This window comes from Rhinatrema bivittatum, unplaced genomic scaffold, assembly GCF_901001135.1.
Source record: "Rhinatrema bivittatum unplaced genomic scaffold, aRhiBiv1.1, whole genome shotgun sequence".
NCBI lineage: Eukaryota > Metazoa > Chordata > Amphibia > Gymnophiona > Rhinatrematidae > Rhinatrema > Rhinatrema bivittatum.
In genome coordinates, this window is record NW_021820801.1 from 1 (window position 1) to 71,920 (window position 71,920).

Consider the following 71,920-nt stretch of genomic DNA (forward strand, 5'->3'; position numbering starts at 1 on the left):
CTTGATTCAGCCTTCTCGTTTTTGGTTACACTTGTTCATCCCCTAAGTTCCATGTAAACCGGCCTGATGTGAATTCTATTCGTGAAGTCCGGTATAGAAATATATTAAATAAATAAAATAAAATGAGGAGTAAGGTAGAGAGCCTTCACATGCTTCTTCCATGAGGAGTAAGATAGAGAGCCTTCCACATGCTTCCTTCCATGGGGAGTAAGGTAGAGATCCTTCCACATGCTTCCTTCCATGGGGAGTAAGAGAGAGAGCCTTCCACATGCTTCTTTCGATGGGGAGTAAGGTAGAGAGCCTTCCACATGCTTCTTTCCATGAGGGGTAAGGTAGAGAGTCTTCCACATGCTTCCTTCCATGGGGAGTAAGGTAGAGAGCCTTCCACATGCTTCCTTCCATGGAGAGTCTTCTGCCGGTTTTTTTTTAATGCATGTGTTTCTTTGCAGGAAGTGACATGGTGGAAGCCGAACGGACAGGAATTCAAATTGTGACTTCACCATACAAAATCCTCTTTACAAGAACACCCAAGTTTATGAAGCCTGGCATGCCCTTTGACCTTATGGTAACCTTTGGTCTCACTTTATATACTTTGTTTTCCTACTGAAGCTCCTTCTAGAATCATTGCCCATTTCTGTCTGAATGTGGTGACACACACTGTGACCCTGAGATAAAATTGTGAGTTTGTGACTCACAGTGGTACTGCGAAGGTGTGAGGTTTGTGCGACACACTGTGATTTTGTGGGTAATACAGAACATGATTCTTGTGTGCTCCCTAGTGAGCATCACGCACAGAGAGAATTTGATTTGCTGCCGTTCTCAGAGGCCCTTTTTCTCTCTCAGGAGCCATGCCAGTCTCTGCAGGTGACCTATGCTTCACGGTATTCCACCTTCATTTTAGGTCTACGTAACAATCCTGATGGCTCTCCTGCTCACAGAATCCCAGTACAAACCGATGATGGACAGGTTTCTGGAACAACTCAGGAAGATGTGAACCACAAACTGACAATCAACACACAGGCTAATGTGAACCAGCTACAGATTACCGTAAGCACCCCCTCACGCTCCTGTGAGTGTGCGGGCTGCACAGTTGACGCATACGTTGAGTACCTTGGAGAAGGGTGAAGAGCACCAGCTGTGCTCCTTCTGTTGTTGGGATGTTGCACGAGATCTGTGTGCACATTTGCTTAAGGAACGGAAACAAAGCGTGGGCGTGATGGAACAGGGTGCGGCGCATGTCATGGGCAGTCCTTGGGTACAGGGTGGGTAGGATTTTGCTACAAAAGTGCACGTGAAGATTAGAAAACGCCATCTAGGTGCGTACCTTAACTCCCCCCCCCCCCCCCCCCCCGAATGTACTCCCAGGGAAGATCCTGCGTGGAGGGAGGAGACCTTTCTGGCAGCCAGTTAATGAGAGGTAAATCACTCTGCAAACGCTCATCCACTAAAAAAACAATAACAACTTTCAAAAGAAGTAATAGTAGTGATTATTTAGAGTATGCCACCCTACCACCAATAATTCTGGCAAAGCAGGAGGTCTGATATATCACAGCTATCGCCCCCAAGAATCTATTAAAATGTGGGGAAAAATTTCTAAGCCCCTCTCCAGCGGACTGATGAGAGACGTAAAGGTTGACGTGCATTGAGGGATGTGCAACACCCAAACTGAGATAGAGGCCTCCCCGGCTCCTTCTGTTAAATGCAGTTTTGTTTTAGAGATTACTCGTTGGAGGGGGGGAGGCCCCTGTTGGGTTGGGTATGCTATCTACCCGGACGTGGAGGCGGGGGCCGTCCCTGTGCATGTCTTTCCTCTGCCATCGCTTCCTCTTCTGTGTTTCAGGTTAGAACCAACTCTCCAAAGTTGCCACCAAATCGCCAGGCCGTAGCGTCCATGTTGGCCGAAGCTTATAGAACGCAAGCCGCCTCCAAGAACTACCTCCATATCGGGGTCTCCGCCATAGAGCTGAGACCCGGCAATAACCTTCCGGTGAACTTCCACATGAAGAATGATGACCTGAGTGCTCAGAACTCAGTCAAATACTTCACCTACTTGGTAAGGACGTGTGAGAGTCGCACAGGAGTTCAGCAGGTGAAAGCTGCAGTAGCAAAGAAGAGTTAATTTATCCACTACCTTACTAAATGAAATTCCCTAAGCCTTTTATGCCCTGTATGTTTGTCTTGATTGGGTTGTAAGCTCTACCGAGTAGGGACCTTCCCTTACGTGTGTTTGCGCAGCTCTGCGTATGTTGAGCAGTGCTATAGAGATGTTAAGCAGTGGTAATAATATCAGAGCCCAACACCTGCAATCCCTACATTTTTTCTGGAAAACCACAAGAATACGTCAGCAGACCCATCCCACCCACCTTCCTCATGGTGTAAGGTAGCGGAGATGGGAGCCCCACCGGGTGATTCCTGAGGGGATAGCTCACGAGTGAGCCAGGACTGGGAGAGGACTCAGTAGAAGGAGGGATGACGTTTGGTGATTTAAAGTCAACGCTTGGAACTCCTGCCCCGGCCTCAAGATGTTTTTCCATTTCATCAGATAATGAATAAAGGGAAGATCCTTAAATCAGGAAGGCAGGCCAGGCTGCCTGGACAAAACCCTGTCACGATGACCCTGAGTATAACTCCGCAGTTCATCCCGTCTTTCCGTGTCGTGGCTTATTACTACCTGGAGAGAGGAGGCGTGAAGGAGATTGTGGCAGACTCGGTCTGGGTGGATGTCAAGGACACCTGCATGGGAACGGTAAGGATGCTTAGGTTACAGCAGGGGAGAGGGGGACTGTATCAACGTTGCGGCCGCGCTCCCAGGGCTATTACTTCTGGGTGGGTTGAATCGTGGGAGTAGATAATCTGCTGCTTTTCTACTGCCGCGGGAGGCCTGCGGAAATTGGACACGCATTGCAGCTGCTGTTTCCCTGCTCAGAAGTGCCACGTTTATAGGTATATACTGTGTTATTCTTGTAAAGTGCTCCCATGTTGTTACCCCTGGCATGTAGAAACGAAATAAGTCACATTTAAAAATTTGTGCCGCCAGTCCTTCTGTTCTGTGCCTGAAAATCCAGATTCAAGACAGCAAAGGCTGCCTAAGAGGAACAGTCCATGAAATCAAATTCCCCATATTTTCCTCTTCGGATCGAAACGATTTCTTGTAAACAGAAAGGAGAAATGCTTTGCCCGCAAATGACAAGCTAATAGGTCTGACTGTCTTTCAAACAGCTTGTGGTCACTGGCGCAACAGACGCAGATAACAGGATCCATGAACCGGGCAAGTCCCTGAAGCTGAAGGTGAAAGGCGATCACAAAGCCAGGGTCGGTTTTGTGGCTGTGGATAAAGGAGTCTTCGTTCTGAACAAGGAGCACAAAATATCTCAAAAGAAGGTGCGTTAATGCAGATTGTCCTGTTACACTGCATGAATAACACACGTGCTAAACATCTCACGGCATGGTGCTGTAATACAGACTATCCTTGTATTGCACTACACGAATAACACACGTGCTAAACATCTCACAGCATGGTGCGATAATACAGACTGTCCTTCTATTGCACTGCACGAATAACACACGTGCTAAACATCTCACAGCATGGTGCGATAATACAGACTGTCCTTCTATTGCACTGCACGAATAACACACGTGCTAAACATCTCACAGCATGGTGCGATAATACAGACTGTCCTTCTATTGCACTGCACGAATAACACTCGTGCTAAACATCTCACAGCATGGTACGATAATACAGACTGTCCTTCTATTGCACTGCACGAATAACACACGTGCTAAGCATCTCACAGCATTGTGCGATAATACAGACTATCCTTGTATTGCACTGCACGAATAACACACGTGCTAAACATCTCACAGCATTGTGCGATAATACAGACTATCCTTGTATTGCACTGCACGAATAACACACGTGCTAAGCATCTCACAGCATTGTGTGATAATACAGACTATCCTTCTATTGCACTGCACGAATAACACACGTGCTAAACATCTCACAGCATTGTGCGATAATACAGGCTATCCTTCTATTGCACTGCACGAATAACACACGTGCTAAACATCTCACAGCATGGTGCGATAATACAGACTATGCTTCTATTGCACTGCACGAATAACACACGTGCTAAACATCTCACAGCATGGTGCGATAATACAGACTATGCTTCTATTGCACTGCACGAATAACACACGTGCTAAACATCCCACAGCATGGTGCGATAATACAGACTATGCTTCTATTGCACTGCACGAATAACACACGTGCTAAACATCTCACAGCATGGTGCGATAATACAGACTGTCCTTCTATTGCACTGCACGAATAACACACGTGCTAAACATCTCACAGCATGGTGCGATAATACAGACTGTCCTTCTATTGCACTGCACGAATAACACACGTGCTAAACATCTCACAGCATGGTGCAATAATACAGACTGTCCTGTTACACTGCACGAATAACACACGTGCTAAACATCTCACAGCATGGTGCGATAATACATACTGTCCTTCTATTGCACTGCACGAATAACACACGTGGTAAACATCTCACAGCATGGTAATATAATACAGACTGTCCTGTTACACTGCACGAATAACACACGTGCTAAACATCTCACAGCATGGTGCGATAGTATTGCACTGCACGAATAACACACGTGCTAAACATCTCTCAGCATGGTACAATAATACAGACTATCCTTCTATTGCACTGCACGAATAACACACGTGCTAAACATCTCACAGCATGGTACAATAATAGAGACTATCCTTCTATTGCACTCTCTGAATAACACACGTGCTAAACATCTCACAGCATGGTACAATAATAGAGACTATCCTTCTATTGCACTGCAAGAATAACACACGTGCTAAACATCTCACAGCATGGTACAATAATAGAGACTATCCTTCTATTGCACTGCATGAATAACACATGTGCTAAACATCTCACAGCATGGTGCAGTAATACAGACTGTCCTGTTACACTGCATGAATAACACACGTGCTAAACATCTCACAGCATGGTGCGATAATACAGTCTATCCTTCTCCTGCACTCTAGGAATAACACACGTGCTAAACATCTCACAGCATGGTGCTGTAATACAGACTATCCTTGTATTGCACTGCACGAATAACACACGTGCTAAACATCTCACAGCATGGTGCAGTAATACAGACTATCCTTCTATTGCACTGCATGAATAACACACGTGCTAAACATCTCACAGCATGGTGCAGTAATACAGACTGTTCTTCTCCTGCACTGAACGAATAACACACGTGCTAAACATCTCACAGCATGGTACAATAATACAGACTGTCCTTCTATTACACTGCATGAATAACACACGTGCTAAACATCTCACAGCATGGTACAATAATACAGACTATCCTTCTATTACACTGCATGAATAACACACGTGCTAAACATCTCACAGCATGGTACAATAATACAGACTATCCTTCTATTACACTGCATGAATAACACACGTGCTAAATATCTCACAGCATGGTGCGATAATACAGACTGTCCTTCTCCTGCACTCTAGGAATAACACATGTGCTAAACATCTCACAGCATGGTGCGATAATACAGACTGTCCTGTTACACTGCATGAATAACACACGTGCTAAACATCTCACAGCATGGTGCAGTAATTCAGACTGTCCTTCTATTGCACTGCACGAATAACACACGTGCTAAACATCTCACAGCATGGTACAATAATACAGACTGTCCTTCTATTGCACTGCACGAATAACTCACGTGCTAAATATCTCACAGCATGGTGCAATAATACAGACTATCCTTCTATTGCACTGCACGAATAACACACGTGCTAAACATCTCACAGTATGGTGCGATAATACAGACTGTCCTTCTCCTGCACTCTAGGAATAACACATGTGCTAAACATCTCACAGCATGGTGCGATAATACAGACTGTCCTGTTACACTGCATGAATAACACACGTGCTAAACATCTCACAGCATGGTGCGATAATACAGACTATCCTTCTCCTGCACTCTAGGAATAACACACGTGCTAAACATCTCACAGCATGGTGCAGTAATACAGACTGTCCTTCTATTGCACTGCACGAATAACACACGTGCTAAACATCTCACAGCATGGTACAATAATACAGACTGTCCTTCTATTGCACTGCACGAATAACACACGTGCTAAACATCTCACAGCATGGTGCTGTAATACAGACTATCCTTCTATTGCACTGCATGAATAACACACGTGCTAAACATCTCACAGCATGGTACAATAACTCACTGTCCTTCTATTGCACTGCACGAATAACACACGTGCTAAACATCTCACAGCATGGTACAATAATACAGACTGTCCTTCTATTGCACTGCACGAATAACACACGTGCTAAACATCTCACAGCATGGTACAATAATAGAGACTATCCTTCTATTGCACTGCAAGAATAACACACGTGCTAAACATCTCACAGCATGGTACAATAATACAGACTGTCCTTCTATTACACTGCACGAATAACACACGTGCTAAACATCTCACAGCATGGTACAATAATAGAGACTATCCTTCTATTGCACTGCAAGAATAACACACGTGCTAAACATCTCACGGCATGGTGCAATAATACAGACTGTCCTTCTATTACACTGCACGAATAACACACGTGCTAAACATCTCACAGCATGGTGCGATAATACAGACTATCCTTGTATTGCACTGCACGAATAACACACGTGCTAAACATCTCACAGCATGGTGCGATAATACAGACTGTCCTGTTACACTGCATGAATAACACACGTGCTAAACATCTCACAGCATGGTGCAATAATACAGACTATCCTTCTATTGCACTGCATGAATAACACACGTGCTAAACATCTCACAGCATGGTGCGATAATACAGACTGTCCTTCTATTGCACTGCACGAATAACACACGTGCTAAACATCTCACAGCATGGTACAATAATACAGACTGTCTTTCTGTTGCACTGCACGAATAACACACGTGCTAAACATCTCACAGCATGGTGCAATAACTCACTGTCTTTCTGTTGCACTGCATGAATAACACCACATGCTTAGTTGTACGGTAGGTCTCAAATGCGCTGATCCTGTCTCAGGCTAAGGGAATGCTAACCACACATGCGTTAAGCCTTTCTCTCTGCGTGCTAAGCAGTGGCATAAATGATATGGGGGTAACATTCATAGCTTTTTACAAGGGAGAATTGAGCTTATCCGTGTTAAAAGCTGCCTTGAAAATTCTTCCCTCTCCCGATATTTATGTTAAAATCTGTGCACTGCCTGTTTAGCTGCATGCATCAGTCTCCATGCAGAGAAAAAGCACAGTGATAGGTCGGAGGCGTGAAAGAGCACATGAAGATTTGCCTTTCAAATCTGTGTGAAACCTCACGTGCGTTATTTGCACCTCCCTCCATGCCAGCTGCAAAGCATGTGAGAAAAAAACATGGCCGCATTGTGTGCCAGGCACAATTTTAAAGGGAGACTCCTGTTTAAAATGAGTTTCCGGTCCCATGGGTACAGAATGTAAGCTTCCCTCCTAGGCACATTATTGACCTCTAAAGGATAAGAATTTATGGTAATTTGGGAATGCACTGAAAATGAATGCAAATACAGAATATCCAAATGGGGTGTCAATGTGCTGATTAGATGTTATCACCCTATTCTTTAGCGAGCACAAACTTAACTGAAACTGTGGGCCCTGCTAAATTCAGCTCTGGCTCAGAAATTAGTGTAGAATGTTACTCTCCAGTTTTTAATACTCTTAAAACTCCTCAGCATCAAAGTGGACCCCTGACCCCTCGGTCCAGCATCCATGCCTCTGTGTTACCATCACAGGCTGCAGTAAGACTTCAGTGTCATTATTATGCGGTGTTACAACTGCAGAGTAATTATATCACACTAGAGTGGGACACGACAGACGTGTGAGGCTGAATTTGAACTCCAAGCTTTTTTTTGCAGGTATTGGATGCTGTGGAGAAGAATGACATTGGCTGCACGCCAGGAAGTGGAATGAACCATGTTGGGGTGTTTAATGATGCTGGACTAGCTCTGGAAACAAATTTTCAGATTTCAACCCCTCAGAGATCAGGTATCATAGTAAGAACATATGAACATACCATAATGGGTCAGACCAAGGGTCCTTCAAGTCCAGTGTCCTGTTTCCAACAGTGGCCAATCCAGGCCATAAGAACCTGGCAAGTACTAACTACCAAAGGAAGGAAGTTTGTGCAGAAGCACAAAGAGATACTCTATATAACTCATGACACAGAACTTCCTATCAAAGAGAAAGTGCATGCACAAGGATACACAGATATATGTAACTCGTGACTCAGAACCTCCTATCTAAGAGTGCATGCACGAGGATACACAGATATATGTGACTCGTGACTCAGAACCTCCTATCTAAGAGTGCATGCACGAGGGTACACAGATACATGTGACTCGTGACTCAGAACCTCCTATCTAAGAGTGCATGCACGAGGGTACACAGATACATGTGACTCGTGACTCAGAACCTCCTATCTAAGAGTGCATGCACGAGGGTACACAGATACATGTGACTCGTGACTCAGAACCTCCTATCTAAGAGTGCATGCACGAGGGTACACAGATATATGTAACTCGTGACTCAGAACCTCCTATCTAAGAGTGCATGCACGAGGATACACAGATATATGTGACTCGTGACTCAGAACCTCCTATCTAAGAGTGCATGCACGAGGGTACACAGATACATGTGACTCGTGACTCAGAACCTCCTATCTAAGAGTGCATGCACGAGGGTACACAGATACATGTGACTCGTGACTCAGAACCTCCTATCTAAGAGTGCATGCACGAGGGTACACAGATACATGTGACTCGTGACTCAGAACCTCCTATCTAAGAGTGCATGCACGAGGATACACAGATACATGTGACTCGTGACTCAGAACCTCCTATCTAAGAGTGCATGCACGAGGATACACAGATACATGTGACTCGTGACTCAGAACCTCCTATCTAAGAGTGCATACACGAGGATACACAGATACATGTGACTCGTGACTCAGAACCTCCTATCTAAGAGTGCATACACGAGGATACACAGATACATGTGACTCGTGACTCAGAACCTCCTATCTAAGAGTGCATGCATGAGGATACACAGATACATGTGACTCGTGACTCAGAACCTCCTATCTAAGAGTGCATACACGAGGATACACAGATACATGTGACTCGTGACTCAGAACCTCCTATCTAAGAGTGCATACACGAGGATACACAGATACATGTGACTCGTGACTCAGAACCTCCTATCTAAGAGTGCATGCATGAGGATACACAGATACATGTGACTCGTGACTCAGAACCTCCTATCTAAGAGTGCATGCACGAGGGTACACAGATACATGTGACTCGTGACTCAGAACCTCCTATCTAAGAGTGCATGCATGAGGATACACAGATACATGTGACTCGTGACTCAGAACCTCCTATGTAAGAAAGTCTGTGTCTATCACTCAGAGCCAGATATGCCAGTCCCATGCCTCCCTCTGAAATGATGTATCATTGTTATTTCTTTGCAGATCCATCATGTCCACAGCCTGGAAAACGTAGGCGACGCTCAGTCCAGCTTATTGAGGCTAAGGCTAGTAAAGGTGAGTGTTAGAAAGAAATAGAAAGAATCAGTTCATGGCTGTGCACAGGCCATGTGTGTGAGTGTGCGGCTTGCACTGCTGCTGCCCATGCTGCACCTGTCCTGAACAGAACATAGAGGCTGAGATTCAAAATACGCTGAGCTCCTACATTTCAGCTCCGAGGTTAGGCACTTCTTTTCAGGTGAGAATAAATTTAGCAACCTAAACTTAGACTTCCATTTGCTGAAAACCAACGCTACACATCTAACTTCCACCCTCTCTTCCCTAATACTTTGCAGGATCCTCCTGTGAAACTAGAAGCCTAGATGTTAGCAGTCATCCCTTGTAAACTTTCAAAAGGGTCAAATCCCAAACAGCTCGATCCAGTAAAGTCCGCGGGAGAGCGGACGAACGCCCGCTCTCCCGGCGCGCGCACCGGCCCCTCGCCGGTGCGCGCTATCCAGTATTTAAATGAGGCGACGCGGTGCAAACGGGGAAAAGGAGGCGCTAGGGACACTAGCGCGTCCCTAGCGCCTCCTTTTTGTCAGGAGCGGCGGCTGTCAGCGGGTTTGACAGCCGACGCTCAATTTTGCCGGCGTCGGTTCTCGAGCCCGCTGACAGCCACGGGCTCGGAAACCGGACGCCGGCAAAATTGAGCGTCCGGTTTTCGGCCCGACAGCCGCGGGCCGAATTCAAAATTTTTTTTTATTTTTTTTTTTACTTTTTTTTACTTTTGGGGACCTCCGACTTAATATCGCTATGATATTAAGTCGGAGGGTGCACAGAAAAGCAGTTTTTACTGCTTTTCTGTGCACTTCCCTGGCTCCGGAAGAAATTAGCGCCGACCTTTGGGCGGCACTAATTTCTTAGAGTAAAATGTGCGGCTTGGCTGCACATTTTACTTACTGGATCGCTAGGGAATACCTAATAGGGCCATCAACATGCATTTGCATGTTGAGGGCGCTATTAGGTGCCGCGGGCGGGCCGCGTGTTTTCCTCCCCTTACTGAATAAGGGGTAAGGGAAAACACGCGTCCAGAGCAGGGTGACAGTGCGCTCCGACGGAGCACACTTTACTGGATCGAGCTGAAAGTTAGGAGGGTTAAACCCTTTGTAAAGTTACCTCTTAGAGCCCTTTGTTTAGATGATTCTCTCTCCCATCTGATTATTATAGGAGTCTAAATAAAACGCCAACATTTTCCTTTGCCACTGTTTACCTAAGTTTAGGTGCCCACCTCTGGAAATCAGCACAGAGCACCTTAACCTCACTCCGTCCTCTGGGGATTAGTACATAACATCCTTCCTCGCTTTGCCTGCAGCTGGAGGAGGGTGGAGTCAGACTATCAACGTCTGGGGGTCCTGACATGCAGACATAGGGGGGAAAGCACAGGATGCCTTCCATAGTCAAGTCCCAAAGCGAACAACGTCAAGCAGCTGTGTCTGAATTATCAAGAAAGCTCCTCACCCAGAAAGATGTTGCGGGCGCTAAATTGCTATGGGTTTGACAGTTGCATGGCTTTGATTGCAAATGGATTGCAAATGGAATTTGTTGCCAGAGGATGTGGTTAGTGCAGTTAGTGTAGCTGGGTTTAAAAAAGGATTGGATAAGTTCTTGGAGGAGAAGTCCATTACCTGCTATTAGGTTCACTTAGAGAATAGCCACTGCCATTAGCAATGGTAACATGGAATAGACTTAGTGTTTGGGTACTTGCCAGGTTCTTATGGCCTGGATTGGCCACTGTTGGAAACAGGATGCTGGGCTTGATGGACCCTTGGTCTGACCCAGTATGGCATTTTCTTATGTTCTTATGTTACTGCTCTTATCATAAGTGCATGGAGCAGCAGTTACTATCCTGGAGAGAAACACGGAGAGATCCTGCACAGAGTGGCAGATACTACCATAAGAAGCTTGCTGGGGATACTGGATATGCTCCTTCTGGACCTTTTCTGCATTCATCATTACTATGTTACAATGTCACTAAGTTTTCCAGATCTAGGTGCCTAATTGTTAAAAATGACATGCTTAGATCTTTTGAGTTAGCCCAATGGTGTTCTAAAGTTTTCAATCTGGCTCAATATCCACTATAAATGTTTTAATGAACTTCCTCCAGGTTGGATAGATAGCAGTGAGTGCTCATATTAGATTTCTCATGGTCACTTTCTTGTTAGGACCCTATAAAATCTAACTTAGCCAGACTAATTGCTCTCTCATTTACTGACCATTTTAAAGCCCACACCATCTCTTAAGACCATCTCCAATCCTATGCAAGGAATGCTCCTCCCTTGCCCAATTCATTTGAATAATAACAAGATACTAGCAGGGATAGTTCCCTCTAAGCTGAGCACGTGAGCGATCATTCATAATATATTTCGCAGCATCGCTCATGCGCTTTACACGTTTGCTCACATAAATTTTCCTCTGTGCTATTTACAGAAAAGTTACGCTAATACTGGTGGTCAAAAATTGTTGGTTTAAAAAAAAAATTGTTGCTGACATGGATAAAAAAAAAATGTGCAGACAGCTAGTCAGGTCCTGGAAGGAAGGGTTGCTAGCAGGCACTATATTATCTGATGATTGTTGATTCCAGCATCCTCGTACAAGGACAGACAGAAGAAGTGCTGCGAAGACGGCATGCAAGAGAACATCATGGGCTACAGCTGCGAGAAACGCGCCAAGTACATCCAGGAGGGTGCCGAGTGTGTCGCCGCCTTCCTGGACTGCTGCACCCACATCCAGAAAGTGCGGGAGGAGAAGAAACGCGGCGAAACAATCCTGGGACGAAGTAGGTAGAACTGGGGGGCCATCTTTGGTAGGAAAACCTTTGGAGAACGTAAAGGCAGGTTTGGCCTGATGCGTCTCTGAAACTCGTGCGCCCTTAGGTGACGTTGACGAGGGATACATGGCGGAAGGAGACATCATGTCCCGTTCGGAGTTCCCCGAGAGCTGGTTCTGGAGAGTGGAGCACCTGATTGATCCGCCGGATAAGGACGGGTGAGGATGCGCAGTTCACGCTTCTGGCGCCGTGCTTGGCACTTCTTTTATCTGACATCACTAAAGATTCATTGCCTCTTCATTTCATTTAAGGCTTTCTACTAAAACCTTGAACGTTTTCCTGAAGGATTCCATCACCACCTGGGAGGTCCTAGCTGTGAGCCTCTCAGAAGGCAAAGGTGAGTGCCCTGGGCTGTAAAATCTGGCCCTTGCCATGAAACCCGAGCCCGAGTCAGAAGCAGAGCCGGCTGGCCACTCGCGTTTGCAGGTCCCACTCCCCCTTCCTGCACCGGCAGTAGATGACGGAGGGTGATGATGGTGCCTTAGGTCGCGTCCACCTCCTCTGCTCTTGTGAATCACTCAGCACTCTCAGTGTCCCATGGGGTTCGAAGCTCTTGTGATGCCCTTGGTGGCAGAAGAGGAGGAGGAGGAGGACCCAAGGCACCAGCACTCGCCACCTACTGCTGGTCTGATCAGCATGGGGCGAGGGGGGGAACGTGAGTGGCTGTATATGGACACTTGGGATGGGGGAATGAGAGAGAGGGCATCTGGCATGGAGGGAGGAAAGAACTGGGGGTGGGAAGAGAGAACCAAGGGTAGGAAGTGGGGATTGTATGGGGCAGCTGGGAAAGCGATGCCTTCCTCCTGCCCCATTCGATATCCTCAAGATCCTAAAAACCCCTTCCTCCCCCTCTCTACCCTGAATCTTTCTCCCCATCCCTGATCCTCTCTCCTTCTTCCCTGACCCGGAAACCCTTCATCCTCTCCTCCCCCGCAGCAGTTTCCCCTCTCCATGCAATCCCCCCCCCCCCAAATAAAACAAATTACACGGACTCACACGTTGCGAAGGTGTGAGAATCTGCTACCGAGGTGCTGCAGGTTTCCAAATCTCCTGCCCAGGCTGCGTCTGTAGATTATGTAACGAAGGCGCGAGAGGAAGAGTAGCTGTTGAAAGAGACAGAGCAAGAGGATTGGATATTATGATGTAATGTAAAAACAAGGTAGATCGTGTATACTGTTTTATTTTATGGAAGATTTGCTCTCCTTGCTTTTCCTAAATTGTAATTTTCAACATTTTCTTAATAAAGGAATTGTAAATAGAAAACAATAAGAGAAAGAGCAAACATGCCCCATGGTTTTAGCTTCCTCTGAGGTGGCTCGCCATGCTCAGGGTTGGATGTACCCTAGACATGGGAGAAGGTAGGGTGGACAAGACATGCCCCTAGGCAACTGCTCACTTCACGTAGTGGGAGATCTGTGCCCGGCCATGCTAGGCGTGATGCATTCCCAGATGGATTTGTGACTGTGTTTCCTCCTTTCTCCATTTAGGTATCTGTGTGGCCGATCCCTACGAAATCACGGTCCTGAAGACTTTCTTCATTGACCTCCGAGTGCCTTACTCCGTTGTGCGGAATGAACAAGTGGAGATCCGAGCCGTGCTCTACAATTACGCACAGCATGAAATTAGAGTACGCGTGACTCGCCTTGGGTTTCCTCGTACCAGCCACAAATTTCAAAATTATGCAGCTGCTTTGCACCACTTCTGAAAGGGAAAATACGCAGCCACACGGAAAAGAGCGCTTTCCCCCGCCTCCGAAACAATGCACGTGGTTTTAGAAACGCAAAACTATGCGGGTTGTTGCATTCTCCATCCTATCTCCGCACCCCCAGGAATACCCCCACAATGTGTGCAATGGTGCACGCGTTATGCAATGAAAGTAATTTCCCTAACATTGAGGGTGGGCAATATGCAAAGAGCTCATTTCTGTGGGGCAAACACTGTTTTATCTGTGGAACTGTCTTTGATTAGTACCATTTCATGGAGGAAGAGAGAAATAATCTATGAAATAGAACTGAGACTAGGGACTCGCACCATGAAAGGAAAGCAGATCTAAGAAAGTATCGTTTAAGTCAACGCACAGTTAAACTGTGAAATCTGCTGCTGGGTGGTGTGTTCAAGGCTAGTGGTATAGCTAAGATCAAAAATGGTTTACACAAGTGTCTTGAGGGACAGGCCCATTATACAATACTAACCAGGTAGACTTAGAGATTGCAACAGGGAATGGATGTCACTATTTTAGATCTTACAGATATTTCCAAAGACCCAAATTGACCATTGTCAGAGACAGGATGTTGGGCTTAATAGGCCTTGGGTCTGAGCCCGCACTGGACTTCCAATGTTCTTATGTACAGGATGAGGGGCTCGATGGGTCCTGGGTGTGACCCGGCACTTCTTATGTTCTTATGTACGGGATGAGGGGCTCGATGGATCCTGGGTGTGACCCGGCACTTCTTATGTTCTTATGTACGGGATGAGGGGCTCGATGGGTCCTGGGTGTGACCCGGCACTTCTTATGTTCTTATGTACGGGATGAGGGGCTCGATGGGTCCTGGGTGTGACCCGGCACTTCTTATGTTCTTATGTACGGGATGAGGGGCTCGATGGGTCCTGGGTGTGACCCGGCACTTCTTATGTTCTTATGTACGGGATGAGGGGCTCGATGGGTCCTGGGTGTGACCCGGCACTTCTTATGTTCTTATGTACGGGATGAGGGGCTCGATGGATCCTGGGTGTGACCCGGCACTTCTTATGTTCTTATGTACGGGATGAGGGGCTCGATGGGTCCTGGGTGTGACCCGGCACTTCTTATGTTCTTATGTACGGGATGAGGGGCTCGATGGGTCCTGGGTGTGACCCGGCACTTCTTATGTTCTTATGTACGGGATGAGGGGCTCGATGGGTCCTGGGTGTGACCCGGCACTTCTTATGTTCTTATGTACGGGATGAGGGGCTCGATGGGTCCTGGGTGTGACCCGGCACTTCTTATGTTCTTATGTACAGGATGAGGGGCTCGATGGGTCCTGGGTGTGACCCGGCACGGCACTTCTCATGTTCTTATGTACGGGATGAGGGGCTCGATGGGTCCTGGGTGTGACCCGGCACTTCTTATGTTCTTATGTACAGGATGAGGGGCTCGATGGGTCCTGGGTGTGACCCGGCACTTCTTATGTTCTTATGTACAGGATGAGGGGCTCGATGGGTCCTGGGTGTGACCCGGCACTTCTTATGTTCTTATGTACGGGATGAGGGGCTCGATGGGTCCTGGGTGTGACCCGGCACTTCTTATGTTCTTATGTACGGGATGAGGGGCTCGATGGGTCCTGGGTGTGACCCGGCACTTCTTATGTTCTTATGTACAGGATGAGGGCTTGATGGAAACACACAAACCTCTGTTTTTTGCCTGCCTTTCTAACTATTTAATCCCAGATTCAGTCTGTAGAGCAGATCGCCAGTTTATTTGCAGTAACTAAGAGAAGGTGTTTTCAATAGGTTCAGCTTTTACCGGGATTGATCTCACTTAGTTTCCTTGTGGGAATCGGATTTCTCTTTGGATTGCACCACACCCACCTTAAAGGTCTTTCGTCTGCAGAGTTCTTGTCTAACAATTCTCACTTTCTCTCTCTCTCCGTTTTCTCTGCAGGTTCGAGTGGATTTGATGTACAATGAAGCCTTCTGTAGTGCTTCCACTGCAAGAAAAAAATTTAGGCAAGAATTCGACATGAAACAGCAATCCTCCCGTGTTATACCTTATATCATCGTCCCTCTGCATCTAGGGACCCATGAAATTGAAGTGAAGGCTGCGGTGTATGGTAGTTTACTTAGTGATGGTGTGAAGAAACCGCTGAAGGTTGTGGTAAGTAGCCCAAGTATTAGAAATGATGCGACAGGTATTCTGGGGTAGGCGCTTGCATTGGATTCTGGGGCAGGCGCTTGCATTGGATTCTGGGGCACGCGCTGGCATTGGATTCTGGGGCAGGCGCTTGCATTGGATTCTGGGGCAGGTGCTTGCATTGGATTCTGGGGCAGGCGCTTGCATTGGATTCTGGGGCAGGCGCTTGCATTGGATTCTGGGGCACGCGCTGGCATTGGATTCTGGGGCAGGCGCTTGCATTGGATTCTGGGGCAGGCGCTGGCATTGGATTCTGGGGCAGGCGCTTGCATTGGATTCTGGGACAGGCGCTTGCATTGGATTCTGGGACAGGCGCTTGCATTGGATTCTGGGGCAGGCGCTTGCATTGGATTCTGGGGCAGGTGCTTGCATTGGATTCTGGGGTAGGCGCTTGCATTGGATTCTGGGGCAGGCGCTTGCATTGGATTCTGGGGTAGGCGCTTGCATTGGATTCTGGGGCACGCGCTGGCATTGGATTCTGGGGCAGGCGCTTGCATTGGATTCTGGGGCAGGCGCTTGCATTGGATTCTGGGACAGGCGCTTGCATTGGATTTTGGGACAGGCGCTTGCATTGGATTCTGGGGCAGGCGCTTGCATTGGATTCTGGGGCAGGCGCTTGCATTGGATTCTGGGACAGGTGCTTGCATTGGATTCTGGGGCAGGCGCTTGCATTGGATTCTGGGACAGGCGCTTGCATTGGATTTTGGGACAGGCGCTTGCATTGGATTCTGGGGCAGGCGCTTGCATTGGATTCTGGGACAGGCGCTTGCATTGGATTCTGGGGCACGCGCTTGCATTGGATTCTGGGACAGGCGCTTGCATTGGATTCTGGGGCACGCGCTTGCATTGGATTCTGGGACAGGCGCTTGCATTGGATTCTGGGGCACGCGCTTGCATTGGATTCTGGGACAGGCGCTTGCATTGGATTCTGGGGCGTGTGCTATAACGTCCCAACGCTGACCCAGCTGGAGGATGTAAGTTTGTAAAGTTTGCTGCTGAAGATTGTTAAATGCAGTTGGATGCTGAGGAAGCTCAGAGAGGTTCTGGAGGATCCAACACAAGACTTGTTCGATAGGGATGTGCATTCATTTAAAATGACCAAGACAAGAGGATCAGTGAACACCAGGAGTTCTTTAATATTTAGCACAGAACATCATAAGAAGCCCGACTCAGGCCGAGTTTCGCTCTTTGAGCTGCTTCAGGGGCTGACAGAACAAAACAAATATAATCACGTATTAAAACGTATAAATGTGAATAAAAACATATACACCAAACATAGATATTGAAATTATATAAATTATATAAAATCAAAACCACAAACATAATTATTAACGCAAGACAACACTGAATGACACCTACATTCTATCATGGTCTAATTAGTTAACTAGAATAGCTAAAGAGATACTCCTTATATAAAAGTGTCAAAAGATTAAAAAAACATGACTACATACGTGCCCATATATAAATCCATATATGATTGAACAACTTTGATATACCTATTATGTGTATTGCCGGTGGTGTTCAGCCTCTTAAGAAATGCTTAAACAATTACCTTCAAGACAAACATTGAGTATTGTAATATTATAATACATTGTAACCAGTTACTGAGACAAAGTAAAAATTTGAAACAAAGAATCACATGGTTGTCTATCTAGAGTTAAAAAAGAAGTGCACTGAAACAACTAATCATTAAGATACTGACATGCAGACAGGGGCTTAATGTAAAACAAAAAAAAATAAAATAACATATACTACTACTATATCTTCATGAAGCAATTAACCATAAAAGTGCTGTCATGTTGATTTTGTCCCGCTGCATTTAATGCAGAAAAAATCAGACATGAAGAATAACTTTTAAAAAATATATATATATAAAAAGGAATGACTTAAAAAAATAAATAATAAATACGGCATACGGGAATGTGGATGGAGCCAGACACATTTGAAAATAGAGGCATAAAGCACCGAGTGTGAAAAAACGCTGTCCTGCCAAACTAAAAACAACTTCTTGCTCCCATGCAGACCGGAAAGGTGGTTGTTCTGTGCTAAATACAGAACCCCTGGTGTTCACTGATCCTCTTGTCTTGCTCGATACTGCAATATTGGATCAGTTTCCCGTTTGTTGGGGTTTTTTTTGGACCTTCGTTTAAAACGATACCGCAAAACACGTTGAATACGGTTAATTCCTTTCCTGAACGTAACTCTAGTCCTGCCACGTCTAACGTCACTCCCCCGTACCCTCTGTGTCACGCAGCGGCCCCACACCAGAAGCAGCTTCAGCAAGCAGAGCCAGGAAACTGGGCACAGGCGCTGGCATCTGCGACACCCCCAGTGCCTTCCACAGGGAAGAGGGGGGCGAGGTTAGTGGCACGGCCAGTGACCGCCCTGAAGGTTGCAGGAGGCTCCGCACTGAATTTTCCGGCTCTGCTTGCTGCTCCTGCTTCTGTGGTGGGACCAGTGCCACGACACAGAGGGGATGCCATGGGAGAAGTATTTGAGCGCTGGCATGGGAAAAGAATTGCCTTCTGTCCCGTGGGGGGGGGGGGAGGGGGAGATACAGACAAACCCTTCCCCACATTGCCTATAGGCACTGGCAACTTAAATCCGGCTCTGCCTCCGCTGCAGAGCCCATCCATCCAATAGGACTAAAAGTTAAGGCCAGGGCTGCAGACGTTTGCAGATAACTAATGCCGACTCATTAGGGGTAGCTGAAAACCTGATTGACTAGAGGTTTGAGCAACGCGATCATCCTTCATCCCAGAAGTCCTGTGTCTGGGATATCGGGTGACAGGGTCGATCCACTATTTTAGGGACCAATGTGCTATGACCCAAGGTTTTTGTAAAGCACGTGGGTGCTTTTACCTTGCGCACTCTGTCACTAATTTTCCAAGAGAAATTATTCAGGTAGTTCCTTGGTGACAATTAGTGATCATAGAGTCTGCACACTAAAACTGATTGTATCTCCTATTTGTGCATACGGCTGCTTGCGGGGTGAAAATGTGCACCTGCAGTTTTGAAAATCAAATGATCAAATATATAAGTATTGTTTTCCTTCCCCATCCTAAACACATCCCCAGAAATGTCTCTCTTTAATCTGTCTAACAGTACATGGGATCTGGAACAACTCCATACATATTTGTAGCTGGATTGAGGAGGGTAGCTTTCAGCTAGGCCAGTTTACTGGGGAAATGACTTTGCAAATTGTCTTTCTAGAGCTCTAGTCCCCAACCTCTTTCAGAGAATCCTCCACTTCTAGAACTGTAGTCCTTATGATTCTCCATCTCTAGAGCTCTAGTCCCCAACCTTGTCCAGAGGATCCTCCACTTCTAGAGCTGTACAGCTTAACCTCGTCCCAGAAGATCCTCCATGTCTAGAGCTGTAGAGCTTAACCTCGTCCCAGAAGATCCTCCATCTCTAGAGCTGTAGACCTTAACCTCGTCCCAGAAGATCCTCCATCTCTAGAGCTGTAGACCTTAACCTCGTCCCAGAAGATCCTCCATCTCTAGAGCTGTAGACCTTAACCTCGTCCCAGAAGATCCTCCATCTCTAGAGCTGTAGACCTTAACCTCGTCCCAGAAGATCCGTCATCTCTAGAGCTGTAGACCTTTACCTCGTCCCAGAAGATCCGTCATCTCTAGAGCTGTAGCCCCAATCTCATCCCGGAGAATTCTCCAGCCAGTCTGCATTTCAGGATATTCACAATGAGTATGTATGAGATAGATTTGCATATGATTGAGGCAGTATATGGGAAATCTGTCTCATGCGTAGACATTGTGGTTATCCAGGAATCCCGACTGACTGTGAGGTCACTGTCCTGCGGCACTGATTGCTTCTGGTGTCTATTCCTGCTCACACTTCTCAGGCATCTCCCCTGCCCCCATGGAAGGTGTTTTTTCTTTTATTCCTCTTCTTTCTCTTTCTTTTAGGCAGAAGGAATGAAAATATCAAAAACAATAAAAGCTGTTGCCTTGGATCCAGTCGAGAAAGGACAAGGTGTGTGCTGTGAGCTAAAGATCTACCTGCCTGAGAGTTTAGATGCAGGAAAGGGCCGAGACTCGTCAGGCAATTTAGAAACAGACACCAGGGTTTAAAGGAAAGTTTGTTCCCAGTGGGTGCGAGGGCCTGCATGTTATTTTTTTCACCCTCTGCCTAATCACAGGGGAGGGAAGTCGTCCTTGCAGCCGGGGCTGAAGGTGTGCACGTGCTGTGGAAGGGCCTGGGTGCTGTCAGCTGGGTTCAATCCATTTGGAAAATTCAGTCCCGGGGGCAGTTTTGAATTTGCTGAGGACGTTTGCCAGAGCCGCAGGGACCGTTTTCAGAAGGGAAAACTCCCTGCACATGAAATGCCCCGTGCGTGCTCTGCCTCCCCCGGTCCTGCCCCTGAGATTTGCACGCTGGGAGGTCACAGAGCAGGACCGGATTTAAGAAACTGGCGCCCCCTAGGCAGGGGGGGGTCACGGTGGAAGCTGTGCCAGCCCTTGGCTCTTAAGCAGGCCAGGATCCAGGCTCCTCTTTGACCTCCAACATTTCTTGCTGCCTGGGCAGTTGCTGACAGCTAAATCCAGGCCTGGCTCTCAGCGCAGAGCAATTTTTGAGGCCTGGGGAATTTAGCTAGGGAAAAAAAAAAAAACCCCTTTTGAAATTGCCCAGCCCAGTCAGGGAGCATAAAACACACCAAGTGGAGAAAGAGAAGACGTCGCCTGATTTTTTCAGGACGGTGGCCAGAGACAGCTGCGCATTGCACACATCTTCAAATGGCGACAGACTATTTACAAGACACCCAGAAGAAATTCTGGAGGGATGGGAAGAGTTTTGCCCAAACCTGAAGAATATCTTCTGGAATCTTTGTGGTGCACACCTGGATTTCTGGTGACGTCACTCCTGCATCTGCTCGGGTGGGGGGGATGGGACACTAGCACTGGGCCTGGAAGGAGGGAGCCATTCCTTGTCTGCATGCTCGGGTCATGGCCCTTAGCGTCACAAAGCCCTGCAGGGTCAGGCGAGAAATTAAATCTAAAATCCATATCCTCGGGAGCCAAGCTGGTGACCACGTCGGTGTCTTAAGACCCTCGCTAAAGTGCCGTCCTCTTCTCTTTCAGATGGAGTCCAAGTGGAGAAAATCACTGCACCGCAACTGAAAGATATCGTTCCAAAAACAGAAACCGAGACCATCGTCAGCGTGCAGGGTAAGAGCCTCCCAGCTACATCCTCGCAGGGAGCAGGAGAAATCCCAGTGCCCGATAATTTCCCTTAGCTAACTGAAAGAAAGCACGGGGGAGGTTTCGCTCCATAGCAGATTACAGCAGAAAAAGACCAATTGACACATCCCTCGGGATCTCTCCAAACTGCTAGCTCTATAAGCATGGACCTCCTGTAGGATCTCTCTCCTTATCCAAGTCAATCTCTCCCCAGGGATATCTCCCAGCTGCTAGCTCTATAAGCATGGACCTCCTGTAGGGCCTCTCTCCTTATCCAAGTCAATCTCTCCCCAGGGATATCTCCCAGCTGCTAGCTCTATAAGCATGACCGTCTGTAGGATCTCATTTCCTTATCCAAGTCAATATCTCCCCAGGGATATCTCCCAGCTGCTAGCTCTATAAGCATGGATCTCCTGTAGGATCTCTCTTCTTATCCAAGTCAATCTCTCCTCAGGTATATCTCCCAGCTGCTAGCTCTATAAGGATGACCACTTGTAGGATCTCTCTCCTTATCCAAGTCAATCTCTCCCCAGGGATATCTCCCAGCTGCTAGCTCTATAAGCATGACCGTCTGTAGGATCTCATTTCCTTATCCAAGTCAATATCTCCCCAGGGATATCTCCCAGCTGCTAGCTCTATAAGCATGGATCTCCTGTAGGATCTCTCTTCTTATCCAAGTCAGTCTCTCCCCAGGGATATCTCCCAGCTGCTAGCTCTATAAGCATGGACCTCCTGTAGGGTCTCTCTCCTTATCCAAGTCAATATCGCCCCAGGGATATCTCCCAGCTGCTAGCTCTATAAGCATGGATCTCCTGTAGGATCTCTCTCCTTATCCAAGTCAATATCTCCCCAGGATATCTCCCAGCTGCTAGCTCTATTAGCATGACCGCCTGTAGGATCTTATCCAAGTCAATCTCCCCATGGAAAATCTCTCAGCTGCTAGCAGTAGCAGTATGACTGACTGTAGGATATCACTCCTTATCCGCATCACTTTGAATGACAAAGAACCAATCAGGAAGAGAAAACAGAGTAGAAGAGCGGACAAGATCCCATATTTAATCCAGCACCCATGCCTTCCCCTCCTCCCCACATGTCGTCAGCATCTAGCTTTGTAATAATCGAAAACACTAGTGAGGCTGTTGCCTTAATATTCAGATCCCTAGGTCCCCAGGCCTTTTCTGGGAAGTGCCCAGCCCCGTCCAACCTGTCAGGACCCCAATCCATTTGGTTTCTGCTGGGCTGATGATACGAACTTGACTAACCTATGCTAAACTGTGCCTTCCTCTCTCTTCCCATTTGTTTTATCACTTCTCCCCTGGCCTCTGCCCAAGGAGGAGTGATGGGTGGACTGTTTGCAATTCTTTTCCTAGCTCTCTTGTAGAATACGAGAGCAGGCAAGGAGGATTAGGCTGATTCAGTTCTCTCTATCTCGTGCCAGAGACCTGAGATGTTCCTGGTCTTCACATCATCTTGCCGCTAGAGATCCTCGCTGCTCAGCCCGGGTTTTCTTGAATTCTGTTCTGGTTTTTGTCACCGGCCCCTCCACCGACAGTCCATTCCGTCACCTTTTTCATTGCTCTTGAATTTTTGAGGATTCACTGTGGCAATAATCGTTTTGAAAAAAAATGTATTTATAACCGCTCGCTTCACCGCTCGCAGTAATTTATCTGATTTCTTTTCCATCCATTAAACAGGAAGCCCGGTCACGCTGATGGTTGAGAACTCCATCGACGGGACTAACCTGAAGCACCTCATTCAAGTTCCCTCCGGCTGTGGGGAGCAGAACATGATCTCCATGACCCCGGCGGTCATAACTGCACATTACCTGGACAACACGGGGCAGTGGGAAAAGCTTGGCGTGAATCGCAGAACCGAGTGCATCAAATATATCCAGCAGGGTAATGCTCTTTTTAAAGTAACATATCTTTTTTCTCCAGGCGATAGAAAACGTGAATCAGTGCACAGATGATATGTAGTTTGTCTCTACGGGAGCTGTGCTGTTTGTACAAGAAGTACAACTTGTGGCTGTAGGGCTCCTACGTTGCTCTGATGGATTACGCTCTGTACGTATCTTTGCCGGCCATCTGTGGACACTGGATTTTAGCTCTAGCGCTGGTTCTTGGTTTCTGGTTGACTGCCGTCGCTGCTGGTTGACTACCCAGGCCTCTTCGATAACTTTTATGACCATCCTTGTGCAACCATCTGCCTCTGTTTATTGAATTACCTTTCCCTTAATACTTTGGAATTGACGGCTTCTGATCTTTAATTATCGTTATCCAATCTAAGCATCCAGCTATACCCTCGTTTTCTTGCACTGAGGGACTGATAGGCAGAGCTCCTTCCTTCCTGTATCACCTGATTCTCAGGCTGGGAGCAGGAGCTGAGGGACTGATAGACATTTAGGCGAGAGTCCTGCAAGTAGCTCTCATACAGAGTTGAGACAGCAGTAGCAGTCATGGATGGCAGCAGTCCAGAAGAGAGTGGTCAGTGTCAGTAGCAGAGGTCAGTAGCAGGAATGAGCCACGGACAGATGGACACAACAAGCAAGACACCAGGGGGCCCACGACACAGGCAGGTGGACAGAGCAAGCCTACAGAGAGGCAGGGCAAGGCAGGTAGGCAATGACGCTGTGTGGAAACGAGATGAGGCAGAGAGAGGTAGCAGCATGCACTGCAGTGCAGGAGGAGGAGGCAGTGTCGAGGAGAGAGGCTGGGGGTTTAAATCCCCAGGCCCACACTAACGTCATCCTCCCGTGCGGCTGTCACGAGGCCCGTGAGAAGCCTCCATGTCTTGCACACGTGAGCTAGCCACAGTGGTTCTCCCACTATGCAGAGGTCCAGGAGTGTCAGGGAGGGTCAGCGGCATCCAGGGTGAGTGTGGACGGTCAGAGGTGACCGGTCGAACATTATAGTCCTGAGTAACTGGGTCTGAGGAAGAGGATTTATACTGTGTACAGTACACAGACATGCGCAGGTCTAAGCTATAAATCATGACGCCTGCTCTGAGTCCCCGACACGTACATCTAAGTGACTTGGGTTCTCGCTGCCTAATCCTAATACACCCTGTCTTCCTCACCGTCAGCTCCTTCTCAGCACAATTTTGAATATAATACTGCTTTTATTTTTTTAAGGATACACGCAGCAACTGGTTTATCGTAAAGCCGACAACTCCTACGCAGCCTTCAAAGAACGGGCATCAAGCACCTGGTAATGTCTGTATGATATGTCCTATCTGCGTAGGCTTGTATGTACGGTGCTGCTGCGTGATAGGGATATGCTGATGTGCTCCTCAGACTGCCCTGAAGGGTTTCCAGCACAGGCTAATGATGTGGAAGCCCAGAAATATCCGGAAACCGCAGCATGCACATAAGATGTCTCTCTCTATCTGAGGGTTAGGTCTGTATAATATGTCCTAACTGCGTAGGCTTGTATGTATGTATGTATATATGTATGTATATATGTATGTATATATATATATGTATGTATATGTATGTATGCATATTTATATGTATATATGTATGTATGTGTACATATGTATGTATATTTATGTATGTATGTATATTTATATGTATATATGTATGTATGTGTATATGTATGTATGTATGGTGCTGCTGCTGCGTGATAGGGATACGCTGATGTGCTCCTCAGACTGCCCTGAAGGGTTTCCAGCGCAGGCTAATGATGTGGAAGCTCAGAAATATCTGAGGGTTAAGTTTTCAGGTGCTATGGGGGAGTATATGTCTGTATGAAGTTTTCAAAGCTATGGGAATGTTTTCCAGCATCTAAGTCAGCTCTCGGAAACAGCCAAGTGTGCACTCTGCGTCTTTACTCCCGTACCTCTAGGAGGTTTTTGAAAGATAAGGCAGCCGTGCATTTAAGCAGGGCAAAAGTATCTCACAGGTGTATTTTATTTATTTATCTAGAAGAGTCCTGTTTCCCGGCTCCAGGCCGGGAACAAGAGAATCACGGCAAAATGATAAAACGCAAAATAGAAATGAAATGCAAGAGAAGCTGCTGAGAATAAGCGGGGGCCTGCCATTAAAACGTAAAGAGGCAGCCTGCTTTACAGAGGGGGCTGGGGCTGCGGCCTGAAACTTTGTAATAGCTTCTCTAGAGCGCAGGTGCTTGGTGGTCAAAGCTAAGTTTGGATGGAGGAGCCAGGCTGGCGGTGCAGAACGCAGGCTCCGGTCTGAGCAGCAGCCCCCCCCCCCACACATGCACTGACAACGCTGCTCCTCTGCCCAGAGCCAGGGGGTAAATAAAGTCCCACTGCTGCTGCTTCTCACCTCGGGGGAGGTCAATTCATTGTCCCCCTCCCCATGGCGTTTTCCCAGAGGCGCAGGGCGGGAGAAAGGCCCCTAGTGAATCGGTCGCTCAGACCGTGAGCCCCCCTGGTGACGGGGGGGAGGGGGGGGGGCGCGGTTCCCCGAACATTAACCCGCTTTGAAGGTGTTCGAGAGGCGGACTCTGAGTGAACGGGCTGGGACGTGGGGGCAGGGCAGGGCACGAAGCGAGGGGGATAAGGCGCGCTCCTGACCCCACTCTCACCCTGGCAGGCTGACCGCCTACGTAGGAAAGGTCTTCTCCATGGCCTACGACCTGATTTCCATCGACCTGGAGGTCCTCTGCGGCGCCATGAAGTGGCTTATTCTGGAGAAGCAGAAACCGGACGGACTGTTCCAGGAGGACGCGCCCGTCATCCACGCGGAGATGGTGGTGAGTGGCTGGGGAAAGGTCGCGTCATCTTGGATTTCAGTCGGGGCGTCCGACTGAAATTCTCTTACCGTGGCTACCTTTCCATTTTTATCACCCCCAAAAAAACCTTCTCCCACCGCTCGGCGCCTTCCCAGCCTGCCTGAAATGTCTCTTGTCGTTTTGCTTTCCCCCCCCAGGGAGGTTACAAGGGTGCTGAGCCGGAAGCTTCCTTGACGGCCTTCGTGCTCATCGCGCTGGCAGAAAGCAGAGAAATCTGCCAGGAGCAGGTTAATGTAAGTAATTCCCGGCCCTTCACCTGCGCACCTCCCCGCATCCTGCTGGCGCCAGGGTCTTCCCGCATCTCGCAAGGGTGCTTCCCCCCCCCCCCCATAACCACCGTCCCCGGTCCCCCCTTACCCCATTCCCCGGACCCCCTCCCCCCCCCTGGTCTCAGGACTGGAGGAGAATGCGTGTCGTACCCGTGCTGATCGCCTGTCTGCTCTCCCCCAGCATCTGAGGAAGGGCATTCCCGGGCTCCGGGAGAAAGCAGACATGCGGATCGCATTTTCCAACCTTTGCATGCGCTTTTCCAGCAAAATCCCACCTGCAGAAACGGCTGCAGCAAATCACCCTGTGCTTTTCACCCCCCCCGGGCTCGTCCTAAAGCAGACGCAGGCACTGTGTGTTTTACTCCCAGTGTCCACAGCTTGAAAGCTTCACGCTCTTAAGATCCTTGCTTCATCAGCTCCCCCGAGGTGTGTTCGGATGCAGAGGCCCAGTCAGGTGCCCCGGGTCAGCACTTTTTCACGTCTCCCTTTGGGTCTTCCTAGGTCATGCCTGGCAGCCTGAAGAAAGCCGGCGACTTCCTGGAGAAGCAGTACCCCTCCTTGACCAAACCCTACGCGGTGGCCATCACTGCCTACGCCCTGGTGCTGCTGGACCGACCCAACATCGAGGAGAAGCTGATGGAGGCTTCCACAGGTGCGTTGACCCGGGGCGCGGAGGGTGCCGGCCCCTGCCCGCCTTCCAGCACAGAGATGACGGCAGTGAACGCCTGGGGGGGGGGGGGGGCTTTCGTTTTCAGTTCCTGAACTATGGACACTTTCTCTATCCGTGAGCACATCTTCCATGACTCTTAATACTCAGCAGCCTTCCTCTGCTTTTTCACCCCCACGTTTAATAGCTCCTTGCGAAGGCAGACAACGGGAAATCATCATCACATCTAATTTTTCTCCGTCAAGGAAGCATTTTCCTCGGCTGGAAAGATCTTGGTCCTTCCTGACTGTCAGCGCGCGTTTTTTTTTAATCACGGACGTTGCCGTTATGCAGCTTCAGTACTAAATTACTCTTCGGGCAAAAAAAGGAACGATTCAGTTATGCCCCGGGATTTCAGACGCTGCCCAAAAGGTCCATCCCCAGAACTTCTCACAGTCTTACAAGCCAACCCCTCAGCTGCGCTGCCCGCAGATCTTCAGTTACCCCCTTCCCTAAATAGGATTAGGTTAGATCATTCTCTTCGCACCGCCGTTCCTTATCAAGACCCGTAGCTGCGGAAGAGCATCCCACTGGTGTTTATCAGGTTTTATTAATTTTTCTTTTGGTGTGCTTTAATTATTATTGTTTTTGAGGAATTTTTTTATTGCATGCATTTTAAAGTTTAGTAGTGTGCTTTATATATTAATTTGTGGTATAAGCTTATTATTTGGCTGCAAATTTATTTTATTTCTCAGCTGCTATGATGATCTCAGTGGAATTGTGGCAATCAAATCGAATTAATAATAATAATAGTCTGCGGTTATTTTCTTTATCTGTGTTTTCTGTTGTTCAGGTAGAACGTTCTGGGCTGATCCCAGTTCTAACTTAATCAGCATTGAAGCCACCTCCTATGCTCTACTCGCTCTCCTGCGTCTAAAGAGGTTTGACTTGGCTGCCCCATTGGTGAGGTGGCTGACAGAACAGAGGTATTACGGAGGCGGATATGGCTCCACTCAGGTGAGTGAATGTACAAAACATAAAAGTTCCTATTTCTGAAAAAAGAAAGAGAAAAAAACAGATCAGTGGGGCCTCTGTCACACCACAGGCTCTGGAACAAATCTGACTGACTAGAGTGAGGACCCAAAAGTGACCTCTTCCAGTTAACAATCTGGGAGTTTACAATGCTGGAAGTCTGTCTATCCAGTGATGCGTTATGTGTGTACAATCCTAGACCTTACAGTGCTGGGTATCTGTCTATGCAGCAATGCGTTACGTGTGTATAATCCTTCTAGAGCTCACAATGCTGGAAGTCTGTCTATCCAGTGATGTCCATGCGTATAATCCCTCTAGAGCTTACAGTGCTGGGAGTCTGTCTATCCAGTGATGCGTTATGTATTTATAGTCCTTCAAGAGCTTACAGTCCTGGGAATCTGTCTATCCAGTGACGTACATGTGTATAATCCTTCTAGAGCTTACAGTGCTGGGAATCTGTCTATCCAGTAATGCGTTATGTGTGTATAATCCTTCTAGAGCTTACAGTGTGGGAAATCTGCGTTATGTGTGATTAATCTTTCTAGAGTTTACAGTGCTAGGAGTCAGTCTATCCAGTGATGCGTTACATGTGTATAATCCTTCTAGAGCTTACAGTGCTGGGAGTCTGTCTATCCAGTGACATGTTACATGTATATAATCCTCCTAGAGCTTACAGTGCTGGGAGATTGTCTATCCAGTGACACGTTTCTTGTGATTAATCGTTCTAGAGCTTACAGTGCTGGGAGTCTGTCTATCCAGTGACGCGTTACATGTATATAATCCTTCTAGAGCTTAAAGTGCTGGGAGTCTGTCTATCCAGTGATGCGTTACATGTATATAATCCTTCTAGAGCTTAAAGTGCTGGGAGACTGTCTATCCAGTGACGCGTTACATGTATATAATCCTTCTAGAGCTTAAAGTGCTGGGAGTCTGTCTAACCAGTGATGCGTTACATGTATATAATCCTTCTAGAGCTTACAGGGCTAGGAGTCTGTCTATCCAGTGACATGTTACATGTGATTAATCCTTCTAGAGCTTACAGTGCTGGGAGTCTGTCTCTCCAGTGACACATTGCGTGTATATAATCCTTCTAGAGCTTACAGGGCTGGGAGTCTGTCTATCCAGTGACACGGTTACATCTATATAATCCTTCTAGAGCTTACAGGGCTGGGAGATTCTGTCCAGTGACACATTACGTGTATATAATCCTTCTAAGCTTACAGGGCTGGGAGTCTGTCTATCCAGTGACACGTTATGTGTGTATAATCCTTCTAGAGCTTACAGTGCTGGGAGATTGTCTATCCAGTGACATGTTACATGTATATAATCCTTCTAGAGCTTACAGGGCTGGGAGATTGTCTATCCAGTGACGTGTTACATGTATATAATCCTTCTAGAGCTTACAGTGCTGGGAGTCTGTCTCTCCAGTGACATGTTACGTGTGTATAATCCTTCTAGAGCTTACAGGGCTGGGAGATTGTCTGTCCAGTGACACATTACGTGTATATAATCCTTCTAGAGCTTACAGGGCTGGGAGATTGTCTGTCCAGTGACACGTTACATGTATATAATCCTTCTAGAGCTTACAGTGCTGGGAGTCTGTCCATCCAGTGACACGTTACGTGTGTATAATCCTTCTAGAGCTTACAGGGCTGGGAGATTCTGTCCAGTGACACATTACGTGTATATAATCCTTCTAGAGCTTACAGTGCTGGGAGATTGTCTATCCAGTGACATGTTACATGTATATAATCCTTCTAGAGCTTACAGTGCTGGGAGATTGTCTATCCAGTGACATGTTACATGTATATAATCCTTCTAGAGCTTACAGTGCTGGGAGTCTGTCTCTCCAGTGACACGTTACGTGTGTATAATCCTTCTAGAGCTTACAGGGCTGGGAGATTGTCTGTCCAGTGACACATTACGTGTATATAATCCTTCTAGAGCTTACAGTGCTGGGAGATTGTCTGTCCAGTGACACATTACGTGTATATAATCCTTCTAGAGCTTACAGGGCTGGGAGATTGTCTATCCAGTGACACGTTACATGTATATAATCCTTCTAGAGCTTACAGTGCTGGGAGTCTGTCCATCCAGTGACACGTTACGTGTGTATAATCCTTCTAGAGCTTACAGGGCTGGGAGATTCTGTCCAGTGACACATTACGTGTATATAATCCTTCTAGAGCTTACAGTGCTGGGAGATTGTCTATCCAGTGACATGTTACATGTATATAATCCTTCTAGAGCTTACAGTGCTGGGAGATTGTCTATCCAGTGACATGTTACATGTATATAATCCTTCTAGAGCTTACAGTGCTGGGAGTCTGTCTCTCCAGTGACACGTTACGTGTGTATAATCCTTCTAGAGCTTACAGGGCTGGGAGATTGTCTGTCCAGTGACACATTACGTGTATATAATCCTTCTAGAGCTTACAGTGCTGGGAGATTGTCTATCCAGTGACACGTTACGTGTGTATTATAATCCTTGTCCTATCTAGCTAAGTTACATACACGGCCAGCTTTCACTTTTGTGCCCGTTGTGTTTCTTTTTTATTTGTTAGCCAGCTAGAGCTATTGATACGTGCAGTCTATAAATGTTTTATAGATCAGTACGCCACAATATGCATGAGAATTGTTTGACCAAAACGTTCAAGATGAGCCTGTGGCCCTGACTCTCTCTCTCGGACGTTACAGGCCACCGTGATGGTGTACCAGTCGCTGGCTCAGTATCTGACCCATGCACCCCGGCAAAAAGATATCAACATGGACGTGTCCATAGAACTGCCCGGGCGCAGCGTCCCCATCAAGTACAGGATAAACTATGAGAATGCCTTGTTATCGCGATCAGCAGAGGTAAGACGGCGGTCGCCCAGCCCCTGCTTATATTGCACACATTGCATGAATCTCTCCCAGCAGGTGCAACATCTGGAAAACGCATCCTCTGGCGAGGTTTGACGACGATGTCGTGCGCGCCCCCATCCGCTTTCATTCGCAGCTCGGCGTGCTGGCTCCCACCTTCCCGTCCATGAAACCGAATCACCCAGCTGTGCCGCAGGGAGAGTCCCAGAGAGAAGTGAAAGGGGGGAACCCGGGTCATCTCTCACTGGGTTTCTCACGCTGTCGGGCCCCCCACAGAGGCTCTGACAGGAAGGTGAACGCCTTTCCTGCTCCTCTGCCTCATCGCTTCACTCCCGTGGCAGAGAAGAGCTGAGCCATCCATGCAGCTCACTTAATGGCGCACGAGGACTTAATCGTCCACAAAGTTAAACGCCCTGTGCTCTTCTTAAACTCCACAAAGCACCCTCTCTCTAGCTTTGCTTTCGGTTTAATCCTCCTGTCTGATTGGGTTGCACATAACTACAACATACCTGCTCATTCACACGTTTCCAACTATCATACCCTTCTCCCTTCTTCCCTTTATCTCATATAATTTTTACGCTCTATTTCTCCCACTTCCCCTTCCTCCTCCCGTTCCCCTTCCCCCCCTTTTTCCCCTTTTCCCCCAAAACAATAAGCCCATGGTTCCAAACTTTTTATATTTTTAATAACCTTATATACTAGCATTCTGTCTAGTTATTACCAATTTTTATGTAAAGTTTAAAAATTCCATTTTATTTTGATTATTTTATTTTTGGTTTTAAATCTGTGAACCGTTTTTGATAAAATTTCTTTTTTAAAAAACGGTATATAAATACTTTTTAAATAAATAAATAAAATAATGGACTTTTCCATGTCTTTCCAGACCAAACTGAATCAAGACTTTACAGTGAAGGCGAGCGGCACCGGACAAGGAATGCTAACGGTAAGCGAGAATTTAAGCTTTCCGATAAACGAGGTCAGAGGGAGCTCGCAGAGCTGATCGGTAACCAGCAACCCGCTGCAAACCGTGACAAAGCGCGGAAGCAAAGCAGAGAATAATCCAGTACAAGCACCTGAAATGCAATGAAAAAACCTGTGACTCACGCAGAGGGAGCCCCCCCCCCCCAGCAGCCTCACCCCCTGCTCCGTAGCGCTGGGGGCTGCCTGGCTGGCTCGCTCGAGAGCCCATTTGTCCCGGTGTCTGGGGTAGAAGCCCGTTCCCCACCTTGTCCCTCCCCCCCCCCCTCCTTCCCAGTGCCAGGCCTCTGGAGTCTGCCTCTTCATACTACCTCGACGACTCTGCCCCACGCAGATCTCCCGGGCAGGCAGCAGGGCTGGGATCGGGGTATCAGGTGCCGCTCTCCTCTTACTGGCCAGATATCACTGGGGATGTGGCGTGGTCTTCGCGTGAGAGGAGAGGGGATCACGTGGAAGGGAAGGGGAGACCCCCAGGCATCATGCTGTAAGGGGATAGGAAGGGGGAGAGTCCCTCACAGCACCCAGGCTGCGAGCTCTGCAGTACCTCTCCTTGTGATACTCTGCAGTGCCTCTCCCTGTGATACTCTGCAGTACCTCTCCCTGTGATGCTCTGCAGTGCCTCTCCCATGATACTCTGCAGTACCTCTCCCTGTGATACTCTGCAGTGCCTCTCACTGTGATACTCTGCAGTACCTCTCCCTGTGATACTCTGCCATGCCTCTCCCATGATACTCTGCAGTACCTCTCCCTGTGATACTCTGCAGTACCTCTCCCTGTGATACTCTGCAGTGCCTCTCCCATGATGCTCTGCAGTGCCTCTCCCATGATACTCTGCAGTGCCTCTCACTGTGATACTCTGCATTACCTCTCCCTGTGATTCTCTGCAGTGCCTCTCCCTGTGAGCTCTGAGCACTGCCGCAGTCGTGACTGGGCTAGATGGAAAGCAGCAGAGACAGTGCCCTGCGGGACCCTGCAAAGCTGAGGGAGGTGGAGAACGTTTCTGGGCAGCAAATCCCAGTCAGATCCTTTCATTGTTGCAAGGAAGAAATGTCTAAGCCCAGCACTTTCACTGAACTTTCTTGCAGTAATGGCCTCTTCCGCCTTTTTTTTTCATAAAGGTTGTGACGGTGTACAATGCCCTGCTGGCTGACAAAGAATGCAAGAAGTTTGATCTCAGCGTGACGGTAACGGAAGTTCAGGAAGCAAAATGTGAGATCATGATGATCTTCTCTAGTGATATTCTGTGCATGCAAGACAGATCCATGACCCCCTCACACTGCCATTCAGAGACCCATGACCCCTCACACTGCCATTCAGTGTCCAGCTGTACAGATCCATGACCCCCTCAGACTGCTATTCAATGTCCAGTCATACTGACCCATGACCCCCTCACACTGCTATTCAATGTCCAGCTGTACAGACCCATGACCCCTCACACTGCCATTCAGTGTCCAGCTGTACAGACCCATGACCCCCTCACACTGCCATTCAGTGTCCAGCTGTACTGACCCATGACCCCTCACACTGCCATTCAGTGTCCAGCTGTACAGATCCATGACCCCCTCAGACTGCTAATAACAGTGTCCAAACCATTGACCTCCCCTCCCCATGCATGTAGCATGATGTGATATATTCATTTGTGCATGCATAAAGCTGATATTTAGCTGCTATCTGGCTGCTTTAGGTAGTCACATAAAGTTATCTGGGCAAGAAATTCAGCGGTGCAGCAGTGCCAGTGAATAATATACTCATCTCTCTTACAGTTAGCTTGCATTCCTAGACTTATCTTTCTGACTAAGCCAGATAGTGCTGAATATTGGCTCTTTATCCTGCTGAGTTACTCAGACACTCCCCCTGCCCCGGCTGGGATGCCCCTGTTCTGACCCTCGCTTAGCTCTCTAACGTCTTTGCCCGATAAAAAGTTATGCTGGGTAAGAGGCAGCTACTGACTGTGCCCAGATATTCAGACGGCGCCACTTACCCAGCTAAGTGACGCTGAATATGAGGCCTATATGTACATACCAATTCTAAATAAAACAGAAAAGTTATCTATTATATTTATTAAAACTGTAAGCCATCTGTAACAGTGTCTGGCTTCCTATGAAACTCTCTTACGCCCTTTCTCCTCCAATTCTGTAGATAAAAAGGCAGAGAGAAATCTACATTCAGTCTTCATTGAAATATGTGCAAGGTAAACTAGCAAACGTCTCCCTGTGATACTCTGCAGCAGTGCCTCTCTCGTGATACTCTGCAGTGCCTCTCTCCGTCTCCCCTGTGATACTCTGCAGTACCTTCCCCGTCTCCCCTGTGATACTCTGCAGTACCTCTCTCGTGATACTCTGCAGTACCTCTCCCCGTCTCCCTGTGATGCTCTGCAGTACCTCTCCCTATCTCCCATGTGATATTCTGCAGTGCCTCTCTCGTGATACTCTGCAGTGCCTCTCTCCGTCTCCCCTGTGATACTCTGCAGTACCTCTCCCCATCTCCCCTGTGATATTCTGCAGTACCTCTCCCCAGTGGCCAATCCAGGCTACAAGTACCTGGCAAGTACCAAACATTAAATAGATGTCAAGCGGAGGTCACACGATGCCTGGCATGGAGTAAGATGTGATTTCTCTTGCTCTCTACCACCTTATGGCTGAATTTTATAAAATGTTAGTCAGTGAAGTCCCCCGTTTACTTATCCATACCTTTGCTAATTTGCTCAAAGACGCACAATATCCGGCTGCAGAGAACAAAGCGATCCTCACGGTTATCCCTACACCCGGTAAGGGACCCTGCTTCTGTGGTGTCCTATCAGCCTATTTCCTGGTTAAATGTTGATCAGAAGTTGTTAGCAAAGATTATGGCCGATAGATTGGGCCTTGGTGTTGCCAGATTACATTGGGCCGGGGCAGGTAGGCTTTGTCGGCGAGTGTTCGCAAGTTGTCATCTGCCATTTCACTCTGTGCTAGCAAAGCTATTGCCATTAATGGCGGTTCAGCGTTGATGCAGAGAGAGGCATCCGACGCAGTGGAGCTTGGATGGGCTTCATTGTTTGGATGGGATTCATTGTTTGGATGGGATTCATTGTTTGCATGGGATTCATTGTTTGGATGGGATTCATTTTTTGGATGGGATTCATTGTTTGGATGGGCTTCATTGTTTGGATGGGATTCATTGTTTGGATGGGATTCATTTTTTGGATGGGCTTCATTGTTTGCATGGGATTCATTGTTTGGATGGGATTCATTGTTTGCATGGGATTCATTGTTTGCATGGGATTCATTGTTTGCATGGGATTCATTTTTTGGATGGGCTTCATTGTTTGGATGGGATTCATTTTTTGGATGGGATTCATTGTTTGGATGGGATTCATTGTTTGCATGGGATTCATTGTTTGGATGGGCTTCATTGTTTGCATGGGATTCATTGTTTGGATGGGATTCATTTTTTGGATGGGCTTCATTTTTTGGATGGGCTTCATTGTTTGGATGGGCTTCATTGTTTGGATGGGATTCATTTTTTGGATGGGCTTCATTGTTTGGATGGGCTTCATTGTTTGGATGGGATTCATTTTTTGGATGGGCTTCATTGTTTGGATGGGCTTCATTGTTTGGATGGGATTCATTTTTTGGATGGGCTTCATTTTTTGGATGGGCTTCATTGTTTGGATGGGATTCATTTTTTTTGTATGCTAATCCTTTGGCCACGTTCACAGTTAATGGGGATTTCTTTCACCAGCCTTTGCTGTTCATAGGTCCACGAGACGGGGCTGCCCTCTGTCCCCTTTTCTTATTTCGTTTAGCTCTAGAGCCGGCAGAGGGGATGGGATTCACGGCATCGTGCTGGGCTCCTTTGGACTTTTTTTTTTATGTGCTCCCTTAGCTTCAGATATTTGGGGAATTTTCGGGAATCAAACTGATTCAAGATAAATCTGAGACCTGGGGTCTTTCCAGATACGACTTGGGTACAGTGGGTTGGGCCGTTTTCCTTTAAAATGGACACGGGGTTCACTTCGATGTTTGGGGATTGTCATCACACAACCTAGACCACCTTCATACCCTTAATATTCTCCTTTCTTAACCTATATTAAAGATGAACTGGTGGTGTAGCACAATTTTCCATTATCGCTGGGAGGGATCTCGTTAACGTGATTTTGTTTCCCCAATGGCTTTATGTGCTGCAGACTTCGCCCCTTTTTGTTAAAGCGAATGGATGTTCGTGCCTTGGAAAAATTGCTTTCATGTCTTATAAGGGCGGCCGAGAAGCCCAGAATTGCATTGTTGAGCCTGAAAAACCCGTGGCTCCAGCGTGGGTTGGGTGTCCTGGGCTTAGTGGATTATAATTTGGCCTGTCTTCTACATCTCGTTAGGGATGGGTTGTATGACGGCTCTATTGAGCGTGGTAGGGCGGTTGTGCATAACTTGGACCTTCGCTTTTTACTGCATGCTTCCCCGCACGGCCTTCCCTCTGGTCTTGCTAAGCTTCTGTTACTTTGCGATGGGCTTTGGAGGATTTTGATGAAACGGTTGCATTTTACCTGCTTCATGTACGCCTTCTTTACCCTTACGGGGGAACACACAGATTTTCAGCCAGGGTCTCATTCTCGGGGGTTTCTAATATTGGCAAAATCAAGGTATCGCCCAACTTCAGTAGGTGTTGTCCCCTGATGGGTCTGTCCTACTGTTCCAAACATTGCAGATGCATTTTGGCTTGCGAGATCTGGATATTTTCTCGTGTGTCCAATGGCGACATTATATTCGTTCTCTACCCGTCGTCGCAGGTTTGGCACTAACCTTGGCACATAGACTAGACGGGTTTTTTTCCACATTGAGAGATTTTCTCTCTCTCAGATCCAGAGGGCACTACAGAATTTGGGCCGAGAGGTTTGGATTACGTCTATCTTGGGCCGCTGGCGTTTAGATGGGGGGGGTTTCCATTGACTAGTCAAAATTTATTTACCGGCTTTAAGTCGATGAAAAGTGTGTCCTGTCCTGTGATAGTTATTTATGGGAAATGCAGTCTGAATTTATTCACAGAACATTTTTTCCCCGAAGGTTTTATCCTTCTGAGCCAAGCTTACTCCTACGGCAGACTCTTTAAAACGTTAATCTCTTAGGAGCTCTTTTACACCTGCATCTTGGAGTTGCCCTGTCATTCTGCGCTTTTGGCGAGTGGGTTCCCTATTGCCTGACGCGGACCCTTCCTAAGGATGTCCGGAAAGACAGTGAGAGGACCTTGGTAAAGAAATTCTTTGCTCCATTTTATTGGTTTGGAGGGGGGACAGACCCCTGACCTCTTTCCGGCAGTGGAGAAACACGATTCACAACGTGAAGTTTATGGAGTCCCTCGCAGGTCACTCATCCGTTCATTCCAAGTCTGCGTTTCTGAAAGTTTGGGATTTGTATCTTTCTAGCAGAGCTCGAAGTCTAATTGTAAACGCCTTGTAAGGATTTTTTATTTTTATTTTTCTGGTTTGCCTGTTACTTGGGTGGGTTGAGTTGGGGGAGGATAGGGGTAGGTGTGTAATACCTGCGTTTCTTTTAGGGATCCGGTGTATAAGAGCACAACATCAGCCCTGTTGAGTGAGCATTTTGCTTCCTGTACCATTAGCGTTGCGGGTGGGGAAGAAACTGTAACATTGTTCTTGCACACTTCTTGTTTGCATGATTGTTATAATGTTAACAAAGATACTTAACTAAATAAACCTCAAGCTACTATTGCTTATTAATTACCGTCATAACAGTTTATGGGTTTATCCTCTAGGAACTGATCCAAACCTTTTTTTAAACCCAGCTACATTAACTGCTGGAATTCATTGCCACATCCTCTGGCAATGAATTCCAGAGCTTAACTGCACTGAGTGAAAAGAATTTTCTTCGATTTGTTTTAAATGAGCTACTTGCTAACTTCATGGAGTGCCCCCTGGTCCTTCTATTATCTGAAAGAGAAAATAACTGATTTACATTAACTTGTTCAAGTCCTTTCATGAGCTTAAACACCTCTATCATATCCCCTCTCAGCCGTCTCTTCTCCAAGCTGAACAGCCCTAACCTCTTTAGTCTTTCCTCATAGGGGAGCTGTTCCATCCCCTTTATCATTTTGGTTGCCCTTCTCTGTACCTTCTCCATTGCAATTATTTCTTTTTTTGAGATGCGGCGACCAGAATTGTACACAGTATTCAACGTATGGTCTCTTCGTGTCTGCTACAATCTCTGCAGTGCTTCTCCCATTCTCCACTGTTACTTTGCAGTACCTCTTCATCTCGTCTGTAGTACTCTGCAGTAACTCTCCCTGTCTGTCCTGTGATACTCTGTAGTACCTGCCTTTAAAAAAGGTTTGGATAAGTTCCTAGTGGATAAATCCATAAACTGCTATGATGGTAATTAACAAGCAATAGTAGCTTGTAATCTATCTCATGTTTGGGTACTTGCCAGGTACTTGTGACTTGGATTGACCACTGTTGGAAATAGGATGCTGGGACTGTTGGACCCTTAGTCTGACCCAGTATGACATATCTTATGTACCTCTCCCTGTCTCTCCTATGATACTCTGCAGTATCTCTCCCATTCTCCACTATGATACTCTGCAGCACCCCTATGTGATACTCTGTGTTACTCTGTAGTACCTCTCCCTGTCTCTCCTATGATACTCTGCAGTATCTCTCCCATTTTCCACTATGATACTTTGCAGCACCCCTATGTGATACTCTGTGTTACCTCTCCGCATCTCGCCTGTGATACTCTGCAGTATCTCTCCCATTCTCCACTGTGATACTCTGTGATACTTTGTAGTACCTCTCAGCATCTCGCCTGTGATACTCTGCAGTATCTCTCCCATTCTCCACTATGATACTCTGCAGTACCCTTATGTGATACTCTGTGATACTTTGTAGTACCTCTCAGCATCTCGCCTGTGATACTCTGCAGTATCTCTCCCATTCTCCACTGTGATACTTTGTAGTACCTCTCAGCATCTCGCCTGTGATACTCTGCAGTATCTCTCCCATTCTCCACTATGATACTCTGCAGTACCTTTATGTGATACTCTGTGATACTTTGTAGTACCTCTCAGCATCTCGCCTGTGATACTCTGCAGTACTTCTCCCTGTCTGCTCTGGGATCCTAACCTGATATAAAGTAACACGATCTAAATTTTGGATTGGTAGCAGAGTTAATAGAGGAGAACCAGAAGCAGACTGGGACCATCTGATGTGTCTGCACAGGATCAGAGTCTGGTATTAGTTGTATTGACGGTGGCAGTAGCTGCTGGCTGCCTTATTTTGCAATTCAAGGACATCTATTCTCCTCCTTTCTGACTAGGTACCTTGGGGAAGCTGATTCGTCTATGACAATCCTGGACGTCTCCATGATGACTGGTTTCCGCCCAGATGAAGAGGATCTAGGCAGGGTACAGCAATATTATTAACCTTCTGACAATAAAGCTCATTGCACGTAGGTTTGTCCCCTCACCCAGGTCAACCCGAAGAGGCCTGATGCAAGCCCGTTGTTTCCCCAGTGCATGCTAGTACTTCCTAGTTTTCTTAAGAAAAGCAGATCTACAACTCCTGGCAAGCAGTGGGGGAACCCCAGGCCTGGATCAGCCTCTTGGGGTTGAGTTGGGTGAGATGGCATACCCTAGGTGCATCTGGGAACAGTAACCAAGAATCCAGGCAGGTAGATGGGCTTCTTCAGATGGGAAGGTGGTGCTGGGGATGAAATTCTCCAGGTATCAAAGCTTCCGTCTCCAAAATTCATGGTCCTTTACAAAGTATCACAGCCTATAAAGACCTCAGGGGCCCGATATTCAGCGCCACTTACCTGCCTAAGTGAGGGGACGTGATGGAGGTGCAAGGACTTGTGTGGTGAACGTAGCCGAATAAACACCAATAATTAGGAATGCTATTCGGCTGTCCTAAAGTTAGCTTGATAAAAATTCATCCAGCTAACTATAAGATAGCAGAGTGGCTCCACTGAATATCTCAGCCAAGTTAGCCAGATAAGCCTATCCAGCTAACTCACCAAAGAAATCTCTCTGAAGCGTGAATGGGAAAGTTTTAATCTCTTGATAATTAGGGTATTTGCAAGGGAGATGTACAGTAATAGCCTTGCTTCGGTCCTAATGCTCAGCCAGAGCCTTTCCGATGAAGGATTGCAGCTGATGAGCTTCTGCACCACACAACGCCTGGTCTGAAGGGCCTTTGAGTGTTGAAGAGGCTCGTTAGAGCAATCCACCCATGAGCGGAAGCGCCAGACAATTAAGATACTCAACATGGCTCTGGAAGGGGTGGAAAACCAAAAGGTATTTGTAAAAGTCTTTTGCATGACCATAGGCAGAGCCGCAGCCCCCTTCCTTATAACGTGGTAGGCAGGCAAAGTGTAGGGGGGAAACGCTTGTGCGCGCAGGCCGCTCTCCAGTCGTGACCTGCAGTTGAATGTTGCTCTGCTTCACAACTTGCCTATGCATTGCTCAAGAGCACTGAGACTACGAGGGTGACGCGTGACTAAATGTCTCTTGTCTTATATCCAGCTAGCCAACGGGGTGGACAAATTCATTTCCAAATCTGAAATCGACAAAGGAAACCTCATCATCTACTTGGACAAGGTTAAGCCTCATCGTCTTTTCTTCATGTTGAATGCACGGCAGTTTTGTCTCGTGATAACCTGCTACCTGTTTTATCCCCTTTATTTATCCAGTGAATCTTTTTTTTTTTTTCCTTGTAGGTGTCCCATCGAGAGGATGAGTGTCTGAAGTTTAGAGCCCACCAGTATCTTGATGTTGGTCTGATTCAGCCGGCAGCTGTCACCATCTATGAATATTATCTTTTAGGTAACAGAAAATTCAGGCTCGTTCCCTACCGAAACGAGAAAAAACCCCTTGCATCCGTGGCCAGCTGAGCTCACCTGTTCTTACCAGTCAGTACCTGAGAAGAAACGATGAGGTCCTGAAGCCACAGAGTGCCTGGCTATAGTTCCCTCGAGGAAATGTGCGTGCCGTACGTGAGGAGAAAAGTCACCGGGGCGGTTTGTGCAGCTAAGGGTTTCGGAGTGAAACTGCGCACGTACATTTGGAACATCGAGTCCAGCTTAAAAGCAGCTGTGAATGTAACTGGGTGGTGAAAGATGCCTGAATGCTGGGGGTTTCATGTTGCCACTGAGTGGCTAGCTCCGTGCTCAGCTGGCTAGCGGTGGCTAGCTCCGTGCTCAGCTGGCTAGCGGTGGCTAACTCCATGCTCAGCTGGCTAGCAGTGGCTAACTCCGTGCTCAGCTGGCTAGCGGTGGCTAACTCCGTGCTCAGCTGGCTGGATCCCTCTTGAAAGATGCTTGCAAATTATTTTTTTCAAGCAGGCTCAATCCTTCTTTGGCCAATGGTCGCTACTTTATTAAGTCCCGGATGGGGTGATAGGGGTGCTATCTCCCCCCCCCCCCTCCCCCAATATTGTACAACCAAAATGTCTGTGAGGGACGGTGCTGAGCTCGTGGCTCGGACCTTGCACCTGGCTCTCGGTCAAAAGATGACGATGTCCAAGGAGGAGCAAAGCACAGCCCGACGCTGCGGGTGGGGAGGGTATAACACAGAGGGCAAAACTTCAAAAGATGTCATAGAACCAGGGGCTAGGATTTGTCTCGTCCCCGGCGTGGATGCATTTATCTGCGCCTCAGAGGGATCGGGGAGGAGGGGAGGGGGGTGGCGAAGGGCCGAGCCGGCCGGAAAACCTGGGCAGAAGGTGCAACACTCGCAGCGCCGCTCGCCTCCAAATCTTCAAGGAAGAGCCGCGGGGCATTTGGGTTTGAAAATTTCGTTTGCGGTAAAGTTTAAAAAGGCTGCACGTTTTAAAAAAAACTTGCTCCGATAAAGCCCTGAGCGCGCCCCGCACCGCGTGCGTTTTGAAAGGCGCCTGTTGTGCGCGTGTTACCTCCTGCCATGGGCGCAAGTCGAACGTTCAGAAAAAGGGGCGGGAGCATGTCGGGGGCAGGCTGAGATGTGCGCCCCCTGCCTCATAACTGTACTAATGCGATGGGGGCTGCGTAAGTGCAAAACAAGAAAATCCAGGCCAGCCAGGAAGCTTCTAAGGGTGGGGGCTCAGCTAATAAGGTAAGGGGGGTTTGGAAGTCCTGCCCCTGAACTGGGAAAACTAGGATTGGCGTTGGCGGGCGTCCCTTGAAAAAGTCCCCTCTTATGCAGTAGACGTGGGACACATGCACGTCCATTTAAAATCGTGCGCATATATGCGCGCATTCAGCCTGTTTTACAACATGCGCACACATATACTCACGCGTGTTATAACATGCACACATATACTCACGCGTGTTATAACATGCACACATATACACACGCGTGTTATAACATGCACACATATATTCATGTATGTTATAACATGCACAAATATACTCCCCTGTGTTATAACATGCACACATATACTCACGTGTGTTATAACATGCACACATATATTCATGTGTGTTATAACATGCACATATATGCACATGTATGTTATAACATGCACAAATATACTCCCGTGTGTTATAACATGCACAAATATACTCCCCTGTGTTATAACGTGCACACACATACGCACGTGTGTTATAACATGCACACGCATCCGCACGCATGTTATAAAAAATGGATGTGAGCCAGTGAAGACGTATACATGTGCGCCCACGTGGCTTTTTCAGAGGTCCTTGCTTTGTGCACCTCAGTCTGACGGGCGAGGCTAAAAGTCACCTTGGGGGGTGGCATGAATGATAAGGAAAGGGGATGAGGGGCCATGGGAACCGTTCAGGACTCGTTTGCTGAGATTCCCTGGGCCGGAATCAGACCTAACTCTGCCCCGTTTTCCTCCTCAGAAAACCGATGCACAAAGTTCTATCACCCGTCCAAGGAAAGTGGACTGCTGGACAAGATCTGCCAGGGGGATGTGTGCCGGTGTGCCGAAGGTACGGTAACGCGGCCTGGTTTAACGCCTGAGCGCCTGGCGGTACCCGATTGGGCTCTGGATGAGCTCGATGCTAGTGGATGCAGGAATAACTTCACTCGTACATTGGTCTCACACTTGTAAGGTTTTCAGAGGCCTCGCTCTGCTTGCAGCACCTCAGCCCTTTTATCTCCCTTGCCACGCTCCCTCCAGGGCCCTCGCGTGGCCGCCCCGCGGCTGCTGTCCTTCCAATCTGCCGCCGTCCCTCGTGGCCGTGCCGGCTTCAAACGTTGCGCTCGTGCCGCAAAAGCTGAATCCTCTTCCTCACCTTCCCTCCCCAGTAAACACCGAGGTCTGAAGGTCCCCGAGATCGCAGGCTCTCACCGGGCTCGTTTCATTCCAGATCTGCACAACACTAACGGAGAAGTTTTTTTTTTCTTCCTCTGCAGAAAACTGTTACATGCAGCAGAGCATAGATGAGGACCTGACATGGGAGAAACGTGTGGAATCAGCGTGTGAACCGGGCGTGGACTATGGTAAGTGCACGGCCGCCACGGCGATGGGCCTGGGGAGATCCTGCCTTCCCTCCCTCCCATCTGACGACGGCTGCGCCGTCGCGGAGCTCAGCGCGCATCACTGACCAGTTTTATTTGCCTTTCAGTGTACAAAGCCAAGTTAACCAGAATGGAGCTCTCCAATAATTATGACAACTACATCATGACGGTCGTGGAAGTCATTAAGAAAGGTATCGATGATCTGACCGGCGCTGAATACCGAGGCACGATTGCTACCGACGTTTCTAAGGGCGAGAGCCGCCGCTTCTTGTCAAAGGGACTCCAGCGAGGAAAAAAAAAAATCATTTTGTCCGCGTGCATCGCCTGCCTGAACCTTGCGTGTTCCCCACCCCGCAATGCAGATAAAATTACAAGTGCAGGGCCGCAGACTCGTGGGAGCTTTCCTGGGGCCTGGGCTGAGTCGGGAGAAAGGAGAAAGCTGAGTGCATAGTTCTGGGTTTTCAAACCTATGCAAATTTTTAAAGAAAAAGTTTGGATAAGTTCTTGGAGGAGAAGTCCATTACCTGCTATTAATCAAGTTTACTTAGGGAATAGCCACTGCTATTAATTGCATCAGTAGCATGGGATCTTCTTAGTGTTTGGGTAATTGCCAGGTTCTTATGGCCTGGATTGGCCTCTGTTGGACACAGGATGCTGGGCTTGATGGACCCTGGGTCTGACCCAACATGGCAATTTCTTATGTTCTGTTGGAAAGAAATATCCACAGAAAAAGGAGATGCAAACCTCTCCAGGTCCTTAGTTGCAATTTTTCCTTTCAACATTGGTGCAAAGTCTTCAATTAAAAAGTACCCGAGACTCGTCAGCAATGCAGGAAGTCTACAAATGAAATTGCACCCATAAAGTTCCAAAAACTCCCAGGTGACCTCTCCTATCTTCACTTTACAGGGACTGATGAAAACCCTCAAGGGAAAAGCCGTCGCTTCATCAGTCACTTGAAATGCAGAGAGACCCTGAATCTCGAGCTCAACAAAGATTATCTCATCTGGGGCATCAACACGGACCTGTGGGACATACAGGGCGAGTAAGTACAAGCTAAGGTGATGCTGCTACCCCACACTGAGGGGAGAATGTGCTGAGGAACCAGTGATAGGAAGACCCTCTCACACCCTCCCAAACTGAGAGAAAGACCTACCAAGTATCCAGTGACAGGAAGACCCTCTCACACCCTCCCACACTGAGAGAAAGACCTACCAAGTATCCAGTGACAGGAAGACCCTCTCACACCGAGAGAAAGACCTACCAAGTATCCAGTGACAGGAAGACCCTCTCACACCCTCCCACACTGAGAGAAAGACCTACCAAGAATCCAGTGACAGGAAGACCATTTCACACCCTCCCACACTGAGAGAAAGACCTACCAAGTATCCAGTGACAGGAAGACCCTCTCACACCCTCCCACACTGAGAGAAAGACCTACCAAGTATCCAGTGACAGGAAGACTCTCTCACACCCTCCCACACTGAGAGAAAGACCTACCAAGTATCCAGTGACAGGAAGACTCTCTCACACCCTCCCACACTGAGAGAAAGACCTACCAAGTATCCAGTGACAGGAAGACCCTCTCACACCGAGAGAAAGACCTACCAAGTATCCAGTGACAGGAAGACCCTCTCACACCCTCCCACACTGAGAGAAAGACCTACCAAGAATCCAGTGACAGGAAGACCATTTCACACCCTCCCACACTGAGAGAAAGACCTACCAAGTATCCAGTGACAGGAAGACCCTCTCACACCCTCCCACACTGAAAGACCCACCAAGTATCCAGTGACAGGAAGACCCTCTCACCCCCTCCCCATACATCCAGAGACAGGAAGAGAGATTCACCAGGCAAAGTGATGGAGAGATCATTCAGTGATGAATGCAAGGATACTGATGCTGTTCTCCAGTTATTGGAGATGATGTAGTTCCAGGCACCATCATCTTTGTCTGTGCCAGCATTCACTGTCAGTAGGCATCACACCTGCCTGGTCAATATTCTCCTTGACTGACCCAGAATTCTAGGCGTGATATCGGAAGTTAATGAAAGCTCTTTGAGGGCAGGTGCTTAATCGCCCTCTCTCTCTCTTTCTCACATGGCTTTGACATGAGGCATTCCTGGCAGTACGTTTAGGTCAGGCTTGTAAAACAGCACACGTACATTTGATTCTCAAGTGAACCTTCCCTGTTTATTCCCCATCAGCCACCTGAAGAAACAGTACGGGACAAGTACACAGGCATTTCAGTAATCCATGTTGAACATTAATTGATAATTTTGGAATATAAATAAATAAGAAATAACATGCACACCTGTATGGAAAAACCACCTGGTTATTTCTCACTTGAAATTAGCCATAAGCTGCAGGTGTACCTTGCCACTGAACCTTGATCCGTACATGCCAGATGCCAATGGGGGAATGTTAATGAAGGAGAATTGCACATAAGGCTCACCAGTATGTGAGAAGCCTGCAGAATGGCTTTGTGATGAAAGTTGTGTCATCGTATACATATCTGGAAGTTTCAAACGACATCACATAGAGTGAACCAGCTGGGACACCAGTGCGATGTAATGTGAGCCAGAACGGGCAGAAGCCTTTCCCTGCTGCGTTTCTGTAGAATTCTGGTTGCGCCGCTCAGAAGGCCCCGATCGCATGCCTTCGTTTCTGAGACCTTTTCCGTCTGGGATGCCTCCTGGCCTACGATCGGCCCGCTTACAGCTTTGTACCGCAGTCTGACTCTTTCTTTCCCCCGTCGCAGGATATCCTACGTCGTCAGCAAAGGCACCTGGATAGAGTGGTGGCCCAGCGAGGAGGAATGTCAGGACCCCACACACAACAAGATCTGTGGCGATTTTCAGCAGTTCCAGGAAAACATGATGGTCTTTGGATGCCCAGCCTGATCCTGCAGCGTCCCTACAGAGCCCCCTCGTGCATTACCATCAGCTGCTAGAATCAAAAATACCTTCCCCCCCCAATGTAAAATCCCTCGAGTCGCACAGGTCTGACAGTGGCTGTGACTCAATCTTTCACGTTTTACCTTTTGGTCAACAGAAAGACTTATTTCTACAGTGACTTGCAATTGTTTTTTACAGGTATTTTTGGTTAAAATAAGTCTTCAGTCAATAAAAAACCATTCTATTGTATCCCACCCCCTGACCGTTTGAAGGACGCATATCAAAATCTTTCAAATAAATAAATAAAATCTCTATTGGAAACAGAACCTTGTTTGGAGATGACTTTTCACCCGTGTAACCTTTCCTTTAAATCCATAGTGGAAAAACCCGCACACGTTCATAAATCTGATTTGGATGAACTTCAGAGAATCGTACAGCGTGCAGGGCTCACATGACACCCTCATTAGCGGGTCTTACTCTCTGCCCATCCCGTTCAAATAATTGATTGTCCACAAAGGGGAAGAAGATAAACCTCCAAGGCCCTTGACGTTGAGTACATTCTCTTCTTAACGAGTTCCAATATGGGCCCTTTAGTAGTTAGTGTTCCAGCATGAAACAATTGGTTGGACATGAATAGGGGCTCCTGTTACAAGTGTCTCCGATAGTATCCTTCGTAAACCCCCACCTAAATAACCAAAACCTCTCAGCTGTGTGATTTACAATGGACATGAGTAGCGGAGAGGCCGATATTCAAACAGGACTTACCTGGCTGCCACCGAGTATCCAGCTGTGTTCAACATAGCTAGGCCACTTATCCATCTAACAGGCCGATACTGTAAGGAGCGGTAGGAAGAGCTGCGTTAGTGCCGGGCGCAGGGATTGGGTGTAACAGGGTGACCTTACTTGCCCATCTAAGGTAGGAGGATAAGTGCTATACTTGGATTTATTCATCCAACCTAAACAAATAAGTTAGATGGACCCCCTTAGCAGATCTAAATTAGCTGGATGAGTTTACCCGTTAAATTTAATATGTATCTGGGTATATTCGGTGGCATTGCTGTGCCGCTGAATGTCCCATCTAAGTTGGTTGGAAAAGTCTTATCGGGCTAACTTTCATAGCCAGATATCTTTAGATATTGGTTTCTGAAGGTTCTTCCGGGAATGGGTAGGAGTGGCTGAATTAGAAAATAAAATCTCCCCGGTTACCCCAGGAGCGTCTCTTCCTGCTGACCTCGTCGCTTTGTTTGTTTCTAGGGCAGTCTGCAAATCCTGCTGCTGCCCTGAAAGGAGACTCTGGATCAGTTGCTTTCCCCACCCGCCTCTGACCTGAGTATCTCTCCAGGGAAGGAGAGGTGAGGAAATGACCTGCTGGCCTGTCCAGCCCTGACTCGCTGCTTAAAACCCGACCACACAGTCAGGGCTTACTCCTCTGGCCTGTTGTATCTTATCCTGCTGAGAAGAACCATCAGGCCCCAGGAATAAAGAAAAATTCCATCATTTTGTTTTTTTTTCTTCTTCTACTGCAGCTCTGGGCTTCTTCTGCCTGTGCTTCCCGCTTAGCTAAGAGGATCCCACTGCTGCCACCATATGTGGTAACATGGCCAATTGTGGCTTAGGACTCAGGCAACAGGAATAATGAAGCAGAGTCTGGCTGTTTCCTTAGGTGGAAATTTATTTACAGTGCAAAACAAAGCAGAAAGAAAAACATCTCATCTTGCAATGCTGGTTACAAACAAAGTTAAATATAATTGGTTTTTGGCATACTCTGGCTTCCTGCCTGCTTCCCAGGGCCTCTCTAACCCTTCTGGGACCTGACTCCTTCCAGTACGGTGAGGGGAGCACCCAGAATCCCTTGCAGTGCTGATCCTTAAGGAGGACTGGGGTAAATCACTGTGCCCAGTCCCTTAAGGTGGTTTGAGGGAGTTTCCTGTTCGCTCCCTCACACACGGGATGGTACAATGAAGGCGCGTCTACTCTGAAAGTGCCGAGGCAGATCTCCCACCGTCCCAAGCCTTCCTGTTATTACTGTGCTTGCAGCCTGCCAGACAGGCCCAGCTGTTAGCTAATTTTACCATTGCACTCTAGTGGGGCCCGTGGCCTGAACATCTGTGCTCCACTCCTGCACGTTCTGCCGACCTACATGTGCTTAAGTACCAAAGCTTTTGAATATTTACCTTACGTCAAAATATGAAATATGACTGAGAAAATACCGTAGTGTCAAAATGTAGACACATTTCTTACCCCTGGATTCATGAAAATGCATTATTATTAACACACAGGTGTGTCTGTGTACCATCGAGCCAGGGTGAGAGAACATAGTAGAACTGTCCTCACTCCAAATGACATCAAATCTTCAGCCAGGTGCCCTGTGCCTTTCATACGTCTCACTCTGCATGAGAGAGGTTCCCCTAAACCATCACCAACTCCTCACCGTGACTTATTAGATGGTCCTCCTATAGTGCTTTAAATTACTTCACTACTAGGAGGGCCCTGTAATGGGTTCTCTCTCACTCTCTCTCTCATGCACTCTCTCTCTCTCTCATGCACTCTCTCTCATACACTCTCTCTCTCTCATACACTCTCACACTCTCACGCTCTGTCTCTCTCACTCTCTCTCACAGCTTGTGAACTGCTCTTGCATGTTTTCTCCAGCCTCAAAGTGTTTCATATATTTCACACCCACCCTGTCCTAATTAATTCCCGTAAATAGTGCAAACTCCTGAAAGCTAATTGAGAAATGTGTTGTTAGTCCAATAAAAAGGTCTCAGCTTTTATCAGTTAACGTGGCAACCGCATGACTTTAGATAAAAGTGCAGAACTGTCTTTCGGGAAGTGGCCACTATCAGCTGGGCGAGATTTTGGGAAGGAAGATTGGAAAGATTCCCGCATGTTTCCAGGCCTGTGAAATTCTGGCAGAAGAGACTTCCAGAGAGATAGATGTCTGATTCCAGGATCTGAGCGTGTGCTGAAAAACACGATGCCCACCTTCCAAACTTTGACGTCTGCACTGCTGGCACCCGTACTCTGCCCTGGGAGCACAAGCACCTTGTCTGCCAGAGAAAGGACATTGCAGTTACCGGGTCAGGATGTGCAATGTGTGTCCTGTACTGGCAGGTCAGGCATTGCCAGTAATTTCTAAACTGCACTTTGCACTGCCAGGAAAAAAAAAATCAATACTGATTCATTAATTCTACAGAAGTCTATTTACATTTTTAGCAAAAAATTAAATTGCTCACCTGAGAAACCACTGACATGACCATTAATTTATGGGGGATGTTGCATGTTCAGCTCATCCAAAATTCTTGCCAAAGGTAGCCTCTAATTTTCGTCTTAATCAAGAAACCATGCATCCTTCATTTCATTCAAAACGCAATAAAACTTGGAACAGGAACTGCACACATTGTACTGTACTGAGCTAAGAATTTTCAGAGAACAAAACAAGTGTTCATTTCTTTCAAAAGAAACGAAACGGGTTATGCAGTAATAAAGCAGATAATATCTAAGTGGCTAGTCCAATGTCTCCAGTGCATATGTTTTCCCGTACCTAACTCCACAAAAATGCATCGAATAAGAGCAGTGGCAGTCAGAGCAGCACAACTCAATCCAGGAGATATGTAAAGCTGCAACCTGGTCTTCTAGAGACACATACATCACGCATTACTGCCTCCAAAGGGATGTATGTAATGACAGTACTCCTCAATCCAGGAGGTATGTAACGCTGCAACCTGGTCTTCTAGAGACACATACATCACTCATCACTGCCTCCAAAGGGATGAATGTAATGACAGTACTCCTCAATCCAGGAGATATGTAACGCTGCAACCTGGTCTTCTAGAGACACATACATCACTCATCACTGTCTCCAAAGGGATGTATGTAATGACAGTACTCCTCAATCCAGGAGGTATGTAAAGCTGCAACCGGGTCTTCTAGAGACACATACATCACTCATCACTGCCTCCAAAGGGATGAATGTAATGACAGTATTCCTCAATCCAGGAGGTATGTAACGCTGCACCCTGGTCTTCTAGAGACACATACATCACGCATTACTGCCTCCAAAGGGATGTATGTAATGACAGTACACCTCAATCCAGGAGGTAACGCTGCAACCTGGTCTTCTAGAGACACTTACATCACGCATTACTGTCTCCAAAGGGATGTATGTAATGACAGTACACCTCAATCCAGGAGGTAACGCTGCACCCTGGTCTTCTAGAGACACATACATCACTCATCACTGCCTCCAAAGGGATGAATGTAATGACAGTACTCCTCAATCCAGGAGGTATGTAAAGCTGCACCCTGGTCTTCTAGAGACACATACATCAAGCATTACTGCCGTGAAAGGTATATATGCAAAGACAGTAGTTTTGGAAGAACAGTGCTCCAAACTAGACAACCAAATGAAGTCTCCACAGAGAAAGGAGGCACAATCACCTGCTGATAATTTGTCCCCTGGGCACCTTAGCTTGGGAGTCCCACATGTTTGGCTGTATTGCTGTACTTCTCCATGGAAAAAGTTAAGTTGCTTACCTGTAACAGGTGTTCTCCATGGACAGCCACGCAAACCCTGCCACCTTCTTGGAAATAGACCGAGGTGATGGAAGGTAGGGATGTGCATTCGTTTCATTCGTTTCCCATTACATGTCAATCAAATGTGCATTCGTTTCATATTACATGCTTGTATAGGAAACGTATGAAACGAATGCACATCCCTAATGGAAGGCAGTAGCTCCAGCTTGGGAGCCTGCCTTGCATGCCCAGAGCGGACTCTATAAACTTATGTACTGTGAGGTTTCTCTGCCCAAACTTGACACCATTGGATATCGTCACCCACTTTTGTGGCTGCTTGCACTGCTGTCCATGGAGAACACCCGTTACAAGTAAGCAACTTCGCTTTACCAGGGCCGTAACCCTATCTGTGCCAAATATTTCATGGGGGAAATATTCAAAGTGCTATTGCGGCAGTACAATTTCATTTTGAAAATTGCCCAGGGGACAAATTATCAGCAGGTGATTGTGCCTCCTTTCTCTGTGGATACTTTTCCCACGTGCAAGGTGTGATTTACGCACGTACATTTCCACTCGCAAACCCCAGCGGAGCCGCCGCCTCCTGCTGACGCAGCTAAGAGCAAAACACACTGTGCAGCCCCCATGCAGACCGTGCCCAGGGAAAAGGCGCTTGACAATTCTTCTCCCTGTCTTTCAATGGGGGGTTCCAGTCGGCGTAAATTTAGGGTTAAGTGAAGTGACTGCAGCGTTTGGCTCCCCTCCAGTTACTGATTAACAGGTAGCTCTGTTTACCTAGGAGAATCCTGGATAAAACCCTGGCATTTCCCAGGAGAAGGTGCTTCCTGCGCTCCCATCATGGGTGGACCTGCTCTGGCTCTTTTCCTGGCACTGCTGCTGTGCCTGGCCGTCCGCTCTCACTGTCAGCCTCTGTAAGTATGGCACATGGGCTACGGATTAATTCTGCCTGGGAAGGGCTGGCATTCATTGTAAGAGGAAGGGGCCAGGCTGCCGTCAGCATGTTCCTTCTTTACTGCTTGGTTTGACATATCCTTAATATCAGACCTCATTGCCAGCATGGGGGTGTGTGTACCTGGAGATTTCTGTCACGTCGTGGGCTGCTTTTACGTATCTGAATGTATAAGGTTTAGAGATTAACCTAAATGAAGTCCATATAACTTGCTGGTTGTCAGTAGAAGCAGGGGACCGGTCTGGGTCTCCTGAACATACGTTTGCAAGCTGCTCGTCCTGGGGACTGAGATTGCTGGTGAGTTGGGAGGGTGCTAGGACCGTGGGAGGGGGGAAACCATTGTAAGCAGGACATCTGAGAATAATTACAAAATGCTTTATCAGTTTGAAATAACCCAAAAAAAAAAAGCAACACAATAAGGGAGAACATTTCAAACTCCCCGCATTGCTGCAAATGGGACTTTTCACCCTGTCAACCATGCACCTGCTTACAGAAGAAAAATGCTGTGCAGGTGTGCAGTGTTCCTTCTAATATCTGAAAGGCTAGGTGCGCCAAGATTTTCTTTTGTGCAACGTTTTATAAGCTGAGTTCAAATTTGTGCACTACAAGCCATGTATAATGCAAATACCATTGGGATTTCTCGTAGGTATTAGCCGAGTTGATTTACCTGTTTAAAATGGGGCCCCTTTAATAAGCTAAATTTGTGCACTTAAAATTGCAAGGTGCATGAATTTATCCAACTAAGAAAGGGGCCAGGTTGGAAGCTTTCACGTTTTGCAAGTTAGGGCAATATTCATTGCTCTCCGGTTAAATTTCGCCAGCCATGAGTCCAGCCCTGGATTCGGCAGCACAACCAGCTGTGTACATTTCACCTCTTACCTTGTCCGCTCTGTTGTTTTTTTGGAATATTGACCCACAAGCAGGGCCGATCCAATAAATCTGTGCAGGAAACGCTGCCACCCACCTCTCCTGGCCGTGCAATTGAATATTTAAATGGGAGGTCGTGCTACAAAGGGGAGATGCTTAGGGGAAATTGGGAGCCTGGGAGAGGTGACTTTCTGCGGGTTAGGAAAACATACACTCAATTTTACGAGCATCCCTTTTCCTAATCTGACTGTTGGCACATTTAAAAAAAATGTTTTTAAACATTCTTGTCCTTTTTATTCCTGCAACTTAATATCGCCACAATATTAAGTCAGAGGAGGTACAGAAAGACGTATTTTCTGCTTTTCTGTGCATTTTTTGGGATGCTAAGTGTGCTCGGCTGAGCGCACTGTATTGCATCGGCCTGAGGGTCTATTGAGCTCATAGGTTTTTATGAATATAGGGGCTTCCTTTTCCTTCTGCCGAGCTGGTGTCCTCCTTCACTGGTTTATTTTATCTGTCTCCTAACAGCTATAACCTAATAACCCCCAGTGCCCTGAGAGTGGACAGCGAGGAGACGCTAATCCTTGAAGCTCATGGTCAGAAGAGTCCAGTCGTGGCCGAAATTACTCTCAGTGACTTCCCTCAGAAAAGGCAGATCATTTCCCAGGGTCAGGTCTCTCTGAACGCTGAGAATGCATTCCTGGTCTCAGCTCCAATAAAGGTGAGTGCTGCTGTTCTCTGGTACCCTGCATCCAGAGAATTATTCCTCTGCTGTCTACATTTCCATGGATCTTGCACTCCCCCCCCCCCCCCCAAAAAAAAAAACCCAAAACAGGAAAACAAGACGAATGAAAAATGAGGTGAACACTGACAGGAACGTTATTTCATTTTCAGGTTCCTGTTGACTTGGTGAAGAAGGATTTGAAAAGCAATCAGTATGTGTTTGTCACGGCCAATTCTCAGCAGTTCAGGCTGGAGCGACCGGTTCTGGTGTCCTTCCATAGTGGCTACATCTTTATCCAGCCTGATAAAACCATCTATACACCTGGATCTACAGGTAGCAAACCCCCGTATATTATGCATAGTAGAATTATCTGCAAAACAGTTGAATTCATGGGTGGATAGGGATCCCCTGATCTCTGGGATTCCTCAGCTCACTCAGCTTGTCCTGTGCACGATGGGAATTTTGACATCATTGCTGGCTTAGATACTGTGCTTCAGTAATCACTTTCTTCTTATAGTCCTGAGGGATACATTCCTCCACTTTCATAGCAGAAACAGAGCAGACATGCCATGAAATTATGTGAGAGCAGATGGATACACGACTGCAATAAATAAGAAAAGCATTCTTAGATAATCTCTTAGATAATCTCTAAAATAATCTCTTAGATAATCTCTTAGATAATCTCTAAAATAATCTCTAAAATAATCTCTCACCTAAACAGCACCTGGATTTTAGAAATGAATTGTGTGAACTGTATCTCTAATCACCACCATAATTATGGCTGATCAGCAGAGCGGCCACTACTGGAGACAGGATAGGATGCTCGGTTTGATGGATCTGGATCTGATCAGTATGGGTTTTATTACGTTCTTATCCTCTTACTGTTTGAAGAGTCACAGCAGGCAGCTGTTTGTGCTATTCCAGCTTTCATTGTCCGTTTAATTGGCCCCATTTGTGCAGGTGAGGATCCCATAGCTCTGCCTCTGCAGGTGAGGATCCCATAGCTCTGTCTCTGCAGGTGAGGAACCCATAGCTCTATCTCTTCAGATGAGGAACCCATAGCTCTATCTCTACAGGTGAGGATCCCATAGCTCTGCAACTGCAGGTGAGGATCCCGTAGCTCTGCCTCTGCAGGTGAGGAACCCATAGCTCTGTCTCTGCAGGTGAGGATCCCATTGCTCTGCTCTGGAGGTGAGGATCCCATAGCTCTGCATCTGCAGGTGAGGATCCCATAGATCTGCCTCTGCAGGTGAGGAGCCCATAGCTCTGCCTCTGCAGGTGAGGATCCCATAGCTCTGCCTCTGCAGGTGAGGAACCCATAGCTCTGTCTCTACAGGTGAGGATCCAATAGCTCTGCCTCTGCAGGTGAGGAGCCCATAGCTCTGCCTCTGCAGGTGAGGAACCCATAGCTCTGTCTCTACAGGTGAGGAACCCTTTGCTCTGCCTCTTCAAGTGATGATCCCATTGCTCTACCTCTGCAGTGAGAAATTAATAGCTTTGCCTCTGAGGTTGAAAAGCCTTTAACATTACTTACACTGCCACTTGTTCAGGTGAGAAGCCCAGAATGATTTTAATTACCTCTTCTCCAGTCCTCCCTAGGATATCATCTTGATGTTGTCCTTAGATTTGTCCATGAATGTGGGCTTTTGGAGTGGCGCCATCCTGAATTCAGTGCTAGTAAGCGCAGGGACTGAGAGGTGCTTGGAGGAAGCAAACATGCCATCCAACAGACATGCACTGTCGTGAAGCTGTGACTGTCACAGCGTGCAGAATGATTTAGACACATTTGGCTGTTAAGGTCCATAACATATCTTGTGTTTCCTTTCTCTGTTGCAGTGATGTACAGGCTTTTCACCGTAGGTCATAAATTGGATCGAAATGCTAGGACAGTTCATGTGGAAGTTGTGGTAAGGCAAACACATCTTGCATTCTGTTTCTGTGATGTGTAGAGCGATGATGAATTGTACTTCAGACCTTTCTGCTGTATTAACTTCTTCATACATTTGGGATTGAGAGTGAGGCTCATTTCATTATCAGATCAGTACAGGTGGAGTGTAGGAAGATAATGTTTGAGGTTTATATCCATGCATCTACGTGGACTAACACAATAATCTCACAGCTCTGTGCCCGGGATGAATTATTTTCCTAATCATCCTGTGCCACTTTCTAGCCTGGTGCTGTCCTGGTTTCTAACTCCATTCTGGTTTAGGGGTTTTGACATAGACACTTTGTGAAAGGATGTTCGATTGTTTTAGTGACCAAAGAGCAGCCATTGAACTGAATCTATACACAGGCCAGGGGAATATTTATTACCCAGGGATGACTGACCAATCGTACAATCGGACAGTGCATGAGGGCCAACAGCGGTCTCCTCTACCCTCACAAACAGTGACCCTTACTGCCCAGGGGTCCAATTACCTATCAGTCTGCCCTTGCGCCATCTCTACCTGATTGGTTAATGGGAAATATTCCTGAGAGCAGTTGTGTGGGCAATCAAAAACCTTCAGCAAAATGAAATTAAAGACAAGACCTTGGCTTTGAGGAACTACAAGATCCACCCATTGATAAGACTTTATTTGGATCCTTATTAAAAAATATATAAATCCCATCTCGTGTGGTCTCCAGCCTAAAAAGGTGCAGAATGCAAGTGAGGATGGAGGGTAACGTGCTCTGCTTTGGTCATCACATGGCCATTAATCCTTCAGTACAGTGAGGGAAAACTGTAAGTAATGGAATGGCATTATAAAGGAAGCGGAATAATTTGTGAAATATTTTACCTCTCTTGCATTGTGTTTTCCCTGGTGGTACTGGTCCACAAACACAGTCCGTTTTCCTGTGACTTTGTTTTCAGAACCCAGATGGAATTGTGGTAGAGAAGAACGTCCTGTCTTCCTTCGACAAAACAGGAATCATATCAAAGAGCTACAAAATACCCGACATTGTTAAGTAAGTTGTACACTAAGCAACCAAAAGTGAAAAATCGAAGGGTATTTCAAACAAACCTGTAGAAAAGATTATACCCATGCACGAGTTTCTTTCATTGCTGGCCCAAGAGCCTGGCATGCCTTGCCCCCCCTCTCCCCACACACGCACACACATATACAGATATACATGCACTCATATTCACATATACACATATACATACATATAGAGATAAACATGGACTCATATTCACATATACACACACATATACAGATACACATACACTCATATTCACATATACACACATACATATAGAGATAAACATGCACTCATATTCACATACACACACATACAGATATACATACACTCATATTCACATATACATACATACATACATATAGAGATAAACATGCACTCATATTCACATATACACACACACATATACAGATAAACATGCACTCATATTCACACATACACACATATACAGATACACATACACTCATATTCACATATACAGACATACATATAGAGATAAACATGCACTCATATTCACATACACACACATAAACAGATATACATACACTCATATTCACATATACACACACACATATACACATACACTCATATTCACATATACACACATACATACATATAGAGATAAATATGCACTCATATTCACATATACACACACACATATACAGATACACATACACTCATATTCACATGTACACACATACATATAGAGATAAACATGCACTCATATTCACATATACACACACACATATACAGATACACATACACTCATATTCACATGTACACACATACATACATATAGAGATAAACATGCACTCATATTCACATATACACACCCATATACAGATATGTGCATAAGTGTGTGTATATGTGTATGTAAATATGTGCATATGTATGTGCATATGTGTGTGTGTATATGTGTGTATGTAAATATGTGTATATGTAAATATAACCTGGCAATAATACAGAGAGGGGTGTGAATAACCTGGTAATGAGTCAGAAAGGGGTGTGAATAACCTGGTAATGAGAGAAAGAGGGGTGTGAATAACCTGGTAATGAGAGAGAGAGGGGTGTGAATAACCTGGTAATGAGACAGACAGGGGTGTGAATAACCTGGTAATGAGAGAGAGAGGGGTGTGAATAACCTGGTAATAAGACAGACACGGGTATGAATAACCTGGTAATAAGACAGACAGGGGTGTGAATAACCTGGTAATGAGAGAGAGAGGGGTGTGAATAACCTGGTAATGAGACAGACAGGGGTGTGAATAACCTGGTAATGAGACAGACAGGGGTGTGAATAACCTGGTAATGAGACAGACAGGGGTGAATTCTGCTCCCCTTCTCTCCCTTCTTTTTGCTGGGGATACCAGTCCTGACAAACACAGATTGAATGACCCTGCCTGTCTCCTCATTTCAGTCTGGGATTTTGGAAGATAGTTTCCACGTATGAAGATGCACCTGCAGAGACCTTCCATACGGAGTTTGAAGTTAAGGAATATGGTAAGAGAGAGCATTTTCCTGTATAAATATAAATCACAGCTAACGATTAATCAGATGGATCCGGTTTTCTCCCAGTAGATAGAAAATTAGAAGAGGTTCATCTGGTTCTACAGGTATAAGGGACAATAATCAGTCTGGGATTCTTACTCCTTCGTTCATGCTTTGAACCTGGACTTGTAATGTTCTTTGATTATGTATTATTGAATTTATCGCCTGACTCATGTGATAGCGTTCTAGCTGAGATACAAAAATCAGCAAACAAAATTACTGCATTTCCAGTTCCACACCTCAAAATCAAAGATACAACACTCACTAATGAATCAACTCACCAAACAACCAATGACAGCATTATCCAAGTACCTGCCCTACTATCCAACTACCCTCTCACCTCCACTGTTAGAACAAAATCCTCCCCCTCCTAAAATCCAGCCCAATAACCCCACCAGGACTCCCATGCCATCAATTTACATTTATTCCCCATTCTAGCACAAAAAATTCACCATGGATTGCTTACATTTCATAAAACAATTACTAATTATTAAGATTCTGGGAGTGAGATGACTCTGCATCAACTACGTCTGACAGAATTTTAACTCTAGTGCAGACCTTGTTCTTTTACTTGCGTTACGTGTCTCGGCTATGCCCTTGCTTGGAATACCGGGACCCCAAAACAATTGTACGTGCGCTGGTTTTAAATCGGCTTAGACTATTGTAACAGTCTGTTACAGGGCCTTCCCCCTGCAGCTTTACATAGGCTACAACTGATTGAAAATGCTGCCACCTGAGAATATTAAACAGATTAGAGGCTGAAGAGAATTTGTGGCCTGCAGTTATCAGCATCAGCCTCCAGTGAGACTTGGAGGGGGCATATGACACTGACAGGGATGAGATTAACCCACAGCAAAAGGAAGACCAACACCAAGACTGAAGAGCCAGTCCCTTCCCCAAATAATGCCATACACAAATTACATCAGCCTCCTCCAGGGGTTTCATCTGGCTTCTCCCTCCCTGCCTAGGGCTTTCTACCAATTTGGTTTGTGCCCTTTGATCCTTATTTGGAGCCTTGGGGTGTTCCTGCTACTGTGGGTGACTGCTTTGCCGCTCTCATGATATTTTGGGATCTTTGTGCCACTCTTTCAGCTGCTTTGACCCTCTATCAGTGCACTGAGGTTTTCCTGCCACTTTTGGTGCTTTGCTCCTCCTTCATGGTTTCTTGACCTCTTCATTCCACACTTTGTGCCACTTTGCTCCTCTTGCTGTGCTTTGGAGATTAATGTCTCTGCTTTTGGTGCCGTTTGTCCCTTTTTGTAGCATTAGGGTATTCTGGCCACTCTTGCTGCTGCTTTCCTCCTCACAGTGCCTTGGAGAATTCCTGCCACTGCTGGTACAGTTTTCCATTTTATGGTTACTTTAGCTATTCATTCCAATTTTGGTGTCACGTTAGCGCAGTCTTGGTGTAATGTGGGAGCCCATACAAACAGAACAAATCCTTTTTTTTTTATCTCATATGAAACAAATCAGCTATTATATGAAAAAATGAACTGAAATAAATTTTTTTGGCTTTTCACATCCCTAATATCCCAGCTGCCAAACATAGATAGTCACTGTCTGCAGGATAACATTCTTTATCCAAGACAGCTTTTGTTGTCTTCCTTCTTTGTACTCTACCATCCGTAGCAAACCCTCCATGTATATTTCTTTTCTTCCGTATAGCCTTTTACAAGAGACTCTGGGTGGGGGAGACACAGGGACTTATAATTGTTTTTAAGTTTAGCAAAATGTTTAAAAGTTTTCATGCTGCAGTACCATGATATTGCCACAGGAGGGCATAGTAGATGAGTGAGCATTATAACAAAATGTAGAATAAAAGTTTTCATGCTGCAGTACCACGATATGGCCACAGGAGGGCATAGTAGATGAGTGAGCATTATAACATAATGCATAATACAAGTTTTCATGCTGCAGTACCACGATATGGCCACAGGAGGGCACAGTAGATGTGTGAGCTTTATAACAGAATTGTCTGTTACAGGGCCTTCCCCCTGCAGCTTTACATAGGCTACAACTGATTGAAAATGCTGCCACCTGAGAATATTAAACAGATTAGAGGCTGAAGAGAATTTGTGGCCTGCAGTTATCAGGATCAGCCTCCAGTGAGACTTGGAGGGGGATATGACACTGACAGGGATGAGATTAACCCACAGCAAAAGGAAAGACCAACACCAAGACTGAAGAGCCAGTCCCTTCCCCAAATAATGCCATACACAAATTACATCAGCCTCCTCCAGGGGTTTCATCTGGCTTCTCCCTCCCTGCCTAGGGCTTTCTACCAATTTGGTTTGTGCCCTTTGATCCTTATTTGGAGCCTTGGGGTTTTCCTGCTACTGTGGGTGAGTGCTTTGCTGCTCTCATGATATTTTGGGATCTTCATGCCACTCTTTCAGCTGCTTTGACCCTCTGTCAGTGCACTGAGTTTTTCCTGCCGCTTTTGGTGCTTTGCTCCTTCTTCATGATTTCTTGAGCTCTTCATTCCACACTTTGTGCCACTTGCTCCTCTTGCTGTGCATTGGAGACAGCTTTTGTTGTCTTCCTTCTTTGTACTCTACCATCCGTAGCAACCCCTCCATGTATATTTCTTTTCTTCCGGATAGCCTTTTACAAGAGACTCTGGGTGGGGGAGACACAGAGACTTATAATTGTTTTTAAGTTTAGCAAAATGTTTAAAACGTTTTCATGCTGCAGTACCATGATATTGCCACAGGGGGCATAGTAGATGAGTGAGCATTATAACAAAATGTATAATAGAAGTTTTCATGCTGCAGTACCACGATATGGCCACAGGAGGGCATAGTAGATGACTGAGCATTATAACAAAATGTATAATAGAAGTTTTCATGCTGCAGTACCACGATATGGCCACAGGAGGGCATAGTGGATGAGTCAGCATTATAACAAAATGTATAATACAAGTTTTCATGCTGCAGTACCAGGATATGGCCACAGGAGGGCATAGTAGATGTGTGAGCTTTATAACATAATTGTGCAAGGAACCCTTGGTTTCCTTACCAACAGGAGTGAACCAAGATGTTCAAGTAGTAAATAGAGTTTTGGCTTGAGCTCTTCTTTGTGGAAATAAAGAGATGCTCTTTGTCTGAGCCTTTATAAATAAACAACAAATAAAAATTAAAATGCATTATCCAAGTACCCGCCCTACTATCCAACTACGCTTTCACCTCCACTGTTAGAACAAGATCCTCCCCCTCCTAAAATCCAGCCCAATAACCCCACCAGGACTCCCATGCCATCACCTTACATTTATTTCCCATTCTAGCACAAGCAATTCACCATGGATTGCTTACATTTCATGAAACAATTACTAATTATTAAGATTCTGGGAGTGAGATGACTCTGCATCAGCTACGTCTGACAGAATTTTAACTCTAGTGCAGACCTTGTTCTTTTACTTGCGTTACATGTGTCGACTATGCCCTTGCTTGGAATACCGGGCTCTCAAAACAATTGTACGTGCGCTGGTTTTAAATCGGCTTAGACTATTGTAACAGTCTGTTACAGGGCCTTCCCCCTGCAGCTTTACATAGGCTACAACTGATTGAAAATGCTGCCACCTCAGAATATTAAACAGATTAGAGGCTGAAGAGAATTTGTGGCCTGCAGTTATCAGCATCAGCCTCCAGTGAGACTTGGAGGAGGCATAAGACACTGACAGGGATGAGATTAACCCACAGCAAAAGGAAAGACCAACACCAAGACTGAAGTGCCAGTCCCTTCCCCAAATAATGCCATAGACAAATTACATCAGCCTCCTCCAGGGGTTTCATCTGGCTTCTCCCTCCCTGCCTAGGGCTTTCTACCAGTTTGGTTTGTGCCCTTTGATCCTCATTTGGAGCCTTGGGGTGTTCCTGCTACTGTGGGTGACTGCTTTGCCGCTCTCATGATGTTTTGGGATCTTCGTGCCACTCTTTCAGCTGCTTTGACCCTCTATCAGTGCACTGAGGTTTTCCTGCCACTTTTGGTGCTTTGCTCCTCTGTCATGGTTTCTTGAGCTCTTCATTCCACACTTTGTGCCACTTTGCTCCTCTTGCTGTGCATTGGAGATTAATGTCTCTGCTTTTGCTGCCGTTTGTCCCTTTTTGTAGCTTTAGGGTATTCTGGCCACTCTTGCTGCTGCTTTCCTCCTCACAGTGCTTTGGAGAATTCCTGCCACTGCTGGTACAGTTTTCCATTTTATGGTTACTTTGGCTATTCATTCCAATTTTGGTGTCACGTTAGCACAGTCTTGGTGTAATGTGGGAGCCCATACAAACAAACAGAACAAATCCTTTTTTTTTGCCTCATATGAAACAAATCAGCTATTTCCTGGTGTGTAGCCAGATGGACTCAGAACGAATGGGATAGTATCCGCGTGCTAGCAGTTGGTGACGGATCTGACGTCAGCACGGGGTATATATACCCCCACAGGAAGCGTAGCAACTTAGTAATTTTCGTCTCCAAAGCAGTTTGGAGAGCCTGCACGCTTGTTGAGCGTGTTTTCCAAATCTACTTTTTTCTTTTCTTTTTCTACTTACTAAAACTTTACAGCATCGAGCCCCGCACTCCTGTGGTATTACCCTAAGGTCCCTCCCCCAGTAGAGTTTCCCGGGGTGATTTCCGTGATCACCCCGGAGGTGTAAGTCCTCGGTCCGGTGGCCGAATCGCGGCAGGGACACAGCCCCCGGGCGAGGTTCGGGTGAGGCTTTCGAGGCGCCTCGGTCCCAGCGTGGACGAGGCAGCGGGTGCATATCCTCAAACGCGGCGGTGTAGGTACTTGCCCTCTCCCCCCGCAGCCGGAGACCGCCGGGTTCCAGCCGGGAAGCGCCGAAGATCAGGTAAGGCGTACATCTCTTATTTCTGGTCTCCGAGGAACAGAGGATCGGCGGCGTGGCACGCCATGGAGGACGCCATTTTGTGGGCCTTGTTCAGGTATTGAGCGCCCGTAATAGGCGCGGCTCTATTCCTCCTTGTGCGTATATTGCCTTATTGCTGAGAGCATATTGAATGCCACTGAGCGTGTTTTGCTGACCGCCTGCTGCTGAGAGCATATTGAATGCCATTAAGCGTGTATTGCTTACCGCCTATTGCTGAGTGCTTATTTGACTGTCATTGAGCGTGTATGACTAACCGCTTATTGCTGAGAGCCTATTGAATGCCATTGAGCGTGTATCGCTAACTGCTTACTGCTGTGAGCCTATTGAATGCCATTGAGCGTGTATGACTAACCGCTTATTGCTGAGAGCCTATTGAATGCCATTGAGCGTGTATCGCTAACTGCTTACTGCTGAGAGCCTATTGAATGCCATTGAGCGTGTATTGCTGACTGCTTACTGCTGAGAGCCTATTGAATGCCATTGAGCGTGTATTGCTGACCGCTTATTGCTGAGAGCCTATTGAATGCCATTGAGCGTGTATTGCTGACCGCTTATTGCTGAGAGCATATTGAATGCCATTGAGTGTGTATTGCTGACCACTTATTGCTGAGAGCCTTTTGAATGCCATTGAGCGTGTATTGCTGACCGCTTATTGCTGAGAGCCTATTGAATGCCATTGAGCGTGTATTGCTGACCGCTTATTGCTGAGAGCCTATTGAATGCCATTGAGCGTGTATTGCTGACCGCTTATTGCTGAGAGCCTATTGAATGCCATTGAGCGTGTATTGCTGACCGCTTACTGCTGAGAGCCTATTGAATGCCATTGAGCGTGTATTGCTGACCGCTTACTGCTGAGAGCCTATTGAATGTCATTGAGCGTGTATGACTAACCGCTTATTGCTGAGAGCCTATTGAATGCCATTGAGCGTGTATGACTAACCGCTTATTGCTGAGAGCCTATTGAATGCCATTGAGCGTGTATGACTAACCGCTTATTGCTGAGAGCCTATTGAATGCCATTGAGTGTGTATGACTAACCGCTTATTGCTGAGAGCCTATTGAATGCCATTGAGCGTGTATGACTAACCGCTTATTGCTGAGAGCCTATTGAATGCCATTGAGCGTGTATTACTGACCGCTTATTGCTGAGAGCCTATTGAATGCCATTGAGTGTGTATGACTAACCGCTTATTGCTGAGAGCCTATTGAATGCCATTGAGCGTGTATTGCTGACTGCTTACTGCTGAGAGCCTATTGAATGCCATTGAGCGTGTATTGCTGACCGCTTATTGCTGAGAGCCTATTGAATGCCATTGAGCGTGTATTGCTGACCGCTTATTGCTGAGAGCATATTGAATGCCATTGAGTGTGTATTGCTGACCACTTATTGCTGAGAGCCTTTTGAATGCCATTGAGCGTGTATTGCTGACCGCTTATTGCTGAGAGCCTATTGAATGCCATTGAGCGTGTATTGCTGACCGCTTATTGCTGAGAGCCTATTGAATGCCATTGAGCGTGTATTGCTGACCGCTTATTGCTGAGAGCCTATTGAATGCCATTGAGCGTGTATTGCTGACCGCTTACTGCTGAGAGCCTATTGAATGCCATTGAGCGTGTATTGCTGACCGCTTACTGCTGAGAGCCTATTGAATGTCATTGAGCGTGTATGACTAACCGCTTATTGCTGAGAGCCTATTGAATGCCATTGAGCGTGTATGACTAACCGCTTATTGCTGAGAGCCTATTGAATGCCATTGAGCGTGTATGACTAACCGCTTATTGCTGAGAGCCTATTGAATGCCATTGAGTGTGTATGACTAACCGCTTATTGCTGAGAGCCTATTGAATGCCATTGAGCGTGTATGACTAACCGCTTATTGCTGAGAGCCTATTGAATGCCATTGAGCGTGTATTACTGACCGCTTATTGCTGAGAGCCTATTGAATGCCATTGAGTGTGTATGACTAACCGCTTATTGCTGAGAGCCTATTGAATGCCATTGAGCGTGTATCGCTAACTGCTTACTGCTGAGTGCATATTGCATACAATTGAGCGGTTTTCATGGCCGCCTATTGCTGAGAATATATTATTATTGTGGTATTACGCGCATATTGCTGCCGCATATTGTTATTATTGTGCGTCTGTTGTATTACGCGCATATTGCTGCCGTATATTATTATTGCGCGCCTGTTATATTAAGCGCCTATTGCTGCCGCATGTTATTATTACTGTGCGCCTGTTGTATTAAGCGCCTATTGCTGCCACATATTATTATTATTGTGCGCCTGTTGTATTAAGCGCCTATTGCTGCCGCATGTTATTATTACTGTGCGCCTGTTGTATTAAGCGCCTATTGCTGCCACATATTATTATTATTGTGCGCCTGTTGTCTTAAGCGCCTATTGCTGCCACATATTATTATTATTGTGCGCCTGTTGTATTAAGCGCCTATTGCTGCCGCATGTTATTATTACTGTGCGCCTGTTGTATTAAGCGCCTATTGCTGCCACATATTATTATTATTGTGCGCCTGTTGTATTAAGCGCCTATTGCTGCCGCATATTATAATTATTGTGCGCCTGTTCTATTAAGCATTCAGCGCATACTTTTCAATGGATCAGAACGCTGCAGCGTCTTCAGTGACGGCGCCGCCTGCCTCCGGCATTAAAGCCCTCGGCCTCTGCTCCGCATGCCAGCTTAGAGCCACGCACAGTGAAGAGCCAGACTCCCTATGTGCCCAATGTGAGGAGGCCGTGGGACCCTCGGGCCAGGACCGGTCTCAGCCACGTTTTGCTGACAGTTCCCCAGGGGCTACCCCGTATTTAGCGGGCAGTCTCGACCAATCGGGAATCCCGGGGGATCTTGTACCCCGGCGATTAGAGGCTGCTTCAATTTCCTGGGTGGATCTCTTTAAGGGGATTCATGCCTTTGTACAGATGCAAACGGTTTCCCGTCCAGGCCCTGCTGTTCCCGCTGTTCCTGTCGTTCCTGCGGTTTCTGCGGTTCCTGCGGTGGCTGCGACTGCGGTGGCTGCGACTGCGGTGGCTGCGACTGCGGTGGCTGCTGCGGCTCCTATGGATCCTGTTCCTGGACCCTCACGCCCTTATCGTGAGCGGGACCTCCCGCCGCTGGACAGTCTGGATCAATCAGACCAGGAGGTTTCGCCGGACGAGTCCGAACTTCCGGACGAGGGGGAACTTCCCCCAGGGATTGAGCCATATAGAACCATGAGGCGGTTCTTCCCTAAGTAGGATCTCTCCGACCTGGTGTCTCAGTGTCTGGCGGAGTTGGATATTACAGGTCCCAGTGCTACGGTACCTTCTGCACAGAACCCCCTGCTGGAAGGTCTTCGTCCTACAGCCCGCCATTTTCCATTCTTACAAGCGGCACAGCAATTGATAGATTTAGAATGGGCGGCACCAGCGGCCGCATTCAAAGGGGGTCGGGCCCTGTAGGGCATGTACCCATTGGCACCGGCTATCCAGGACCTGCTGGCGTGCCCTCAGGTGGACGCCTTGATTAGCGCTGTGGTCAAGCGCACTACCATTCCAGGTGAAGGGGGGACGGCCCTCAAGGAGCCTCACGACCGGCGACTGGACGCCATTCTGCGACAGACCTTTGACGTGGCGGCTCTATCTTTGCGGATCACGACCTGCTGCACAGTGGTGACACGTTCCTGTTTGTCACAGGTTAGGAACAACGCTCCAGCAGCTGACATGGAGTCCGCTCTTTCGTTCCTCACGGATGCTGCATCAGACCTGGTCCGGACAACAGCTAAGGGATTTCATCCTCCGTAGCTGCCAGGAGGCAGCTCTGGATCCGGAGATGGTCAGCTGATGCGCCCTCAAAGACTCGCCTCACCAGATTGCACTTTAAGGGCTCTTTTCTATTTGGCAGCGACCTTGATAAACTGGCCAGTACATGGGGTGCCTCTCCAGTGCCTAGACTGCCGGAAGATCGGTTCAGAAGGGGCCAGCGCGCCTTTCCAAGGCCCTCCAGGGGCAGAAGTTCACAGCGCTTCATTCCTTACAGGAGTCGCTACCAGGCACCACGTCCTCAGGCCAGGAATCAGTCCTTTCGGATCATCAGTGCTACCTATGCTTCAAGGTTCTAGGCCGCCACTTCCAGTTTCAGGCTCTACCCTTCGGGTTGGCCACGTCACCGCGGACATTCACCAAGGTAGTCATAGTAGTGGCAGCGGCACTCAGGCGGGAAGGAATTCTGGTCCATCCCTACTTAGACGACTGGCTGATCCGGGTGAAATCTCGAGAGGAGAGCCTTCGGACAACCGACAGAGTGATCGCCCTTCTGGAAAGCTTGGGCTGGGTAATCAACCTCAGCAAGAGCTGCCTACAGCCTTCCCAGTCTCTGGAATACCTGGGAGTACAGTTCGACACCCGGGCGGACACAGTCAGTCTCACTACCAAGAGAAAGTTGAAACTTCAGCAGCGTATCCAGTATTTGATGGGAGCCAGTCGGCCCATAGCCTGGGATTATCTGCAGGTTCTTGGTCTCATGGCATCCACCCTGGAAGTGGTGCCTTGGGCAAGGGCCCATATGAGGCCTCTACAACACTCCCTGCTCTCTCGCTGGAGCCCCCGTCTACGGAACTATTCCACCGCGCCTGACCCAGTTGCAGTGGTGGTTGCAGTCCAACCACATGAGCAGGGGGTCGAAGATGTCATCACCCACGTGGACCTTGCTCACCACAGATGCCAGCCTGAGTGGCTGGGGAGCACACTGCGAAGAACTCACCGCACAAGGGCGGTGGAACAGAGAAGAGTCAGCGTGGAACATCAATCGTCTAGAGGCCCGGGCAGTCCGATTGGCATGCCTTCGATTTGCTCACAGACTGAAGAACAGAGCAGTCAGAGTGATGTCCGACAACGCCACCACGGTGGCATACATCAACCGTCAGGGCGGAACCAGAAGCCGACAAGTATCTCTGGAGATCGCCCCACTGATGACTTGGGCAGAGGCGAATCTTCAGGACATCTCCGCCGTCCACATTGCCGGGAAGGACAATACCACGGCAGACTTCCTCAGCAGAGAAAGCCTAAATCCGGGAGAGTGGCAGCTGTCAGTGGAAGGGAGTGGACAGTGGAGTGCCTCAGGGATCTGTATTGGGACCCTTACTGTTCAATATATTTATAAATGATCTGGAAAGAAATACGACGAGTGAGATAATCAAATTTGCAGATGACACAAAATTGTTCAGAGTAGTTAAATCACAAGCAGATTGTGATAAATTGCAGGAAGACCTTGTGAGACTGGAAAATTGAGCATCTAAATGGCAGATGAAATTTAATGTGGATAAGTGCAAGGTGATGCATATAGGGAAAAATAACCCATGCTATAATTACACAATGTTGGGTTCCATATTAGGTGCTACAACCCAAGAAAGAGATCTAGGTGTCATAGTGGATAACACATTGAAATTGTCGGTTCAGTGTGCTGCGGCAGTCAAAAAAGCAAACAGAATGTTGGGAATTATTAGAAAAGGAATGGTGAATAAAACGGAAAATGTCATAATGCCTCTGTATCGCTCCATGGTGAGACCCCACCTTGAATACTGTGTACAATTCTGGTCGCCACATCTCAAAAAAGATATAATTGCGATGGAGAAGGTACAGAGAAGGGCTACCAAAATGATAAGGGGAATGGAACAGCTCCCCTATGAGGAAAGGCTGAAGAGGTTAGGACTTTTCAGCTTGGAGAAGAGACGACTGAGGGGGGGATATGATAGAGGTGTTTAAAATCATGAGAGGTCTAGAACGGGTAGATGTGAATCGGTTATTTACTCTTTCGGATAGTAGAAAGACTAGGGGACACTCCGTGAAGTTAGCATGGGGCACATTTAAAACTAATCGGAGAAAGTTCTTTTTTACTCAACGCACAATTAAACTCTGGAATTTGTTGCCAGAGGATGTGGTTAGTGCAGTTAGTATAGCTGTGTTTAAAAAAGGATTGGATAAGTTCTTGGAGGAGAAGTCCATTACCTGCTATTAAGTTCACTTAGAGAATAGCCACTGCCATTAGCAATGGTAACATGGAATAGACTTAGTTTTTGGGTACTTGCCAGGTTCTTATGGCCTGGATTGGCCACTGTTGGAAACAGGATGCTGGGCTTGATGGACCCTTGGTCTGACCCAGTATGGCATTTTCTTATGTTCTTATGTTCTTATGTCACCCACAGCCTTCCAGATGATTGTGGATCACTGGGGGATTCCGGACATGGATTTACTGGCGGACAGGTCCATTGCTCAAGTACCCAGATACTTCAGCCGCAAGCGCGACCCGTTCTCACACGGAATCGATGCCCTGGTCCAGCCGTGGCCTCCAGGGACTCTGCTATACGCCTTTCCTCCGTGGCCTCTGCTGGGCGCCATCATCCACAAGATTCAGAATCACCGGGGCCTAGTTCTTCTAGTGGCACCAGACTGGCCAAGAAGACCCTGGTACGCAGACATGAGAAGATTACTGGCAGGGGAGCCTCTTCCCCTGTCCCCTCTCCGGGACCTTCTACGTCAGGGTCCCATCCTCCACGAGGATCCAGCTCAATTCTCTCTTACGGTCTGGCCATTGAGAGGGCTAGACTGAAGAAAAGAGGATACTCGGGGCCCGTGATTGATACACTCCTCCGAGCACGTAAGTTTTCCACGTCCCTCACCTACGTAAGGATCTGGAGGGTATTTGAAGCATGGTGCGACACTCACGGCACCAATCCACATGCGACCACAATCCCTATTGTGTTGGATTTCCTGCAGGATGGACTTCAGAAGGGTCTCTCCCTCAGCTCCATCAAAGTTCAGGTGGCTGCGCTGTCTTGCTATGGTCCCAGGAGAGATGGCAAGACCATCGCCAAGCACCCAGATGTTTCTCGCTTCCTGCAAGGAGTCAAGCATATTCGGCCGCCACTAAAGTGGCCTGTGCCCTTATGGAACCTCAATCTTGTTTTGGATTTCCTCGCGGGATCCACCTTCAGACCCCTTCGGGTCTGAAGGTGGATCCCGTTCCCTAACCTTGAAGATGGTGTTCCTATTGGCGGTATGTTCGGCACGCCGCATCTCAGAGCTACAAGCACTGTCCTGCCATGATCCCTTTCTCAGAATCACTCCTGAGGCTATCCATCTTCGTACGGTTCCCTCCTTTCTACCTAAAGTGGTTTCACAGTTTCATCTTAACCAAACCATATCCTTGCCTACCATGGCGGGTTTGAAGAAATCTGAAGAAGGGCGTTTATTACGCCATCTCGACATCGGCAGATTGCTGCCCAGATATCTGGACGTGACACAAGAAGTACGAAAGACGGACCATCTGTTCGTCCTGCACAGCGGGAGGAAGCAAGGTGAAGCGGCCTAGCGGCCCACCATCACCCGCTGGATTAAAGAAGTTATCAGAGCAGCTTACGTGGAGGCCGGGAAGTCTCCGCCTCTACAAGTCAAGGCTCATTCTACCAGAGCACAAGCGGCATCCTGGGCGGAATCCAGGATGTTGTCGCCTGCAGAAATAGGTAAAGCGGCGACCTGGTCCTCCCTCCATACCTTCTCCAGGTTCTACCGTCTGGATGTCCAGGTCAGGGAGGACTCAGCATTTGCAAGGGCAGTCTTACACGGTCCTCAGGCACCCTCCCGCCCAGGCTGGGAGTAAAGCTTTTGTACATCCCATTCGTTCTGAGTCCATCTGGCTACACGCCAGGAAATGTTGAGATTACTTACCTGATAATCTCCTTTTCCTTAGTGTAGACAGATGGACTCAGCATCCCGCCCAGCTGCCTGTGTACATGAGTTTCGCCGATTCAAGGTAAGCCATGTCATTTGTTTACATAAGAGCGTACGCTATACCAGGTGTTAACGCCTTCCGGTTGTGAATGCTGGCGGTCTCCAGCTACTTTCAATCGGTCAGGGGAATCCTGTTTCACTTTTCACTGAGCGTCAGTACACACATCCATAACAGCTTTTGCAAGGAAGTTACTACGCTTCCTGTGGGGATATATATACCCCGTGCTGATGTCAGATCCGTCTCCAACTGCTACCATGCGGATACTATCCCATTCGTTCTGAGTCCATCTGTCTACACTAAGGAAAAGGAGATTATCAGGTAAGTAATCTCAACATTATATGAAAAAATGAACTGAAATAAATTGTTTTGCTTTACACATCCCTAATATCCCAGCTGCCAAACATAGATAGTCACTGTCTGCAGGATAACATTCTTTATCCAAGACAGCTTTTGTTGTCTTCCTTCTTTCTACTCTACCATCCGTAGCAACCCCTCCATGTATATTTCTTTTCTTCCAGATAGCCTTTTACAAGAGACTCTGGGTGGGGGAGACACAGGGACTTATAATTGTTTTTAAGATTAGCAAAATGTTTAAAAGTTTTCATCCTGCAGTACCATGATATTACCACAGGAGGGAATAGTAGATGAGTGAGCATTATAACAAAATGTATAATAAACGTTTTCATGCTGCAGTACCAAGATATGGCCACAGGAGGGCATAGTAGATGAGTGAGCATTATAACAAAATGTATAATATAGGTTTTCATGCTGCAGTACCACGATATGGCCACAAAAGGGCTTAGTAGATGTGTGAGCATTATAACAAAATCATTAATACAAGTTTTCATGCTGCAGTACCACGACATTGCCACAAGAGGGCGTAGTAGATGAGTGAGCATTATAACCAAATGTATAATAAAAGTTTTCATGCTGCAGTACAACGATATGGCCACAGGAGGGCATAGTAGATGAGTGAGCATTATAACAAAATGTATAATACAAGTTTTCATGCTGCAGTATCACGATATGGCCACAGGAGGGCCTGCAGTTATCAGCATCAGCCTCCAGTGAGACTTGTAGGAGGCATATGACACTGACAGGGATGAGATTAACCCACAGCAAAAGGAAAGACCAACACCAAGACTGAAGAGCCAGTCCCTTCCCCAAATAATGCCATACACAAATTACATCAGCCTCCTCCAGGGGTTTCA

At 47.1% G+C, this 71,920-nt stretch overlaps 2 protein-coding genes across 2 annotated transcripts; both read left to right on the top strand.

Annotated features, from left to right (window-relative positions):
- Nucleotides 1–446: 446 nt before the first annotated feature.
- On the top strand, nt 447–46,797 carry LOC115082145 (A.superbus venom factor 1-like). Its single transcript, XM_029586404.1, has 32 exons — nt 447–565; nt 902–1,047; nt 1,841–2,053; nt 2,543–2,746; nt 3,220–3,381; nt 8,006–8,135; nt 9,619–9,690; nt 12,257–12,451; nt 12,549–12,660; nt 12,754–12,839; nt 13,990–14,129; nt 16,143–16,355; nt 20,318–20,384; nt 21,491–21,577; nt 23,284–23,487; nt 24,720–24,795; nt 26,145–26,304; nt 26,481–26,576; nt 27,114–27,264; nt 28,112–28,275; nt 30,988–31,146; nt 32,036–32,095; nt 33,249–33,339; nt 34,270–34,321; nt 39,435–39,522; nt 40,642–40,716; nt 40,836–40,941; nt 42,957–43,046; nt 43,474–43,560; nt 43,686–43,769; nt 44,485–44,620; nt 46,336–46,797. Exons 3-32 carry the CDS (start codon nt 1,892–1,894, stop codon nt 46,475–46,477), a joined length of 3,651 nt encoding a protein of 1,216 aa, XP_029442264.1. The 5' UTR covers nt 447–565; nt 902–1,047; nt 1,841–1,891; the 3' UTR covers nt 46,478–46,797.
- Nucleotides 46,798–51,651: 4,854 nt separating this feature from the next.
- LOC115082144 (complement C3-like) lies at nt 51,652–59,219 on the top strand. Its single transcript, XM_029586403.1, has 7 exons — nt 51,652–51,915; nt 53,349–53,541; nt 53,715–53,877; nt 55,381–55,451; nt 56,396–56,490; nt 57,920–58,002; nt 59,143–59,219. The coding sequence occupies exons 1-7, from the start codon at nt 51,842–51,844 to the stop codon at nt 59,217–59,219; spliced, it is 756 nt and encodes a 251-aa protein (XP_029442263.1). The 5' UTR covers nt 51,652–51,841.
- The last annotated feature ends 12,701 nt before the right edge of the window (nt 59,220–71,920 follow it).

What these genes read in the sequence shown, in the direction of transcription:
- LOC115082145 (XM_029586404.1), top strand. Translation starts at nt 1,892, where the DNA reads ATGTTGGCCGAAGCTTATAGAACGCAAGCCGCCTCCAAGAACTACCTC. An exon ending in CTATGAATATTATCTTTTAG is followed by an intron (nt 40,942 to 42,956) that starts GTAACAGAAAAT and finishes TTTCCTCCTCAG; the next exon opens with AAAACCGATGCACAAAGTTC. An exon ending in CGTGGAAGTCATTAAGAAAG is followed by an intron (nt 43,770 to 44,484) that starts GTATCGATGATC and finishes TTCACTTTACAG; the next exon opens with GGACTGATGAAAACCCTCAA.
- LOC115082144 (XM_029586403.1), top strand. Translation starts at nt 51,842, where the DNA reads ATGGGTGGACCTGCTCTGGCTCTTTTCCTGGCACTGCTGCTGTGCCTG. An exon ending in TGGTCTCAGCTCCAATAAAG is followed by an intron (nt 53,542 to 53,714) that starts GTGAGTGCTGCT and finishes TTTCATTTTCAG; the next exon opens with GTTCCTGTTGACTTGGTGAA. An exon ending in CTATACACCTGGATCTACAG is followed by an intron (nt 53,878 to 55,380) that starts GTAGCAAACCCC and finishes TCTCTGTTGCAG; the next exon opens with TGATGTACAGGCTTTTCACC.